This window comes from Gastrolobium bilobum, unplaced genomic scaffold (genome assembly GCF_033153095.1).
Source record: "Gastrolobium bilobum isolate Gb01-03AN ecotype WA unplaced genomic scaffold, APGP_CSIRO_Gbil_v1 utg1760, whole genome shotgun sequence".
Lineage (NCBI taxonomy): Eukaryota > Viridiplantae > Streptophyta > Magnoliopsida > Fabales > Fabaceae > Gastrolobium > Gastrolobium bilobum.
In genome coordinates this window covers 264,602-329,420 of record NW_026898174.1, presented here as the reverse complement: position 1 = coordinate 329,420, position 64,819 = coordinate 264,602, and the positions used below count along the sequence as shown (strand labels likewise).

At 35.1% G+C, this 64,819-nt stretch overlaps 6 protein-coding genes across 6 annotated transcripts; 3 read left to right on the top strand and 3 right to left on the bottom strand.

Moving 5' to 3' along the window:
• The first annotated feature begins 21,228 nt into the window (after positions 1 to 21,228).
• Positions 21,229 to 22,107, top strand: LOC133313573 (dehydrin DHN3-like). Its single transcript, XM_061514964.1, has one exon. The coding sequence runs from the start codon at positions 21,329 to 21,331 to the stop codon at positions 21,797 to 21,799; it is 471 nt and encodes a 156-aa protein (XP_061370948.1). The 5' UTR covers positions 21,229 to 21,328; the 3' UTR covers positions 21,800 to 22,107.
• A 748-nt stretch (positions 22,108 to 22,855) lies between these two features.
• On the bottom strand, positions 22,856 to 23,625 carry LOC133313559 (heavy metal-associated isoprenylated plant protein 25-like). Its single transcript, XM_061514950.1, has 3 exons — positions 23,443 to 23,625; positions 23,267 to 23,348; positions 22,856 to 23,170 (listed from the first exon to the last, which is right to left on the bottom strand). Exons 1-3 carry the CDS (start codon positions 23,452 to 23,454, stop codon positions 22,911 to 22,913), a joined length of 354 nt encoding a protein of 117 aa, XP_061370934.1. The 5' UTR covers positions 23,455 to 23,625; the 3' UTR covers positions 22,856 to 22,910.
• A 1,089-nt stretch (positions 23,626 to 24,714) lies between these two features.
• Positions 24,715 to 25,896, top strand: LOC133313567 (non-specific lipid transfer protein GPI-anchored 10). The gene is made up of 3 exons (XM_061514955.1): positions 24,715 to 25,066; positions 25,297 to 25,383; positions 25,751 to 25,896. Exons 1-3 carry the CDS (start codon positions 24,715 to 24,717, stop codon positions 25,894 to 25,896), a joined length of 585 nt encoding a protein of 194 aa, XP_061370939.1.
• Positions 25,897 to 26,258: 362 nt separating this feature from the next.
• Positions 26,259 to 28,224, bottom strand: LOC133313579 (uncharacterized). Its single transcript, XM_061514975.1, has 2 exons — positions 27,714 to 28,224; positions 26,259 to 26,682 (listed from the first exon to the last, which is right to left on the bottom strand). Exons 1-2 carry the CDS (start codon positions 28,095 to 28,097, stop codon positions 26,509 to 26,511), a joined length of 558 nt encoding a protein of 185 aa, XP_061370959.1. The 5' UTR covers positions 28,098 to 28,224; the 3' UTR covers positions 26,259 to 26,508.
• Positions 28,225 to 40,231: 12,007 nt separating this feature from the next.
• Positions 40,232 to 41,428, bottom strand: LOC133313584 (uncharacterized). The gene has a single exon (XM_061514980.1). It carries the CDS (start codon positions 41,304 to 41,306, stop codon positions 40,572 to 40,574), a length of 735 nt encoding a protein of 244 aa, XP_061370964.1. The 5' UTR covers positions 41,307 to 41,428; the 3' UTR covers positions 40,232 to 40,571.
• Positions 41,429 to 55,995: 14,567 nt separating this feature from the next.
• On the top strand, positions 55,996 to 57,694 carry LOC133313566 (uncharacterized). Its single transcript, XM_061514954.1, has 2 exons — positions 55,996 to 56,933; positions 56,995 to 57,694. Exons 1-2 carry the CDS (start codon positions 55,996 to 55,998, stop codon positions 57,692 to 57,694), a joined length of 1,638 nt encoding a protein of 545 aa, XP_061370938.1.
• Positions 57,695 to 64,819: the final 7,125 nt, after the last annotated feature.

Genomic DNA, 64,819 nt, shown 5'->3' with positions numbered 1-64,819 from the left:
GTGAGGGGCCAAATTGTCTTAAGGAGACATATTTTGTGGGCTCGGATTTAATTTGTGGGCTCAGATTTAATTCCTCATACTGCATAAATTCTTCTGTCTGTTTCACATCAAGTAAGTCTGATCTAATTTTCATTATTGCATAGTGATAATTCTGATCATCTATCTCTTCTACTTTATACATGGGTTCAAACCTCTTAATGATTTAATATCACTCACTGTCTTCTATAACATATCCTTCATTATACATAGCAAAAACAACCCTCCAACATCTTAAATGGACCAATAAGCATGCCTAGTAGAATTAGAGGTGTTAACATGGGTTGTAAGTCATGCATAAGTTTGCCAAAGTCTACATTTGCCATTAATTCACTGAGCTCACTATGTGGCAGAATCTTTTTTAACCCTAATTTGCAAAGTCTTATAATTTAGCGGGTTGAATTAAGACTTATGTGTAGGACAAAAAAAATTTATCAAATTTTTCATTATTTAAAAAAATAAAATTTATATTTAAATTTAAGTATTTATGAATATAAAATAAATTATAAACATAATATATAATAATAATGTACTTCAATATGTATAACAAATATATATTTTAACAATTCAATAAGAATTTATTTATCTTATTGTTATTTTAAACCATTTTAAGTGAAAAATATTTCCTTCTCTATTCATAATTGTACCTTATTCATTCTTATATGATATTTGTAATAAAATTAATTATCAAGTTAGAGTATATATAAATCTTTTTTTTTTTGGTAAGCAAGTATATATAAATCTAATACTTAAAAATATATTTATATCAAAATTTAAATAACATAAAAGAGATAAACTTGTATCAAAATATGAATTTACATTATCTAAGTCATCCAAATTTGAATACAATTGTCTATAATGTTAAGAAAAAATTACTTACCTAATAATTAATATTAGGAGTGGGAAAAGTTCTATGGGAATGGATCATTTCATATCTAATTTTAATAAGATCATGTTATGTGATGAATCTCAATCATTTAATAACATATCAATTGATATAATTTTATTGACAAAATTTATAAAAAGAAAAAGAAAAACAAAGAAAATTCAAATTGATTATTCAAATTTTGATTTGTCATTGAATGTTGAGATTCATATAACACTGCCATGTTAAAATTAAACATTAGGAAATCCATTCTTGTTATAAAATAAAGGGAGAAATGAAAGAGTGAAGACAACAACAAGTAGGGCAGAAATCTAATTCTCATTCAGCTGTATACTCTAATACAAACAATGTCAATATATAAGATTACAACCATGAATAAGGGAGTAATGATCCATTAGTGCGGTGGTTACATAATCATAAATGGGAGATAATTACATCGTTAATATCAACGGTAACGTCATCCATAATTATATCGTTATAGCCAACGGTAACGTAACGGTAATATGATTTAAGTCGTCATCCATATTTTATAACACTCTCCCTTGGATGACTAAACACTTTAAATATGCCTCATTATAACTTGGTCGGAAAAACCCAGTGGGATAAAAGCTTAGTAAAGGAAAAAGATTACAATGTGTATAACTCCCCCTCAATTAAGCCATATAGCTACTATTGGAGCTAAGGCAGTCGAGTAACAGTCACAATTTTCCATAATAGCAATATCGTAATCTTCTCTCATAGTAAATTATAATAATGTTCATTTATAATATTTTCTGTGGACATTGTTGTGCTAATATTCATGCCTCGTTAAAATCTTGCTACAAAAACCCAGTGGGAAAAAACTAGTGAAGGAAAAAGAGTACATAACATGTGCTACCAAAGCATTACACAAACTGCCTCACTAAAAACCTTTGGCTAAGGAAAAAAACCCTTTGGGAAAAAAACTTAGCAAAGGAAAAGAGTACAATAATAAACCTTTAGGCCTCTATCCCTTCCCTGATAATTTATCAAGGAAGTAGTGACTAGGCTGAACTTTACAGTCTTCCATAATATTATAGTACTTCCACAGAGAGATGCATCTCTCATATGTAATATATATAGTCGACACCAAAATATTTCACCAATGTAAAATCTCTATATCATGGAGAGATTCTCAAAAATGTGATTAATGTTATTCCAATTTTATAAGGAGCAACATTATGTCTAACTATAACTTTCACTACAACTGCAATATCAGGCTTGGTTGCAATTTGCAGAGTATAGTAGAGTTCCTTATGACGCTTAAGATTAGGAACTTTAGGTCCTAATATTTTCTCATTAGTTTCTTTTTGGTCTAAATGGATCTGTATTCACTTTTAGTGAATGGACTATCATTGGGTCACTTATATATTATCATTGGTGAAATAACTATTTTGGAAGATGCTCGATCTGCAAGTCAAGACAATAATATGTTTGAGACCATCATTTAATGACCTTTGCAGCTCGATGTTAAACATGCTGCAAATTTCATTCTTTTCCACATGTGATATAGGAAATCCTTCAGGTATAAATATCACCGTCAAATGAGCCATATATATGTTGTCAAAACATTCATAAGACATGTTTCCAATCTTTTCAAAGACTATTAGGCAAATTATATGTTGTCAAAACATTCATAAGACATGTTTCCAATCTTTTCAAAGACTATTAGGCAAATTAGAAAAACAAATTGTAATTATATCCATCATAGGTGAATATGTCTCATCATAATCAAACTCGGGTCTCTAAGAGAACCTTTGGGTAATAAGTAGTACTTTATACTTCACAATCTCATTTTCTCATTTCGTTTTCGAACAAATACCCTTTTATATCAAACAGATTTTACATTGTTAGGAATTCAAGTTATAGAGAATCCTTCGGGGATATAAATATTATCATCAAGTGACCCTGCAGTCACAACGTCCATTAAATGCATCTTCATATGAATCGTAGCTGCCATACTGATCAAGTCACTCATCGCGCCTACTGAAGAGGTTAATCCTGAAGAAAGCGAACCCGATGAATAAATGCAGCGCTGCTAACCGCAATAATTCTGAAAATACGGAACACCCAAATCTGAATGTCATGGGAAACAACAAAGATTTGGTTGAGGTTGAGATAAAAGTTAAAATACAGTATAGTTATCACACCTCATAGTTCTAAAACATATATTAATATATTAAATAAGGATTAGTAAAAATCCTAAAGATTAGGTCAAAATACAAAGGAAGGGTAAAACGGTAATTAGCCAAACACGTAACCCTAGGAAAGTAAAATTGAGTAGGAGGTCTCAAATGATAAAAATAACCCTAGAAATGGATTCAGATCGAAAAATTGAGTGGTTAGGCAAGTTTCGGAAAATTCGGTGAATATTATTTTTACCAGGTAAAAATATCTCGGTACAGTTGCATCGTAAAGCGTGCCGATTGAATTTTGAGCTTTAGGTTTGGATACAAGTTATAAATAGTATATAGGACTAGGAAATATGATTTATGATATAAATTGATGGAAATTAGTAAGTTTGGGAAAGCGTGCCTACGACATGCGTAACAGCTTAAAACTGCAAAATCTCCGAACGACCGGAAAACTCAGGATTCATCTGATCAAGGATAATTAAAGGACAAAGGTTAATGTTAAAAATTAGAGTTTCTAAATAGGTTATGAAATTATGGACGTTTAGTGGAATCAGAGGGAGTTTTGAATTAGTTTGAAATCGTGTGAGGTGGCGGTGGGGCCCACCTCACTTAAGTCCACTTGTCATGGCATTATTCATCATCACCAACACTCCCTCTCTCTCTCACAAACCCGAGTTCCCCCCCCCCTCCATGGCCTAAACCCTTGCAAATTTTCTTTCTCCTCTAACTCACTCAATACATCACCAAATCAAGTAAAGTTTGTCATGAAACTTGTTGGAAATCACCATCCAAACACAACCATGGTAGTCTTGAGCCATGAAACTCCCTAGATTTTGAGGAAACCCCCCCCCCCCCCAAAACTCGTGGCCCTTTTGTGTAGATTTGCACTCATGGAGTTGTTTGGTTCTCCAATGCTTGGGTATGTCTTGGAGGAGTCTTAGGCATTAATTGTGGGTAAGTTTCCACACTTTTTATTGGTTGATTTGTTGGATTGAAATTCATTAGCCCTAGACTTTATTTGTGTGATGGATGTTGTTAGAGAGCTCAAATTGAAATTGTGTATTAGAGGAAAGTGACTTAGAATGATGTGTTGGAATGATAAATGCAATAAAAATTATTGATGACTTTGGATTTTTAACTTAGTGAAAATTGAGCTTGGTTTCATGAAATGGTGAAATTGATGTGTTGTGGGATTGTGAAATGGAATTGTGGAATAATTATATGAGTTGATTATAGGATTGTATAGTGTGTGGAAGTATTGAAATGAATCAAAAATCATTTGGTGTCATGGCATGAAGAATTCGGCCATGTAGGGTATTTAGGGTCCAATGATGCAAAATTGTGTAATTGATATTGTGTAGTGTTAAATGGTATTTTGAGGTGTTGGGAGGTGAGTGTATGCATGGAAAATAAATGGAAAAATATTTGGATTGTGTTGGAATGTGAATTGAACCTAGAAGGAAATAAATGGGAAAAATGGTGTTGTGATGATGTAGGATGAAAAGTGGGACCTAAAATGGTGTTGTAGTAACCAAAGAATGATAAAGAAAAATGAAAAGAAAATAAAGAAAAATAATTTGTGATTTAACACTATTATGGCCGAACCTCACCTTTGGTAGGGGTGGATTTTGATGTTTTTGGATTTTGGTGGATTCACCGTATATTGATGATCCGTGTATGATCAATGTAGGTTGCCTCCCGCGGATTTGAACCCTGAACCGTGAGCTCGGTGGGTTGCCCTTGGTCCCGGACCAAAATGGATTGTGGTAAGTATTTTGAAACCATGCATTGATAATTTGCATGTGTTGGTGAATGGAAAGCAAATTGGGAATGTCCTTTGTGTAGGCATTTCTGTTGTACCTAGCTCATAAAGTATTACATTGGAGCTGTGTAGAGGAGATTATACAGGTAATCCCTTGGTACTGGGGTTTGATCCCCTTGTGTGTTCCACCATGCCCGTTGAGGGTAATGGTAGGAAGTGTATGTGAATAATATAGGATAACATGATCATGCATATTGTATGTGTTATGGTACATAGGATGTACCGTGTCTCTGGCCAGTAGACAGTTTGCCTTCGGGCGCTACGGACTTCCACTGGATAGGTCTCCGTGAGGGAGTTCTAGTTGACCTGGGGTCGTGGTGTGTGATCCGTAGAGGAGCAAGCTAGGAAGTCTCGGGTGGTTATAGATGGAGGGTGCCTTGGTTGATGTTCTGGGAACACTCCTTGGTTTGAAACGCGTAGGCTATATGCCGAGGCCAATAGGCTAGACGTTGCGTAGTTTTGGCATTGACCATTCCAGCTTCGTCGTATTTTGTTTCCCTATGCTTCCCTACTTCACTAAATCCCTTGCTTTATCCCATTTTCAGATGTTATGTTATATTGTTTATATGCATCGAAGTGAGCCATGGGGTGAAGTATTCTCCAGAACCTCTGGGTTACTGAGATATATCCGTATATCTCACCCCACTTTGGGGACTTTATTTCAAGTGGTAGCAGTGGTGTCGGGGCGGCGGGCAAGAAGCTCGTAGGTTGAGCATAAGGATTCTGCTTATTTTGCATTTTGGTGGCCATTGGGCCTAGGCTAGACTTAGGACATGAACACTATGTTTAGATAGGACCATTCATATTGTCATTTTGTTCATGTCTCTTTTGGCTAAGTTTAGTGGTTAATTCTTATGTTTTATTTGAAAGTTATGGGTTGTAATTTGTAATATGTCATTTGGAGGAGTTGTAAATTGTATATGAAGACTTGATGTAATATGGAAGTATATGTATATGATGAAAGGGCAATAGGCCTATTCTAGGAATGATTTATTTTTTATGTTGCAAGTAGCATGAAAATGAATATTGTGATTGAAATTGATTAACTTGAGAAAGTAAGCATGATTTATGCATAATGATTAAATTGGATATAAACTGTGAAAGGTTGTAAGAGCACCAAGGTATTTCTGGTCCTTGTGTGCCACCCAATGATTATTAGGTACAAATTGAGGTTAGAGAACACATTTGCAAATATGGGATTTATTGGAAAAACAAAGGAAACTCTGACGAAATTTCTAGAAATTGGCAGAATTTAGGTGAACTTTGGGAGAGCATATCTCCCTCCACAAAGGTCTGATAGGGACATGCCATATGCCTTTTTAAATCTTGTGATGTCCTCTATCTTGTGTGAAAATTTGGGAATTTTCTGGGTTTCACGTCTTCCTGTAGAAGGCAGAGAGCACGGACTGCTCATATGGCCACTGCACTTGTGGCTGTTCTAGTGCGAGTTTGGGAAATTTATTCCTGCTTTGTTTCTTGGTCAAATTAAGTGTATGATATGTAAAATTGAAGCTTGAGGTGTCTAGTTTACTGTGTAAAAATTTGAGAGAAATTGGTTGAATGTATTTTCCATAAGAATTGATTGAGTGAAGGCTGTTTGGAACCGGTTTGAGGTTGGCTGGCAGATTTGCTTGTCTGACTTCAAATGGCAATATCCGGAGCAAACGAAAACTTTATGACTCGTATGATAGCTTCCTAGAAAGGTAATTAAGTCTATAATAACATACTAAAAGATGAGAGGCTTATCGAATGCGGTTTGTCCTCAGAAATCAAAAGACTGAACCATATTCGGAAAGGTAGAAAACGTAAAGGTAAGATTTTAGCTAAGTGGGTTTATGAAAACCCCTTAGTGACTTGAAAGAAGTAATATATGATATAAAATAGTTTAAATAATTATTTCGCGAAGAGTTTACAGTTACGGTCACAACTTTTATTTATTACGCTTTATTATTGTTTTAAATGCTCGCGTAATAAAACGGAAAAAGTTTATTCGCATTTTTATAAATGAATTGTTGTGATTGTAACTGCACTTAATATCATAATTAATGTTAACAATATCGGTGTACAATGGGCTGTTACAATAATGGTATGGGAGAAAATATGATAATATCATTTGTCCCCGGCGACACTATTGCCTTCTAAGTAAGTTGTTGTCTCAAGAGATAATCTGGATCCAGAACCGTAAACCATTCAAGAATGCGAGAAGCATTCAAATGGGAATGAATGGAAGGAGGCAATGAACAATGAACAAGGGTTTTCGCAGAGACCCTACATCAATTGTGATGTTTATTCACCCGTAATGAATTATATTATGTTCCGTTACTTGATCAGTATAGCAACTATGATGCATATTAAGATGCATTTAATGGGCGTCATGACTGCAGGGTCACTTAACAATAATATTTATATCCCCGAAGGATTCTCTATAACTTGAATTCCTAACAATGTAAAGTATGTTGGATATAAATGGGTATTTGTCCAAAAACGAAATGAGAAAATGAGGTTATGAGATATAAAGTCTGACTTATTACCCAAAGGTTCTCTAAGAGACCCGAGATTGATTATGATGAGATATATTCACCTATGATAGATATAATTACAATTTGTTTTTCTAATTTGCCTAATAGTCTTTGAAAGATTGGAAACACGTCTTATGAACGTTCTGACAACATATATATATATATATATATATATATATGGCTCATTTGATGGTGATATTTATCTCTGAAGGATTTCCTATATCACATGTAGAAAAGAATGAAAGTCACAACATATTTAGCATCGAGCTCAAAGATAATTATATGTCTTGACCTGCTAACCGAGCATATTTCAAAATGATTATTTCACCAATATTAATATATAAGTGACCCAAAGATGGTCCATTCACTAAAAGTGAATACAAATCCATTTAGACCAAAAAGAAATTAATAAGAAAATATTAGGACCTAATGTTCCTAATCTTAAGCATCAGGAACTCTACTATACTCTGTAAATTGCAATCAGGCCTAATATGCATTTGAAGTTAATGTTCTAGCTAGACATAGTGTTGCTCCTTATGACATTAGAATAAAGTTAATCATAGTTTTGAAGATCTATCCATGATATGGAGATTTTACATTGGTGAAATACTTTGGTGTTGAATATATAATCACAAGTAGAGATGAATCTCTCTGTGGAAGCAAAGCAATCTCTCTGTGGAAGCACTGCAATGTTATGGAAAGCTGTAAAGTTAAGCCTAGTCGCTACTTCTTTGATAGATTATTTTCTTCAGGACGAGCGAATTAATTATGACTATCCTTGAAGGATGGAGCCCTGAAGCGCATGTCATGTACTCTTTTTCCTTCGCTAGTTTTCCCACTGGGTTTTTCCTAGCAAGGTTTTAACGAGGCATGGATATTAGCACAATGATGTCCATATGAAATGTTATAAATGGACAAAATTACAATTTACTATGGGAAAAGATTACAAGATTGCTATTATTGAAAATTGTAACTGTTACTTCATTGCCTTAGCTCCAATAGTAGCTATACGGCTTAATTGAGGGGGAGTTATACGCACTGTACTCTTTTTGCCTTTGCCAAGTTTTTATCCCACTGGATTTTTCTTGGAAAGATTTTTAATGAGGCAGTCTATGTTAGCGTATAACAAAAGATTGTATATTAATATTATACTCTTTTTCTTTCGCTAAGCTTTTATCCCACTGGGTTTTTTAGCAAGGTTTTAATGAGGCATATTCAAATTGTTTAGTCATCCAAGGAGGAGTGTTGTAAAATATGGATGACTTAAATCATGTTATCGTTACGTTACCGTTAGCAATAACAATACAATTATGGATGACGTTACCGTTGACAGTAACGGTGTAATTATCTCTCATTCATGATTATGTAACCACCGCACTAATGGATCATTGATATGTGCTGGCAAGTATACCAATCGAACAAGTAATACAGTGATAAGAATAATATCGTTTCCACAGGGATTGTGATCGAATATCAAATAATTGTTCCTTTTAAGATGGGAGAAATTCAAATAGTTGTGAGAAATATTGTGAATTTGAGTAAAAATAAAAACTAAATGTAAAGATGTATTTTTGGATTTCTATTATGAAAATATAACAGACATAGATTTTATAAAATATAAGAAAGCATTGTAGCTAGAGTGCACTTACCAAATGATCCCCGCCTTTACTCTGGATTGATTTTAAATACTCATCTATATAAATATTCAGACAATTTATCATCTAAAATATTAAATAGTTAACCCCCAATTCCTTGCAAGATTATCCCTTTAACCCCAATTGGAACTCCAATTCCTTGCAATGTTCCTCATGAAATTACGCAATAAGCACAATAAATTAAACGTCTGCAATAACATGTACGTCTATTCCTAGCACGCATACAAATTGTTATCCTACTCCCTTTCAAGATTAAAACCCCAATATTCCTATCTAGAGCTCTAACCCTCAAACTATCATCTACTACTAGATTGATCAGTTCTAATAAATAGGATAGAAATTATGCACATAGTAGAGACAAAATATATATACAAAGAGTAAATATAAACCAATCCGTCGTAGAAGGGGTTCACATAGGGTTTGTGACCCTAACTACAATAAAGAGTACTAGTCAACCATTGTCATAGCTGATATATAAAGATCCAACATAAACTGGAAATAGAAAATGGAAGAACAAAATATGAACAAGATTTTCTCTCAAGAACTCTCTCTCTGAAGCACCGTCTCTGATGATCGAATCCACCTTTTTTTTCTATTCAGAATCCTTTTTGTATTCTTTTTCTCGCGTAGTTCCAAAATTACCCTTCAAAAACACGCGGTCATGTCTTTTCGCAAACTGGCGCGGAATCGCGCCAACACTCTGGAAAATGGCAAAAGAACAACTGGCGCGGCATCGCGCCACCACCCGCGAGCACTCGCGCCAATATTCTTTTCTCAATTTTCGAATTTTCCTTCTATTTTTTCCTATATAAAAATAACAAGTTAGTGAGAAATAAAACTGAAATGGAAAAGTTAATATATAAAGCAAATATGTATAAAAACTGCTCTTTTATAACTTAATCCTTATTATTTTTAGCTTGAAAAATCACATATGCCAGAGGCACATTAATCATTACTCCCTTATTCATGGTTGTAATCTTATATATTGACATTGTTTGTATTAGAGAAAAGAGGTGAATGATAATTAGATTTATGCCCTACTTCTTGTTGTCTTCTCTCTTCCATTTCTCTCTTTATTTTATAACATTTACATATATTTTCACTTGTATATTTATGTGCAAATATTATTTTATTAAAAAATTAAACTATAAAATTTTTATATTATATATAAAATATTTTACAAAAATATTAAATATTTTATTTATTAAAAAATTCTTGAGTGCATTGAAACACATAAATGAAAATATATTTTTTTAAATTGTAATTTTGAATTACCCATGCAAATTTTTATTATTATGGGTCATTTTATCTTAATCGACATGAATTAGAATCTAATTAGACGGATTGACTCATTTTAATAGCTCTACTTGATACTTCGATACTCGCATCAATCCACTCCATCATACTCACGTTCTATCTTAATTCGAATCGGACTCTATATTTTTGCTTTGCCTTAGGAAATGAATAGAACTATTAATTTGGGCCAATTAATGAATTTCGTCTGACTTTGAGAGAAACTTTACGTGAGAGAGAAGCCATTGAGGATTCGAGCATTAAAGGATAAGAAACTTTTGTGTATTTGAGAGAGATTTTTTGGGAGAGAGAAACCATCAAGCATTAAAAGATTTTGAAAGATTGAAATGGAAACTTAAGCATTAAAGGATTTTTAAAGATTGAAAACGAAAGGTTTCCTTTCCTTTTCATCTTCTTTATTCCTTTGCTATATTTTGGATAGTGAGTGAGCCCTGTCCTACATTGTGGTTAGTAATTCTAGATTGAATTTTTACGTGTAATTTACGTTGAATTTATCGGAACAGTGACCAAAGTGTCACTGTTCATCAACTTTTTTATCTAAATGTACGCGAACAGTCTTATTTCTCAATTTGTCACGGAGGCAAGTTCGCTACCCGTGTAACAAACTCGGTTTGCTGACGTGTCACATTTCTAGTGGATAACAAGTAACAAGTTAAAAAAAAAAGGTTTGAAGGTCGCTACCCCGTGTAGCGAACTTAGTGTCCATTAGAAACGTGACACGTCAGCAAATCGAGTTCGCTACACCAGGTAGCGAACTCGTCCCGTGGCAGATTGAGAAATAAGTCTGTTTACGTGAAATTTAGGTGGCGTTTGGTTGGGAGCTTTTTAGGAGATATCTATCTTTCTCAAGTATGGCTTTTAGAAACACCATGTTTGTTTCAACGTTTTTCACCAAAAACCTATCTATCCAATTTGTCTGAATTTATAAGAAACATAGATATCCGCACTGTTTAGAAACCCAATTTGAAGGTGGGATTTTTCGGAATATCGGTTATCTGACTTTTAATGCACTGTTGATTTCATAAAGTTACCTAATTTTCCCAGTAAAGTTTTTTCCCACCAAACAACTTTTTTTTACATTTTTCTACCTATCTCACTTTATCTATCTTTCTAATCATTTCTCTATCTATCTCATTTCCCTACTATTCCAAAAAAATTTCCTCAACCAAACGCCACCTTAAGTAAAAAAATTGATGAACAGTGACATTTTGGTCACTGTTCCGAATTTATCCTTCTTTCTTTTGTCAATGTTATTTTGGTTATTTATTCACTTAATACTTCCAATTGTTTGATCCATAATTAAATTATTTTTGAAAATTCTAATTTGAACTTGAAAAGGAAAGTTCGATTCGCCCAATCAAAAGGTGAATTGGATTTACTTGTGAAACAAGAATATGCTCCCAAATCATTGGTAATTACAATTACTTTATTAATTACTTTTGTGATATGTCACTTGTTTAGATAAAACCAACAATACCCATCTTATTTTCTACGCATTCAAATGCAATCCGGTGATCCCGTGGTCACATACCATACAAATCAAGTAAGCAACCATTCCATATAAAAGCTCAAGATTGTAAGTAAAACACATAAATAATTCTTATATTAATATCTTTTTAACAGAATTAACGGTTAAATGAGTTCAACGTGAATATGTTGTTTTCACCTTTCTAGGCTCCTTATTTGAAGCTCAACATTTTTCTTTATGGCGGATAAGAAATAAAGTCTAATTTTTAAAAGTCGCGACTTTGCTATTGCATATGCTTACCCAATTTTGGAGAGCAGAGGATGAGTTATTGAATATGATATCTCAATTAAGTGACGACGGATTAATTGAAAAAGCTCAGTCCATTTACTTTATTCAATAATTTCAAGTTGAACTTAACCAAAATATAAAGAAAAATATCATGTTGCTCTCCAAAATTGTCAATACAAAATTTATTGATAATAAAAGACAACAATAATGGTTTAGATATTTGAGTTAGTTGGGAAGTATTTATTGAGTGTTGGTTTTATAATAAATATTTAAAATTTATTACAACAACTAATAATCAACGAAATAGACCAAATGGTGGTAGCTAAGTTAGCACATGGGAGCTGAGAGTATGTGTTTTATCCTTTCCAGTATCACATTTGGAAGGAGTTTAAAGTCTTAATCTTAGACCTACCCCGAATCAAACTAGTCGTTAAGCGATGAACCGATTGAAATATTTCCAAAAAAAAAAAAAATTAACGAAATAGTTTATGAATATTGCATAAGATAATGAAGTAATGCAGTTTAATACAATATACACATGGAAATGTTTTTGGTTTTTGCATAAATACGATACATCTAATTAAACTGTATTAAGTTAATACATTATTTACACTTTATTGACTTAGTTTAATTAATGATGTTTCAATAATTTATTGACTTGGTATATTCAAATACACAATGTTTATGTAAGACTTTATCTATGCACATATGCTCATTCGGTATCTTTGATCATTAAAATTAAAACCGAGGATTGTGATTTGTTATGGAGTTTGATCCGCACATTTTTATTCTGTATTTTCCTCAAGTTATTAAGGACTTTTTTATAGGAAAATTATATTCTCAAGTTGCTTTCTCATATTATACTCACACAATGTGTCATTTTTTTTTCCTTTTTAAATCGATGGCCCCACTTCATTTATGTCGGTAGGAGATAGAATTTCTCTTCTGTTGTACGACAAAAATAATTTTTTTTATAATAAAAAATAGAAAAGGCACAAATTGAGATAAGGATTGAACTTTTCATATATATATATCATAAAGCAAAACTTAAAAGAAAATTGCCTAATTTGGTGGAAGAAAAAGACACATGTCCCTTACATACGAGACTCTTTGTATAAAAAGTAGATATATACACAAAAATTATAAATAAAATTTTCCAAACATAAAGATTGCGGATTTAATGCTCCAACATAAGATTGTACTGTTGTAATAAATTCTTGAAGTTGAGTGTTGTATTATAAGAAAAGCATTAGAAGTATAAATAAAATAAAATAAAAGATAATTATTAGAAAAGTTTTTTAATTGCGTGAAAATTTTTTAATTACGTGAAAATATAATACAAATATAGAATTAGTATTTTTCATGTTGTAAAATATAATTTTTTACACACATAAAAGTTTATGAGACTTATATTCTTTCTCTTCTCTTCTCTTCTCTTCATATGATCCCACATGAATCACATATTTTATCTGCATATAAAAAATAAAATTATTTGCCATAAACATAAAAAACAGTAATTCTTACGAATAATTAGTGAAAGACCAACTGCGAAAAATTAAGAATGGTCCAAGAGTTATTAGTTTATTAACGTTTAGCTAAATCAAAGAGATTGTGTTCGAATCTCTCCAGTATCACCTTTGGGGGATTTAAAGTCTTAATCTTGGACTTGCCTCGAATCGGATTAGTTGCGAAGCAATGAACCGATAGGAATATTTTCAAAAAAAAAAAAAAAAGTAATGTAATGACTTCTGCATGCTATGGGTGCGGGACTTGATGAATTGGATCATATATCGAATGTTGGCAAGTGTAGGGGCTATATTTTAAACAAATGCTGGTCACAGTTAAACATTGACAAATGTTAGTAGTTAAATTGTTCAAAGTATTATCCTTAAATTTACCTATTAGAATTTATTTTATTAATTAATGTTATTTAAATATTTTAAAATAATTTAGTTAATGAAATATTTTAATTCAGTTAATTATCTAATTAAGTTTATTGTGATCATATTGTGTTTTTGGATCGATAACATCTAATTATAAGTGAACCGTTGGCTTATCAGAAAGCCAATCTGTGACCCCTAAAAGGGTGCAATGGCTACTATAGGGAGTGCCAAGCGCAGCAATGGTGATGACAATACTACAGGAGGCGGTCCCAATACAGTGTGTATAAAATGGGGGAGGGGTGACATGCACTTAATATGTGTCTTTCTAAGTTGGCAGAGTAATGGCTCATAAAGATTTGTCCTTTCGTGTGGTGAGGAAGGGGGTATATATAGGTTCCAATGTGGTGGGACCAATATATAAATTAGTAAATTAAAAAATATTTAAGTATTTATTTTGAGTACTTTTTCTATTTTACATATTTCACTAACTAGTAAGTTAAAAAATAAATTAAAAAAATGAGATTACCTGTTATGGGGAGGGTTATAACTAGCCTGGCTCTGATGAGGCTAGCCTCTTGTAGCTGCTACAATGCTGACAACAGCTGCAATGTAAGGGAAAAGTCGAGGGAATGATTCCAAGGAGATATATTGGGTGTCTGTGGAGGCAAAAGGGAGGAGGGAGTCATCTAACGTAAGACATTTTGGTGTTTTATGTTGGGAGGCCGGTCTATTCTGCATGAGGTGGCAATGATACCTGCAGAGTACTGCGTTTAGGGCTGAGGTGCGTTGGATCTTCAGGATTGGACCTGCCTTATTGGGTTAATGCATTGGGTCGACCAAAACAATAAGATTGGGCTTATTTGGGCAATAATGTCCACTTTAGTATGATCTTGGTTTTCATGAAGGGTGAACCCAAAAACATACTATTCTGACAAGTATTTGACCGTTCAGGGGTACCTAAATGGTATTTTTCCATTTAATATGCACCATAAAATTAATTTTCAGTGGAGGGCATTTAGTTTGGCGGACTGGCCCATACATAACTGCTTTTATGTTTCTCTTAATGAGTTCTGTGGGTTTTCTTCGAGAAACTCATTAATATTATTTTAAGGGTTAAGAGCTCTAAATGTCTAAGATCGTGCCATGTAGCGTGAACTATGAGTTCCCCTTGAGGAGGTATGCAGAACTTGAACTGGGAAATAAAAAAATTAATGAGCTACGCAAGGGGAGGCTTGCTGAACTCGTTAAAAAAAAAATTAAAAAAGTTTTGCAAGGCAGTTTGCGAACTAAACGCCCTTTACCAAAAAATAACTTTGGGGGAGTATCAAGTGTAAGAACCCGCACCGTTAATTAAGGAAATTAAGTAATTAATTATGTTAAATTAGGAAATGATTTCATAATTGACCCTAATAATTATTAAGAGGCTTTAATAATTATGATAAGTGATTAAGAATGCTGAAAGTTGCTTTTCGGAAGAAAAGTGCAGATACCGGTTTTGCTAGTCGGTATAAATGCGTCCCGAAAAATTATAATAAGTGCATGATAATTACTAGAATAATATGTAGGACTTGTAAAACGAGTTTCAAGTCAAAATAATAAGAACTGGTGCCAGAAACTGATAGTGGCTATGAAAAGCGCGTACCGAAAAGGTGGTCCAAAAAATATAATAAAAATATGTTAATTCTTGTAAAATTGAGTAGGTTAAGAATCCTGAGTTTGGGATTAAAATGCTAAGCGTAACAATTAAAGTTAATACTGTGTGTTTTAAGCTTAAGTGGCTATTTATATGATTGACACATGACCCTAGGGCAATTCCTTTTGTCTTGAGCGTGAGTTTCTGGTCCTCCAGCAGCTGAGTGCTTCTCCTCTTGTCACCTTCACCTTCCCTCACTCTCTTGAACCAAAGGAGCCATTTTTACTCTTGGTTTCTCTAACTAAACACCTTGTGGTTGTGGGGAGTAGCTTGTGAGTGAGTGAGACTCTTTTTTTTGAGTATCTAGTTGTGAGGGAGTGTGGTTGGGTTGTCTTCCTTGTTGGTGAGGTAGGGGCCTTTACCTTGCTTTGTGGAGCTTCATGGAGCTTTCTTTGTGAAGAAAGGAACCACTTTGATGTGCATTTTCGTGCACCCTTCCAAGTCAGAATCTTGGGAACTAGTTGTGAGCTCCAAGAGCCTTCCTTTGCTGAGTTTGAAGCCTTGAGTAAGTGTTGAACCTTTGGTCTTGTGTTTTGATGATTAAAAGATGTGTCTTGGTATGTTTAATGAGTTGAACAAGTAACCAACATTTGTATGAACCTTAATGTGCCTAAAAATGCATGCTTTAACGTGTGTAAGTGTTAAAAATAGAACCTTGGAAGGATATCTTCGCGAAATGCAGAAACTGCATTCTGTCGCGAAATATCTGGATATTTGCTCGTGAAATATCCGGATATTGATATCCGGATATGTGTATCCGTATATTGATATCCGAATATGGGAATCTGGATATCCGGATATTGCCAGATGGATATCCGGATATGGGATATCCGGATATGCCTCCGACGAATATCCAGATATTCTGGGTTTTCGATGAACAGTAAGGTACTGTTCATACAGAGGTCTTGTATGGGTTTGTGGACCCTAGTGTGATGAAGTGGTACTTCTGTAATAACTTAACTAAGTCAGAATCAAATGATTAAGGGCTTGTGGCTTTGTGTGAAGCCTTAAGACGTAAATCGTAAAACAAAAACGTAGTCTTTATGTTTATGCTATTGAGCTATGAATGTTGATATGCTTGTTGGTCCATATCAGATTGTGATCTGCTGTGTGTTGGACTTGAGCTGTGTGGACTCTTGGCATTGGATAGTGAGCTTGCAAGGTAAGCTTTCGTGTCCTCGGTTTAGCCATGTTGTGGTTCCACCATATCCCATGGGGGTATGGTTATATGCATGCTGTGTTACATGCTTTTGATGTTTTGGAAATGCTGTTGAGATGTTATATGCTAGTGCCTTTATGATATGCATGTGGTGTTCCACTTATACGGTAAGCCTGAGTATGTGGTACATACAACATGGTGAGGCTGTGGGTGAGGTACAAGCGGTGTTCCTTGTACTTACATGTGGGTGATAGACGTATTCCTGCATTTCTCTGGCCAGTAGAATAGTTTAAACACACATGGCATGAATATCTGTTGCACTGCATAGTTTTGGAATTTATATTGATATAATGCTTTTAGAACTTATATTGCACATGTAAGTGAGCTGGGGTGGAAGATCCTTGAGGACCCCTTGTCTTATTGAGATTTCTAGTTTAGAGATCTCACCCCACGTTTGGGGAATGCTTATTTCAGGATCATGTAATGTGGGGGTTGAGGCCCCAGGCGGTAGGAGGCCGGAGCTGAGTTAGATATTGCTGTGATTATATGCTGACTTGTTGGATGCTGGTTATGCATGCTGCTTTTATGCTTTTAGCTTCATTTTATGATTTTGGATTATCTTGTTGAGACTCTGTCGTTTATGCCACGTAGACTTGTTATGTCTTGTTTTATTTGGAGTTATAATAATATATCAGGATTATTGTCCGGATTACGTATGTAATGCCGTGACTTAGATACTCACTTTATATTTTATATTGAGGTATTTCAGTTAGTTGTCTTGCAATTTACATACATGCATTGTTTTTATGAAATTGATTAAATAATCAACTTGGCTAAATACAATGACGTCATAATTGGAAAAGAAAAAGATATTCCGCAATTTTTTAATTAAGTGCAGCTTAATACGACAGTATGATAACATTACCGGGTATACACGGGGTGTTACATATCAAGCGTGTAAAATACACATGGTAACGCGCCTAAATGATCAAATAGTCCTCTTCTGACTAGGTATTTTGGCTAAGGTCAGCATGGGGTTCGACTTTGCGTTTCTTCTACTCTTTCATTGTAAAGATTATCAAGAACGATAGACGATAAAGAGGAAAATCCTAACATCAAATTTCCCGTTTTCCTTTGGTTCTATGATGGCTCCACAGGGTATGCACATTTACACTTTTGATTTTATTGTTAATTGGATATTTTATAGTCATATACATAATTTAAAAGTTTTAAATTTATCATTACCTGCATTTGACACGTGGCCTATAAAACGTGCTCGGTTCAGCGGGCCAACCTACCCGGGGCGGGGAAGACTGAGTTTTACAACCCGCTTTCAAAAGCGAGGCGGGGCGGGCCATGGCAAGTTAGTGTAAAATAGGTTCGGGCCGAAGAAGCGACCCGAGTTTTTTAGCCCATTTTCAAAAGCGAGCGGGAGGGGCCGAGTTTTTTGGAGGGATAATGGCGGGGCGAGAAAGGCCGCCCACTTTTCTCATCGAAAAATTTGAAGTGTTCGAGGCCTACTGAAAAATTGGGTGGTCTCTCTCACAAGGAGAATTTTTTCTTTCCTTCTTATCCATTTTTTTTCCTTTTTGCCCTCCTCATTTGTGAGAAGGGAACACCGAGTTTTGAATGCTCTCAGAGTGCCCAAATTTCTCTCCCTCTCATCATACAGGATCTGTCTCACACCTATGGGACTCATTATATTACTTTGATAATATGTTTTAAAATTCCATTATTGTAATTATTTATTTTTATTCTTTTACATATGATGGGTCGATTTGTCCGCATGGAAATATAGGTCATGAGAATTATGGCATGTTGAGATAAACATTTGGAACTTGTAGAATTATGTTTAAGGCATAAAATCGTTTGGGAAAATGCAAGAGATAAAGCCAAATGTATAAAAAAATGATAATTTTTTTTTTAAATGTACGTGTTATTTATTTTACAAATTAATATCTAATTATTTTCTATTAAAAATAGTTTGCTATGCTATGCTATGCTACTTTAGCCAAACGTTTTTTAACTCTTGCCATAATAAGTCCAAAATGTAGTAAACATTACCATTCTCTCTAAACCAACAAGCACTACTGCAACTGCAGGTAAAGTTTTTATTCTTTCGAAAAAGCTCACAAATTATATCCCTTTTGATGTGATACAGTTTTCAATATTAGGAGGAGATGAAAGGAAGAATGGACGCGAAGACCCAGCCACTCGGTAGAGGTGCGCAAAATAATCAAAAAATTGAATTGAACCATGAATCGAACTGTCCTTAATCAGGTTTTAAAAATCAGTTCATGAACCGAACCGGTTTTTAGAACCAGTTTAAGAACTGAACTATTTTGAATCGGACTAAACCGAACCGTTTCTGAACCATACCGTTTTCAAACCGAACCAAATTAATTTTTATAACCTTATTTTTTAAATTTTAAATTTTTTTTCTTTACCTGAACCAGTTCCGAAACGAACCGAACCGAACCGTTTCCAACCGAACCGAACCGTTTCCAACCGAACCGAACCAGTTTTGAATCGAATCGAATCATTTCCGAACCGAATCATTTAAACCAATTCGATTCAATTTTTAAAAAAATTCAATTCGATTCGATCCATGCACATCCCTACACACCCAGGTATCATGCCTAGTTGAAGTCCCTTCTATAGAACTTCCAACACTTTGCGGACCCAATCATCATTGCAAAAGGAGATACTGTTTTCTCTGGGCTATGCATTTGAGTAAGATACTTGGAAATAACAATTTTAGCCCATAAATTACATTCCCTTGGTTAAGGATAGCCCAACCCAAGTTACATCTAGTAAGTGTTGGTTCATTAGCCCATTGTCTCCGGGATCAAATTTATAATTTGTAATTTGTAGGACTATGATAGCAATTTGTTGCGTTCAAGAGAGACATAATGCACTGTTTCCTCATCACAGTTAAACACGTGTCACCTTATTGCAGCGTTCTTTGTGTCCCTATCAATAGCACAAAATCCAAAGTTGCTTCAATATTGAAATTCATATCCGTTCATGGCCCATCACCCTTATCCATTTAGGGGTCTTTTAACCTAATGTCAAGCGAATTAGAATTATCCACACCTTTAATTTTGAATTTTATTAATTTTATGTTAAAGGAAATAAGTTATCTTATGTCATAAAGACAAATTTGTAAGTTTTACTATCTGAAAAAAAAATAACACAGTTATCAGAGAGTATGTATGAGAGAATTTTATCACATATAATATGATAATAGTATTTCCCTATGATTTTTTGGTAAATGATTTACTAATATAATGTGGAAAGACATATATTATAGTCGTGTGCGTTCAAATTGGCACACACAGAGAACGTGACATGTGTACATTAACTTTTGCATAAGTAATGTATATATCGGATAATACATAATTTAATGAGGGGGATATTTTAATTATTAATTTTTTTATTATTAATCTACTGTAATTTTTTTTAGGGAAACCCAACAGGTCTCGCCAGTCCTTTGGAGTGACACTAATCCTGCCTCGTGGATTGAAGGGTACGGCTTTTTCCATTAGTTTCAAAGTGCGTCTCGCAAAAATTGAATTTCAAACCCTTTAGACTCACGAGTTCGACCTGCTCAGCACCCTAACCAATTGAGCCACCTCGAGGTTAATCCATTATCATTTTAATTATTGTTGAATTTCATTTTTTAGCCGACATTTTCTTCTAAAGAGAAAAAAGAAAAATTATTTTTAATGTACTCTTGAGTTGAGAGTATTAATTATATTATAGTGATAATGGATTGATCAGCCACATAGGAACAAGGTGGAGCCTTGACCCAGGTTAAAATTTAAAAATTAGCCACACTAAAAAAATGCAGCTAAATAACTATGATTAAATTTTTAAATAAAATTTAATATCAAGTCTCTCTTAAATTTTTGTTAGTCCTAGTTCAATGAATAAGCTAACTCCGTTGAAATTGATAGTAAAAAAATAAATAATAATAGAAATATTCTATCTCTAATTTAATATGCTAATAAATAATTTTATAAAAGAATTAAAGGAGTGAAATGTTTAAAATTTCACATTGGATGATTCAAAAGCCTCTTTTAGACCTTCAAGTTCAGCTGATCCTCAAAACACATCCACATTACTAGTGTTGTTGTGGTGGTGGACTACATAGACACCATTCGTGTCACCCCATGAATCCGAAAGCTACAACATGTCTTTCCACCAAAAAAGCACAAACACGCGTCCTATACGTGGCAGCTACAACATGAACCGCCACATGGTGTACGTGTCAGACCTTGAAAAAAATGAAAATGGATAAATCCACCGACTCCCTCCTTCACCAGATTTTTATGCTTAGTTTCCCTATATAAACACCATGCTTTATTGATTCTATCATCAACCTTAACCATATCACAACAGTTTTCAACAACTTTCCTTTGTTTTTTTTTTGCATTCTGCTTCGTAATCATGGCAAGCAATCAGGGTCAGTATGGTGATCAAGGTCGTAGGACAGATGAATATGGCAACCCCGTAAGCCAAACTGACCAATATGGCAACCCTGTTCGCCAAACTGGTGGCACCACCGGCTACGGTGGTGGGTACACCGGTGACACCGGTAGAAAGGAGGGGATAACTACCGGCGGTGGTACTGGGTACGGAACCGCCGGCATACCCTCCGCGGACACTGCAGGCACAGGGTATGGAACCACTGGTGGCACAGGGTATGGTGCCACTGGTGGCACAGAGTATGGTGCTACTGGTGGCACAGGTACAGGTTATGGAACCACTGGGCAACATCATGGGAGGGAGGAACATCATCATCATGGTCAATCTCATGGTGGATATGATGCATCATCTGGAGAACAGCATCATGAGAAGAAAGGGATAATGGATAAGATTAAGGAGAAGCTTCCTGGAACTGGAAACCGTAACGACTAGATGCTTATATATGTGTGTGTATTATATATACAAATATATATAATATTGTGTTAAGTGTTTGAATAATTTACTGCATGTCTTTTAAGTATATATGCAGTATAGATAGAATAGATAGAAATGAATAAAAGTTACATGCATGTAGGTGCTGTGCTTAGCGGGAGTGTTGTGCCTATAGGGACATGTAAAGCCTGCGGAGTTTGTTGTGGGTACCTTCAGTATGTTAAGTGGGGTGCTTCGGTTATATTATAGTTAATGTTGTTGTGTTATGTTGGATTTTGAAATGCAAGCTTTCTTTGTTTTTGTCTTCCTTTTCAAAAACTAGTTCTTACTACGATTATCTTTCTCTGGAATTGGTTTCCTCTGGGCTTTTATTATATTTGCAATTTATTTACATACTAGAAAAAAATAAAAAGTTGGGAGTGTAAATTCTTATAATTTATGTTATTTTGAGATCAATTTATTATAGTTATGGTTCATTTACATTCACACGTCCTATTGTGACAAATGCTTATCAAAAGAAGTTTGTAACTAATCCTTTACAAGTGAAGGGGATAAAGAAACTAAGTGTGAGCCAGGGAATTTCTGAAAATTAGAGGAATTTAAAAAAACGAAAAAAATACATAATATATAACGAGTCTTATAAATTCCTACTTATCGTTATTGGCCTTTCGTGGAGGGAATATTTATTAGAAAATCTCACTCTGGTAAGGATTGGGAGGAAAAGGGTTTGACATGGGAAAATTGGTCCCCTCTTGTAAAAGGCAGTCTAAAGTGTTCAAGCAAAAAATTATCCACTATTTAAGCTATGAAGTATTGGTAGAACCAGAGAATCGCAATTACTATTTCTTGGAACATAACCTAATTCAAAAGCTAAGCTACTAAATAACTCAGTACAAACACATACGAAAATTAATGGAAGTTGAAAAAAATCTATATTAAAAAAATTTGAGTTCTGTTATATTCTCCTTGAATACAAACTATATGTATCTAATATTTTAGAGATAAATATATTTAATCCGTTCGTTATTTAATAATCAAGAGAATTATTAGCGGGGTTGGTTATGAGAATTTAGAATCATTGTTAAAAAAAAAATTAAAATGTACAATTCACCTACTGCACTTGTGGTTGTGGATTAAATATGAGGCAGTTCTCTCTGTTCCTCTCATTGTGGGTAGCTAGAAGACTCCAATTATTGGTCATTGGTTTCTGGTCTTCGATTTCAGCATTGTTCTCACTCAAGTCTTGGATTTCCAATATCTCAACTCTACGATTAGTCTTCTTCTTTATCTTGATTGCAACATCCTGTGGTATGAACCTGCCACATACAATTACCGTGGTTTGCTGCTTCTCTAGAAAATGGCTTTCCAACTCTAGCATAATAAAAAAAAAAATAGAGTAAAATATAATTCTCAATCTCAAAACTATTAAGAGGGCTTGCATAGAAAGAATGATCAATTATGTCTAACCTGGCATATCAAGAAGGGCTTTCTTCACTTTTCTGAAACAACCATTGCAATCAATATTGATCCTCATCACCATGCAGAAGCACTGCCAATCAAAGGAAACAAAAAAGTATTCAGATGGTATATTTATGAACAGCTTCAAAATATTTGGACAAGAGAAGATGGTGATTAGAGCTTGCCTTCACTGTCATGAGATCAATCAAAAAGAGAGAGAAAGATGAAGTAACATGTGTTTCAAAATCCAAAGAAGTTTGAATGAACTAGCAAAAGAAAAGTGAATCTTAAAAGGCAACAACAAAACTTTGAGAGCCAAAAAGGGGGTTTATAATGAGCTGGTTAGCACTTCTCTTTGATGAAATTGATTCTCCTTTTAATTGCAGAATCCAATTCTACTTTCAACAATGTATGCATAGCAAGACAATGTAGCGTAGTTCCTCACATTATTCTTGGTTGCTTTGTTCGTATTTTGCGCATGCCACTACATAAACAAAGAAAGAGCAATCTTACTTTAAAAAAAGGCATAAATAAAGATCATACTTCTACTAGAATGAAGTGCTCTGCCAGCAAAATATTTAATATAAAGCAAAAACGTGTAATTAAACCCGGTGACAGTTTCGTTAGACATTGTGACTTTTTTTTAATCAGATACGGTTAACCAGCTCTTTTATCTCTTACGGCTATTATTAATGAGAAATCATATTCTCATGATACTACTCTGTTGTACTCACATAGAATAATGTTCTACTCTTTTTCTTTTTCTTTTTCTTTTTTGAAAAAATCAATGGCCCCAACTTCATGTAGGAGATAGAACTTCTTTTCTCTTCTACTGAATGAGAGAAAATAATCCGCCATTATTAATATCACAATAAGAATGTAAATTTTTTATCTTCAAGCCCATCGTGTTAATTATTTATAGGAAGGTAAGAGAGGGAAAAAAGGGGTGATAAGAACCAAAATGCCACAGTTCGGAAATAAAATGCCATATTTTAGGACCCCTTATCACACAAGGACCTGCGGTCAAAAATAATGGATCTTGGCATTTTGAAAATTAAAATGCCAAAAAGGTGACATTTTGGTTTTTGTCCCCAAAAAGGGTGGTATGGAGAGAGTTTAGTGATATGGAATTGGATTAGCTTATTTTATATCAAAATAATTAAAAAAATTGAAAGGAAGTTTTTTTTAAAAAAAAAAAAACATTATATTGCTGAAAATAATCATAACCAACCATGTTCTGGTGATTGAAAATAAAAATTTTATATACCGTTACCTAATAACTTTAATTTTTGAAAGAGGACATTCATAACAAGAATAAACAATAAGTACATGTTTGATTGCTGAAACTCACACACTATGCATGTAACAACTCACACAGAAAAATGGCCATTTTTTCTATTTAGAAACCTTTGGTAAATATATCTCTATCCACACAACACAGAACAACACAGAACATAATGGCTTCTCTGAATTATTGCAACATTTTCCCCATTTTTTATCAGATCATTCTCCTGCTTATGATTTCCTATTCACCCAACATACTTTCTCAGGACCCAAGTTCATCAAGCCCCACCATAGCTCAATGCACATCAAGCCTCCTTCCTCTTATTCCATGCGCACCATTTGTGCAGGGTACTGCTCAGTCTCCAGGATCACAATGCTGTGATAGCCTCAAGCAACTCTACATCCAAGAGCCACACTGTCTTTGCCTCTTGCTCAATGACACTACTTTGAGCTCTTTCCCCATCAACAGGACACTTGCTCTGCAGCTTCCACCTCTTTGCACCCTTCAAGTCAATATATCTGACTGTCCAGGTTACATAAACAATCACATTCAATCTTAAAGCATATGTAGCAATTTTGTTTATTTGACTTATTTATTTACATTCAAGAAGTGTGTTCTATGCTAGTTTTTAAACTCCTATTTTTTAATCCATCAGTGTTACATTCTTTAGTCCAATTCTGGGTATATAAATAGCATACTTGAGGAATTTCTTGTATTATTTATTGAATCGGTTTCCACTCTATTTTTGCCGTAGGTGAACATGAACAAGTGCAAGTGCCTCCAACAACTTCACCAGATTCTCAAGTTTCCTTCGGGACAAAGAAAAACTCTACTGTTGTTGGTATACTAGCACCTGCTTTTTCCATCCCATTAGTCATCATTCTTATATATGTATTATTATGAGAAACCTCAATAATGTTTCAAAATGAATGGAAAATATGAACCTTATAGAGCTACAGCTAGGTTGCCTTGGATTTGGTCTCTGCTGTTGTGAATCAACTTTGCAGAATTCCATCCATTATAATTATATTATAAAACACAATTATAAAATTAAGTTAAAAGAAAATAATTATAATGATTAGATTTACAAACTGCAGCCAATTTTATTAATTGCAGAGAATTATAATGTCCTTTAATAATAATTTCATTTTTCAATATCCTAAAGTCGAATGCTTTTTAATGATCTTTCACTTCTGCTGAATTTGTAGCTTCTCCGGCATTTTCAGTACCACCAAGACCTAGCATGATGGGATTTGGGTTTGGAAGAAACGAAGCCATTAATTTGAAGACAGAGAATGGATTAGCTGTTGTTATGACTATTGCAATTCTACTGTTCACATCAGTGGCTTACTAATTTCGGTTGAAATCATACATTCAGTTCATATAGGTATAGGGTCTAATGAGACTATAGCCAACAGAACTTTTCTTAGTAGATTGGTTAAGTCATTTCTTTCATAGTTTGTACGTAGATTATTCTGTCCATGTGTATTTCCCTAAATAAAATATGCTATTATTATTTACATCTTATAAAATTTAATATTCTCCCAACTGCTTAAGACAAGACAAATTTGAATTGTCAATGGCCTTCACATCTCCATGCATCAACAAGTAATAATTAAAGCAATATGATAATCAGTCACGTTGAATTGTAAAACAACATAATCACCCAAATAAAGCAGACATAAGAAGAGAAGATCGTCAACAATGATTTGAGCAATCAGATGCAACTTTCAAGATTTAAAGAAATATAACACAGGCACCAATATGACAACAGTTTGTAAGGAATAACAATACATTTCCGCTTGCAACTAATTCACTTGGTTTGTCTCGGAATTGATACAACTTAAGAGGGTATACGTGTAAACAAAAGGATTGCCTTACAAATTGAGTGCAACAGAGTTTGAATTCATCCACCTGGATCTATATGCTAAAAATAAGGTATTTTTGCAGTATCTATGGATATAGATTACTCCAAACTAGGAGCCACCTCTGTTGGATTGGACTCAAATACATCTGAGTCAGATCCCTCAGGTTCTTCTAAAAATTCTCTAGACTGCACAGACTCCTTGTATGCAGGAGTTTCCTTAAAATCTGTTGCTCCTTCATTATATGTTGCCACAGCAATCCCACATGCAACTAGCTGCAATCACAGTGAACATAAAAAACATTTAAAATTAACCTATAGTGTGACTAGAGTACTCAGACTCTTCAAGCAAGACATTCTTTGGCATGAAAGAGGGCGAATTATAACATAAGAAGATCTGAAGTTGAGACCATGCCAACTAGACAAGAAAAGCAACTGATGAATAGAAACAAATCCAACAAATTCTTAAAGAAAAATCTTAGGAGTGATTACTAGTTGAACAGTCAACTAAGGAAGCAATTGAAAGCAATGATACTAGCAATGTTCTATGTGGGAATACGTTCTTCGGAATTCAATAACCAAAACTACTCCCTATTAACCCCGACTAGCAAAGGTGGGATGAGAGCATTCCTTCTACACAGTCTTACCTATGCATAATTGTAAAAACATTGTTTCCCTAATTAAAACTTGTGACCTTTCCATCTCTATGGTCCAATTTTATCAATACTCCAGGCTCGCCTCAAAAAAGTGGCATAATATCTTATACCAAAACCACTTCTCATTAAACCACGACTAGTAAGGGCGGGATGCTCCAGGCTCACCCTTAAAAAAGTGGCATAATATCTTATACCAAAACCACTTCTCATTAAATCCAACTAGTAAGGATGGGGTGAGGGCAATTCTAATAAATATCTTATACCAAAACCACTTCTCGTTAAACTCAATTAGTGAGGATAAGGTGACAGCAATTCTTATAAGCCTCTTACTCTTATATAATTAAAAGAGATTCTTTCCCGAATTCAAGCCCGTATACAAAACAACTGTTTCACTACTCGAGCCTCGCCCTCATTATTCCAGAACTCACTAACCATTCTCGCAAAATCACTTTCCAAAAAGTTGTAATTCAAATAACTAGGACAATGGTTAGGCAAATACATCACAATAAAACTTTTCCCAAATCACAGTATTTACTAGGAACCCATTATCAAGTTTATTTTTTTAAATAAAATAAAAAGAAATAACACTTCAAAATTTAGTAAATAAATTAAAACTAGCAGAAACGTTTTAAAAATTTAGTGGTATCATACCGCAAAAACAACACCAAAAGCCCACATATACTGAACGAAGAAGCCGAGTGCGTCCCACTGGGTCCCTTCCCAGAAGTCAGTTTCATCGCCGGGAAGCTTCGGCAAGAAGTATCCGTCGTCGGCGTCATCAACGGAGTCTTCAATCTCAGCCGTCCGTTGCAGTTCCTGATCGGTGGTGGTGGTTGTGCCACGTCGGTTCCTTCCAGAGCGAGAGGAGAATTTCTTCGCCGAGACTAAGTGAAGGTTTCTTCTTGTTCCAGTTGAGGATGATGATGAAGGGAGTGTGAGGTGAGAGAGAGGGGTGTAAGGAGTACCGGTGGTGTTGCCGCAGAGGATTCTAGCACCACCACCACAGCCACTACCAATGGCTACGGTGAACGTCATTGGTGGATGAGAGTGCACAAGAGAAGATGATGATGCTTGCCTCTGTGGATAAGACTAGGAGAAAAACAACGTTTGAGGTTTCGGTGATATCCTCCAATTCTGTGTCAATAATTTGGAACCCTTTTTTTCCTTTTGTTTTTTTCCACTTGCTAACCCAATATGTTTCGGGCACTTCAAACATATTTTTGGGTTATACTTGTCTCTTTCCAAGTAAAATAAATCAAATTTTTACACATATATAGTACAGTTAAATTTTTTTTCTATTTTTTTTCTCTTCAATTATTTACGAGTTTCACTTATATTTTTATTTCTGCAACATAAAATAACACAATTATACTAACATAAGAAAAAGATTTCCTTATATTATTAGAGGGAATATGTTTCTCGTGTTGCATAAAAGTGAAAGAGAGAAAAAAAAGTGAATCTCATTTACTTTTTATGTGTGCTTCTGACAATTTTATCTAATATGAGAGTTATATTTCCCATATGATTAAGGGTTTAATGTTTAGGCTTTGTAAAAAAAATCTGTCTCACTCACGCAAAAGTAAGTGAATTTCATTAACTTTTTCTCTCTCCTTTGTACAATTGGACCTTGTCATTTTTACCTGAGTGTGGCAGAGAAATTTTTCTGCAACAACAAATAGAAACATTTTTTCGTATTATGAATTAGAGAAGGTTACACTTATTATCATTTTAGCCTTACCATTCTTTCTACCTAGTTGTTAAAGGTTTCTCAATTTTCATAAAAATAATTCCTTTTTTACAAAATACTAGAGACCTTAAGTAAAATAAAAAAACTGCAAATTTATATATGGTTTTAGATTACATTTAATTTTTTTTATATCATCCATTGATTCATCCAGGGAAGGACTAAAGGAGGGGCTAGCTATAACATCCTCTATATTAACTAGCATAAAGAATATCACATTAATTCTTAAATCTTATTTTAAATAAAAGAACGGTAATTATTTGAAATTTTAACGCAACAGATATAAAATAAAACATATGATAAAATATTCTTAAAATTTAATTATGCATTAACCAAAAAGTCAAATTTACTAGTACATTTGGATTAGATTAAATTACATCAGCAGAGATAGTTGTGGAACCAATGCACTCTACGTAAAGAATATAAAGGTTCAACGATTTTGATGATAACAAACAAGCACGAAAGGAAGGCTTCAAGTTGCAACAATCAAAAAGAAACAAACATCCAACGATCATGAAGTCCTTCAAGATTCAAGCTTCAAGAGAAGAATCTAAGTCCAAGAATTATCAAGTAATATACTTTAGGACTTAGAATTAATTGTGAGGGTAACTGACCTCTTGCATGAATAAGCTCAAACGTATTTTCATTAAAATACATGCATTAAATTATCATTTAATTACACAGAGGATTTAGAAGCATTACGCTTTCATATAAAAATGTTTTAAAAGGTTTTAGAATATTTTTAAACGTATTTCCAACCCTTCTAAAAGGTTGGGAATCGATTCCCTGTGATAAGGAATCGATTCTCACTTATCTGAAAGATTGGAAATCGATTCCCACTCATTGGGAATCGATTCCTACTGCATCAGAGGACAAAAATAACAGCTATAAATGGCTAAAATGAGTGTGCAAAGGGTCATGGGGGCCTCTATAAATAGTGACCATTGTTCCCCTTGATGGGACACACTTCTTAATCATAATTCTTGCTTTATTTCACATCATTTACTTACTTTCATTCATCTTGATCATAAATCATCTTTGAGCTTTATTCTTGTGAGAGTGTCAACAACCATTGTTCTTCAACTTGTGTTATTTGTACTTTGAGACTACTTAGCCATTGTTAAACATCTTCCTTTGATTTCTTGAGTAGTTAGGGGAGTGAACCCTATACACTTGAAAAGTCACCAAATTCCTAAGAAAATTTGGAGTGAAAAATTGTGAGGCATCAAGAGCCCGAAGTCTTGAAAGGTTGTAGTGGTTTGTCAAGCACCCTCAAGCTTGATAGTTAGTGAAAAGAATTGATCGAGCGGCTTCAGTCTGGACGTAGGTCACAGTGGTGGCGACCGAACCAGTATATATCTAGTTTGCAATTTCTCTAACCTTAATCTCTTTATTTAAGTATTAAAATTGTATTTTAGATTGTCTTTATATATTCGCTTGCTTACTTTGTTGATCACTACACTTACTCTTACACTTAGATTTTTCCTTATTAAATCACTTTATTGAAGAAATAGTCTTTAAAATATAAAATGAGGTACTTTGCGAAAAGATTTTGTAAAACTCAATTCACCCCTCCTCTTGAGTATTGAAGCCACTTGTCCAACAATAATAAGCATTTAAATTATATAGGACTCACAAGTAGGTGTCTTAAGTCTCATTTAGTATGCTCTATGTGTAAAGTCTTTATTCTATCAGTGTAAAAAAAAGCATCCACTCCTTCACCAATCATGATGTAAACCTCTCTATGATCCTCATAAAAGTAGATTGTTGTTCCTCATCCTTCACCAATCAGATACAAAATAGGCATACTTTTTTTATGGACAGATTAGCATAAACATGAACACACATGAGATAAATCTCATTGATATTGGATTTTTGAACAATAACAAATAAAGCCGCTTTAGCGAAAAATATCATTTTCACATGACATGTTTATAATAAGAAAATAATAACTTAAAAAACAATCATATAAAAGAACATGAAATCCAGACCTTTGGGGGTTTTGAATATAGAAAAGAATGTGTAGTCTTTAACTGAATGACTGAAACCCAAACCTTTGTGGGTTATGTATGTGAAAGGTTCCGATTGGCGAAGCTCAAGCCAGATAAGGCGTCCCTTACCCTATAATCGACTGATCCAAACCTCTACGAGTCAGTTCACAACAGAATCATTTAGTTAAAGATTACATATTCCTTTAATATTCGTTTGGTACCAAAGAAAATTCTTAGTTCTATATTCTTGATTCTGTATTATTCTTAAAATCAATAGGAGTATATCCATCAAATCCACAACTGAAGTTTATAAGACAAAACCAAGGGTAGAAAATAAAACCAAAGATAGAAGATAAATCAAAAAAGTAGAAAATAGTTGGCCAGAGTAACAACACCTTCACAATTTTTAAAGAATTAATTTCAAAATACAAACTTTAAATATAAAATGGATGAAAAAGAATGAAAATAGGAGAATGAGGTTCTCTTCCAATATTATTTTCCTCTTTTATTTTTCTCACTTTCTTCTTCTCTCTATCGCCTTTTCTCCTTCCTTCTTTACCTTTTTCTTTTCTCTTTTTCCTTTTTTCTTTCCCCTCTCCCTATTCTCCTTTCTTCTTTCTTTTCTCTCGGTTTCGTCTCTTTCCCCTTTACTGCTTTCCTTTCTTTCTTTTCCGTTTCCTCCCTCTTTCACGTCAGGGGTGTATATAGAGATAAACATGTTAACTCTTTTGGCTAAGCTAATCATTACATATAGTTAAATTTTAACAAAACTAACCAAAATGTAGCTAAATTCTAACTAAGCAATCATCGCCTAAATAAAAATCCTACATCTTTATCTCTTTAGCTTGCAACAAATACTTCCATATAGTCTTATTTATTTATTTTTATGCTACTATTATTTTTTATTTATATATTTTTTATTTATTTATTTTCACGCTACTGTGCACTTTTCTTGGTATACAATGGCGATAAAAAACACCAATCTATGACACCTAATTGCGTTAAAAGCGCCAACGCCCCATTTGATATAACCATGGCGATTTAAGCACCCCCACAAGGCACATCGTGGCACTTTAAGCCCCGCACTTTTCATAATTATTATTATTTTTTAATATTACACTAGCATGGGTCGCCAACCCTCCCTATATTTTTTATTTTTATTATTTTATATACAAAATAATATTTTTTAATAATAATAAGTTATTTGCATTGATAGTTAGTCCCTCCCTCAAAAATATTTATAATAGTTAGTATCTATTATTAGTCTCAATAATACTTATAATTTTAAAATTTTATTTTCACCCCGTGTTATAAAAATTCCTAGATCCGCCATTGAGTTCATCGATTATTCGACTTGTCCGATTCGAGACAAGTAGGACCATGATTGAGGCAAAACTTTCACTAACAAAATTTAATACATTTGTAAAATCTTATATTTTTTATTTTCATTTTTATGAAATTTAAATTTATTTTTTGAATTAATTATGCATATTGTTGTATATACAAGTAGTAGAAGTAGTAAAGGCTTAGTCCCACATCATGAATTTCAGCTTGTATGTACCCAATAATTCTATATATAACATAATCTCTGGTGTGCTATTACACACATGAAATTATTCCAATATTCCTTTCATCTCTTATTACTTTACATGGTATCTAGAGTCTAACGAAAGGAACCATGATTCACTTATTTTCTCCAATGAGCCCACTGTGCATTTCTTTTTCAATTTTTTTCCCGGATAATGTGTCTTTGTCAGTTTTTGCAAGTCTTTTTTGTTCTTAGGTTGTCTCTACATTACTGTCGGCCCTTTCTCATCGTGAACCGTCTTCGTAAACCCGTTGATCGCTGCTCGTCTGTCGTTGACCACCATCGTCCGACGGCTTTTTTCGGCGAACCACCTATCATTGTGCTCGTCTCGGTAGCGTGGTTCACTCTTTCCAGGTTGCGTTCCTATTCGATCATCCACGCGCCCTCACACGTACGTTGAAGTTTCGCTTCTCCCTTCGGTTGACCGGCGCGTGGCGTCTCCTTTTCATGCTCATTTGGATCATCCAAGTCTTGCCAATCTTTAGAAAATGGTACCTTATTTATTATATCTATCTAGTTTACGTTATGAGTCATGTAAGTTTGGTAAACATACTCGTAGCACGTTCCCAAGTCTTCTTAGTCGTCGAGCTTTGTCTCCTTTTTCTTTGGTTCATTATGTTATTTGGGGGCCAAGTCGCCATCCTTCTTCTTTGGGGTTTAAGTATTTTGTTATATTTATTGATGATTACTCCAGACGTACTTAGTTATTTTTAATAAAAAATCATTTTGAGTTACTATCTATTTTTCAGTTATTCTATTATGAAATAAAAACTCAGTTTGGTATTCATATTTGTACTTTTCATAGTAATAAATCTTGTGAGTATTTATCTTATCAATTTCAACAATAATTTTCTTCTCATGGCATTCTTCATCAAACATCTTATTCTCATACACCTCAAGAAAATGGTGTAGCCGAGCGCAAGAACTGTTAGCTTGTTGAGACTACTCGTGCATTGTTAATTGATGGCAATGTTCCCCATAAGTTTTAGGGTGATATTGTTCTCATCGCATGATATCTCATTAATCACATGCCCTCTTCTGTTCTTCATCACCAGGTATCTCACTATGTTTTGTCCCCTCATCAGCCTTTATATCCTTTGACACCACATGTCTTTGGTTCTACTTGTTTTGTTCAATATCTAAGTTTCAACTTGGATAAACTAGCTCTCAAGTCTCATAACTATGTTTTTATAGGTTACCCTCGATCTCAAAAGGGTTATCGTTCTACTTTACGTCAATACTTTATCTCGGTAGATGTTTCCTTCTTCGAATCAGTCCTTTTTTTGGCTCGACTACTGCTCTTGTGGACTCTGATTTTGTTAAGTCATCTTTCTGTGTTGCCTCCTTTGCTGGTCCTTATGTCTGACTCTCCTTCGATCACCTCTTCTCCTGATGAGTTGTAACTTATTTCCCCACTTTCGGTTTCTCCATATATTTTGTGGGCTCATATCCAATTGCATCTCTTCCATCGGCTTCGGTTCCACCTTCGACTATTGACCTTTCCATCGCTCTCTGTAAAGGTACTCGTGATACTCGTCCTCCATCTAGGTATTCAGTTGATATTAGTTACCATAGTCTTTCTCCATCATATTTTGCATGTCTTTCTTCTTTGTCTTCTGCGTCTATTCCTAAGACTACAGGTCAAGCACTTTCACATTCTAGATAGAGACAGACTATGATTGATGAAATGAGTAATCTTTAACACAATGGCACCTGGGATCTGGTCCCTCTTCCATTTGGGAAATCTATTGTTGGCTGCTGCTGGATTTACGCTGTTAAGGTTAGTCCTGATGGTAAAGTGGATCGTCCTAAAGCTCGCTTGGTGGTGAAGGGTTTCACTCAGGTGTTTGGACTAGATTATAGTGACACTTTTTCCCTGTTGTGAAGATGTCTTCTTTTTTCCTCTTTATTGCCATGGTTGCTATCCGCCACTGGCCTCTCTATCAACTTTATATTAAAAATGTTTTTCTTCATGGTGATCTTACAGAGGAAGTTTATATGGAGCAACCTCCTGAGTTTGTTGCTCAGGGGGAGTCAGATCTTATTTGTTGTCTCCGTAAATCTCTATATGGTCTCAAGCAGTCTCCACGAGCTTGGTTTGGCAGATTTAGCAATGTTGTTCAATAATTTGGTATGACTTGGAGTAAGGTTGATCATTCTCTCTTTTATCGCCATTCAGCTTCCGGGTCAATCTACTTGGTGGTGTATGTTGATGATATTGTCATAACAAGTAGTGATAATCATGAGATTACTCAGTTGAAGCAACATTTATGTCATCATTCTCAGACCAAGGATCTTGGAAAACTTCGATATTTCTTGGGAATCGAGGAAGCACAATCTAAAGATAAAATTGTAATATCTCAGAGGAAATATGCTTTGGATATTCTTGAAGAGACTGTTTTGTTACATTCTAAGTCTGTTGATACCCCTTTGGATCCAAGTGTTAAGCTTCTAACGAATCAGGGGGAGCCCTTTTCAAATCCTGAAAGGTAGAGAAGATTGGTTAAAAAATTGAACTACCTTACAGTCACTCGGCTTGACATTTAATTTGCGGTTAGTGTGGTAAGTTAGTTTCTTAATTCTCTATGTCAAGAATACTGGAATGCTGACATTTATATTCTCAAGTATATTAAGGCATCTCCAAGAAAAGGCCTTGAATATGAAGATAAATGTCATGTTAAAGTTGTTGGCTACTCTGATGCTGATTGGGCCGATTGTCATACTGATAGGAGATCTACTACTGAATATTGTGTCTTCATTGGAGGCAACTTGATTTTCTGGAAAAGTAAAAAGCAAAATGTAGTTGTCATATCAAGTGCAGAAGTAGAGTATCTCTCCATGGATACTACTACTTGCGGGCTTATTTGGCTTAAGCAACTTCTTAGAGGGCTCAAGTTTGGAGACACTAGAATGACAACTCTCATTTGTGATAACCAAGCAGCACTACATATTTCTTCCAATCTAGTGTTTTATGAAAGAACCAAGCATATCGAGATAGATTGTTACTTTGTTCGAGAGAAGGTCCTTGCTAGTGAAATTATGACCAGTTTTGTATCCTCTAATAATCAATTAGCAGATGTACTTATAAAGTCTTTGAGGGGTCCTCGAATTAAGTATATACGTAATAAGTTTGATGCTTATGATTTATATGCTCCAGCTTAAGGGGAGAGTATTGTATATACATATAGTAGAAGTAGTATAGGCTTAGTCCCAAATCATATATTTCGGGTTATGTGTACCCAATAATTCTATATATAACATAATCTCTGTTATGTTATTATACACACGGATTTATTCCAATGTTCCTTTCATCTCTTGTTACTCTACGCATATCTTCTTTGTAATTTTAATTTTTTTTTACATTCTACGGGAACTTAAAATTACATACTTATTATTTAGAGTATCTCTTCAAATTAATTTAATCTCTTATTTACAGTATTCATAGGATTTGCTGATGGAGCAGCTTACATGACTATGAATGCATAAATGTCACAATAGTAATTCCAACTAAATATTTAGAATAAAATTAGAATATAATATAATCTTTAGACAAAAATAAAATTTAAAATAAATTTGAGAGAAGCCCATATTCAATTTTGTGTTATAAAAACATTTAATTGAAAATTGTTGATTTTGATAAAATAAAAGTGTGAAATCAATATCAATAACACCTTTATTCTACATTAGTTGGGTCAAAAGTTGATTAAAAAATAAAAACAATGTAGAAGTAAAATTTAAATGACATGAAGAATATGAAAGAAAAATAATGAGAAAAAATTAACTAACTAAGAAGAAAATTAAAAACGTGAAATACTAAGAAAAAAAAGACTACTGTAATATTCTACATCACCAGGGAAATATTTTTTTCCCAGTGACATTCAACTTTAATGCTTATTTTCCGCCACTAGTAAAATGAAAGTAGATATAAAATATGTCTCTGCATAAAAGATTACAAGTACTTGTACGAACTCTTCTCAGAGCCTGTTTGTTTCAGTTTTTTTTAAAAAGTGACTTTTATCTCTTCTTTAGCTTAAAAGTATTATTTACAAAAGTTAAAGTTATTTATATTTTTATAAAAATATTTATTTTTTGAAAAAATTATTTGGCTTTTGACTTCTGCTTTTTGTAGAAGTTAAAATTTTTAGCTTCTGAAAAAAGTAGATTTTTGACTTTTTTTGTGACTTCTGCTTTTTTTAAAGTAGACATCCAGACAAACTAAAAACGAAAAGTGCTTTTTTTCAACAAAAAAAACAGTTTTTGAAGAAAAAAAAAACTCATCCAAATGGGTCCTTAAAGAAAAAAATTTATGAACATGAATAGGTAAATTATCACATTAATTAAATTTCCCCAAATTGAAAATATGATACTCATTTATTAGTTTGATGGTAGTTCTTTAAGTTTCATTAAAATACGTTATACAAAAAAAAAATTAAAAAAAAAAATACGACATTAAGTAGATAAAATCGGTTGCCTATAATGGAGCGTTTGGTTCAGGAAATTTTTTTGGAATAGTAGGGAAATGAGATAGATAGGAAAATGTAAAAAAAAGTTGTTTGGTGGAAAAAAACTTTACTGGAAAAGTATACAAAGAAATTCAACAAACAGTGACTTATCCATGGTTTTTCAAAAATCCACCTACCAAAATGGTTTTCTAACAGTGCCGAAAGTCATCTTTTTCATTTCCAATTCAGAAACCTATGCATTTTAGTTGTCTAGTTTTTATTTTTTATTTTTTGTAAATTAGTTGTCTAGTTTTTTGGTGTGAAGGAGCTTCACCAAACATGTGCTTCTTCGAAACCTTGTGTTAAATGCCTGGGAAAATTTCATAAAGATGCCAACCAAACGTCACCTAATAGTCTTTTACAATATGAGATACTGGGGTATCACGATTACTATGTCAAATCAAGACTTTTTTTATTTTTTTGTAAAATATCAAGATTGTTTTAATTTTCAATTTATTCCAATCTCCGAGCGCTTTTTATAATGGTATAAATGAATCTTTTATCTCTTAATTTTATTATTTTTATTTTGAAATTTTTCACCGAATAGTATCATAAGGGTGATCTACTGTATTTTTAATATAATTACATATTGGAATAACCCTTTTAAATTTATATTTATATTTTTGGCATATTTGTGGAGGGAAGGAAGTGACATTACCACCAAATTCGGATAAGAATAATTGACATTTCATATCAGATAGCAGTATGCAACGGATGGTAGAAATGAGATATATCTTTTTTTATATTTTTGGAAGAAAGAAAAAAGTGACATTTCAAGGAGTATGTAACGAAGGAATAAATCCTCTATGGTTATGTAAAAAAAAAAAAATCATAGCTATATAAAAAATACATCAATGATAATAAAAATTAAAAAATTAAAAAAGATAATTATAAAATTATTACTGTTAATTTAACTATAAATAAGTGTAATTTTCTCACATTTCTATGCAGCGGTCCAAGCGGAGGGAAGAAATGAGAGACGTTCCAATCCAACCAAATAAAGTAAGCCAGGCTTTAGGAGTTTAGGGGAAGAATGTAGCTTGTGGCAATAGGTCAGCATCAATTATTTTCTCAATAATATTAAGAGAGAATGGATTCTTTCAGGTGAAATAATGATCATGTAATTATATTATTTAATTATAATTATTTATTGATGATGAGATAAATATATATATATATATTTTAAATAAATAATTATAATCAAATAATATGATCATATAATTATTTTTTTAAATCCACTCTCATATTAACATGCCTAAAGCAAACGACCTTGTCAGCTTTTTAAAATCTAAAAAGACAAAGTGAACTTGTCGTATTGTCTATTATATGGAGTGTTTTCACCGTTTGGTAAAGAACTTTTGTTTTGATTAGTCGGAAGTAACTGAAGGTGGTAATTTAAACTAGGAATAAAAATTTTTTTGAGTTTTTTTAATTATTATTTATTTTCCTTAGAAAAAATTTAAATTATTTATATTCTTATTTAAATTTTTTTATCACTTATTCTTGATTTAAAGGTTTTTTTATCATTTATCTCCTTTACTTAAAGTTTCTTTATCATTTACCCCTTACTAAGGAGGCTAAATGATAAAAAAAACTTTAAATCAAGAGGTAAATAATTTAAAAATTTAGAAAGAAATAAATCATTATGAGAAAAGTTACAGAGTTTTTTTTTAAAAAATTTCCTTTAAATTATGTATAATTGGTAGAGGATTTTTGAATTATTTTTTGAAAATATGACTTTTCGGAATTTTATTTTTTGAAAATATGACATTTCGGAATTTTATTTTTTGAAAATATGACTTTTCGGAATTTTATTTTTTGAGCAAATTTTAAGCAAGATTATCCTTCAAAAATTCCATGGAGAGGTTGGTATTCTTGAATTTGCGAAAAAATGAAAATTTTGACACATTTCTAACAATATTTTTAAATAACCAAGTATAACATCAGGAAATTTTGGATCCGAATCCTCTCGTGTAAAAATTCACACGACCATGTCATGTAGAGAATCATAACCATACAAAGGTAGATCAATGGTAATAAAGGAGGAAAGAGAGAAAAATGTTAAAATATGTAGTTATAAATCATAACCGTTGATTTACCTTTGTATGGTTGTGATCTTCTCACAGGACCATATCATGTTTTTTTTTCACATAAGAGAATCCATTTCCGAAAACTTTTGATTCAATATTTTTGAGAAAATTTTGACCTACCAAACAATTTCTTTGTAACATTTTTGGAAAATTCAATCTTCCACCATATTTCTGAGAATGAAAAAAAATCTCCTCTGTCAAACACTAGGTAGTATTTTTGGAGGAAAATTGTAATCCCCACAAATTTCTCCTATAAGCAAAAATAAGGACATATTCAAGTAAAAATTCCCCGATTAAATTTTGGGCAGAAATATATGCATTATAATGTCTCACACAAGAATTTATTTTATTTTTCTCACAAAATATCATACTCTTATATTATACAAAGGGGCTCTATTAGGTTCTAGAAGACCGTATTGCTATACCCAACGATATACGCTCAGAGATACCTTCGAGGTATGTACCGTAGTTGGCTTAAAGCCAGTATCTCAACCACTGCGCACAAGTAATAAGCTTATGGTCGAGACGTGGGTGTGTGCACCGTGTGGGCAGCAATAGTAAGTAGGTCAAAAAGTGTGTACCTGGAGCCTTTAGCATCTTATTTATAAGGGTTACTTCTAGGATTTGTGTAAATCTCCCAGTTATAATAGGATTCAGCATTCAGCTTCCTGGCTGTTGGGTAAAAATTCTATCCCAAGTATCTTGTTATTTAATATTATTAGGATAATTGAAATAGATAATTAGGATATGATATATATATATCCAGGCTCATTTTGATATTTTTTATAAAAAAAAATATCGTATTATATTGATTATTGAATCTACAATTTTTATAAATTTATAGGTTTCATCATTTGAATTATGGGTTTCATGTTTTTCGAAATAATTTATTTTACCATCCATAAGAAACATTAAAATTGTCAGCTCGTAATACTTAATATAAAATTTACACACTAAAATGAAAAAAAATGATTATTACTTGAAATAAAAAAATAAAACGTAGTGACTTATATATTGTAAAAAATCTCAAAATTTTAGAGTAAAAATAATTAAAAAGAACAAATTTGTAAAAATGTATAACAATTTCTTTATATTTTATTTAGAAGATTGAAATCAAACCAGTTTAATTTGATTGATAAAATTATAAAATAAACCAAAATTATTTTAAACGGTTCAAAAAAATTTAAATTAAAAAAATAAAGAGAAAAAATAAGAAAAATAATTGCGATAAAATATACAAATATATATTAAAAAAAAAACTTTACTTACATCATGTAACAATATCAACGGAAGCATCATTAATATGCAATGAAACATCAATGCCAGAAAATGAAGCAACAAAACAAAATGAAAACGGCACATATGGAGTCCATTTTGTTTCACAATTGAATTCATCATTTTACCAAAATAAACAAACAAATCCTAACCCTAAAACTTTTCACATCTACCATCTACTTTTCTGTCCTGCCCCTGTTTTTTTTAATATATTAACCCAATTTTTCTTAGATTTACATTTTCCACCACCTACAAAACATTTACCCAACACTACCACAAAATCTCACGCGCCGAAACGCGCCACCACCACCACCACCTCCTACATAGCCTGCAATGACTCCGACCGCCACAAACTATCCGCCGCCGGTTCCGAATAATCGAATAACCCATCCGCCATCACCAAACCTCCAGCACCGCCGTTGTCGCCGTCGCACTCCTCCAGCAACCCGCCCCCAAACCCGAACGCATCGTAGTTTGGAAAATCGTCTTCAAACCCCAAGAACCCGGTCAAGTCCACCCCTTCCGGGCCAACCCGACCCGGTTCCTCGTCCTCCGGCATTCCCTTCTCTCCTGGCATCGCCGTCGGCGGCAACCCAAGTTCGTCGTCGGAAGCTTCGAAAAGATAACCGAGGTTCTGCTGTAACTCGCCGGAATCGGGCACCAGGGTCGGATCCATTTGCACCATTGTCGGATCCGGGTCCACTAGACCCGAGTCCGAACCCGATGCGAGTATTTCCTCCTCGAAGCTCTTAATCACTGAGTCCAGACCCTGAATCGCCGGGTTTCGCTCGGGCATGCTATCTGCTGCATCATCGAGTATGTTAAGAAGGTCATCTTCTAGATTCACCTCGGTAACACAGGCCGAGTCAAGGGACGAGTCACGACCCGATTCCCCCGAGTCAACCCGGGTGAGTTGAGAGACAGACGAGTTAACACCCGAGTCAGATACCGAGTCGACCCGGCGAGTCTTGGACTCGGGAGAGTCAACCAGGTGAGTCTCGGACTCGGGCGAGTCATCCCGAACTCGCTTCCCATTATCGTTACAGTCCTCCATTCTAAAGAGAAAGAGAATCAAAAGGGGTGGTCGTGAAGGCTGTTTGGGGAGAAGGAAACTTGTTCAAGTGGGAAAAGAAAATTCTGAGGGCTCTGAGAGAGTGAAGAGAGAGAAAAAGAGAAGCGTTTGGGTGGGAAGAAAGAGAAAGGGCTAAGGGTATATATAGTAGTGGGAAAAGTGGGATAGGGTTTGTCTACTTTAATTCGTAATGCCAGACGGTGACAGGCGCGTGCAAATCGGAAAATAAAAAACAAACCCTATTCACGGACGTCTCGTTCTTTTCTTGCTTTTCTTTTTTTTTCCCACCAAATATCTAAAAAAAAAAGAAAAAAAAGTAAAAGGCTGCATGCAATAAATAATAGTTAATTGTTTAATTATTAAATACTATTTAAAAAAAGTAAGAATTGAAGTTCTTTGATTCTGTCTGTCATTTCTGAATTTTCCTTTTTTGCGTGCAAGATCCGTTGGCCATTATTGCATATGGAGGATTTTTTCTTTTCTGGCAATTAACTAAATTTAAATGAGCTGTGGAGTCCGGTGGTGTGGACCCACATGCCTAGGAAACATCATGTGTTGTTTTTTAATTATTTTTAAACAATTTTCAACTTTCTTTTTTCTTTTTTTTCGGAAAAGTTGTGGATTTTGGAGTTTGGAAAATTTTGGAGTGGTCCCTACTCCCTAGGTAAGAAGTGATGAGGCGGTGGTGGTGGATTCTTGGCTTGCATTGATTTGTTTGTTAATTTTTATTTGGCCAAAGATATTATAACAACTAAGTAGTGTAATATTATTACTAATTAATTTAACTGTTAAATTAATTATGTTGATTCAATGGTTATATTTATTTTCATCTTTGTATGGTTATGATTTCTCATATTTAAAGTTAAAGCATTAAATATGAAAAATTATAACTATACAAAAGTAAAAATAAATATAAAGTATTAAATATGAAAAATCATAATCATACAAAGATGAAAATAAATATAACTCTTAGATCCACATAATTAATCTAACGGTAAAATTGATTGGTAGTAACACTACTTAGTTGTTACAATATCCTATCCTTTTTTTATTTTGTTTCATAAAGAAGTGTGTGTCTTTTTAAAAGATATATACGTGGGTCATTTTAAAAGAAAAATGTTACAAAAAGTGGATTTATAGCTTTATTTATTTTTAGTGAAATTTATATCTTTTTGTGTATATCTATCTTAAAATGATATAAATTTGTATTCTTTAAAAGAATATACATTACCCAATGGGTGCAGTTCAGTTGGTTCCTTGGCGCTGAGTTAGTGAGGTTGGACATGTGTTCGATTCCCGCTGAATGCATTCTTGGGGAGGGGGCTGAACCTTTAGCCATCACTCACCCCCGCACTCCGAATTAGTCTCATAGCCGGCTCAAAGAGTCGAAGCTTGTGGGATACCGGAGGGAGCCAACTCGGCTCAAAGAGGTAATTAGGGTTGGGTAACTCAAAAAAAAAAAAAAGAATACACATTTTTTCTTTATTTAATATTAATTTTGGAAATGATTATGTTTATTATTATTTTAACCTTATTATTTTTATTACTTATTTATTTATCGTCAGATCAATTTAAAATTAACGATTAAAAAATAACTGTCACAAATTTCAAATTGATTTAATAATAATCAAATAAATAAAAGAGTAATAAGATTAGTAATCATAACTTTTCCCGTTATTTTTAGAAAGATTAGATATTGTTTTTGTTTGACAAGTTCTTGCTTATTTTATAATCAAAGGCAAGAAAAGAAGGGTTACAAGTTTTCAAACAACACATCGCTGTTGGATTGTTGTAGAACCACCAATTGTCCGGCTTTCTCATTGAATCTCTCACCCTCTTTCCGGTTTTATCTGTTCTCATTTACTTTGTCATTGTTTTCGATACAACATTGATTTTCAGCCAAACCACAAGCCTTCTTTTTCTTTCATTGTTTTTCTATTTTTATTTCTTTCTAATCCCCACACGTCAGATTTACTCAATAGCTATATCGTAAAAACAGTTGACTGGTTAGCTGAAAACTGTTGAATGATTAAAAAAGTAATCTTCTATAATTTTTATTTTTCAATTCCAGGATAATTCGCAAAACAGTAATACTAGGTATAAAAAATTTGTAAAAAAATATTAAATATCTTATAGCAATTACGATTGAATAGAAGATTTAAAAAAAAAAAAAATAACTAGCAATATACAAAAAAAAATTGTAAATTTTTTTTCATTAGATGTTTTACGAAATACATTCATATTATTTAGAATCTTTTAAATTAAAAACTTATTAGTTGCAATAATATCCAAAAAAAATATTCTTACAATAATATTTGAAAGGATATATGAAAAAAATAATACATGTCATTAACAAAATTTATAAACTAAAGCACCTAAATATCCTTTTACCAACGCCGCAGCTAACGGTTTTCTCCTTGTGCCATAAGAGAAGTTAGATAGATGAGAATGAGATGAGATTCATCTTTACTCACAGTCACAACTTCCATGCTTTAATCCCATTTGCCCCCTTTTCTTAATATTATCTAAACCTTTATTTGGTTTAAAAGAGGAGAGAAGGCATGAAAAATGCTCGCTTGTTCATATAATATGTTTTGTCTCTTAAATTACATGACAAAATTAGTGTTGGAGAGATATAAAATAATTAATATATTATTATTCAATGTTATAAGATTTTAGGTTAAAATAGTGTTTATATGGTATTAGAGCTTCAGTGATCATCAGATCACGAGTTCAATCATTATCGCCTCTCACTTTTTAGTGGAATTAAGTAAGGGTGTGTGTTAAAAGATAATATAAAATCTTTAAAAAGATATTACCCAATAACTTAAATTTTTAGGTTGAATTAGTTATTTACATATAATAAACACCAGTTCAACCCAAAATTTTATGGCGTTGGGTGAGACTTAATTAATCATTTTGTATTTCTCTAACACTCTCTCTCATACAAGAGCTTTTTTGGGCTTAAACGTGGATATGACACAAATTTATTTTTTATTTGTTTTGTGTTGCACACGTCAATTTTTTTGTCTACCTTGTACTTTTTTTAATTTCACCTAAAAGTGAAGACAGTGAAGATCAAACTTGTAATTTTTAGTCACGAAAGCTCTAAATACCATAATAACACTTCAACCTAAAACCTGGCATTAGATGAGAACATATTAATTATTTCGTATTTCTCTAATAATTAGTATATGATTTTTTTCACTTAGTATTATATAAATTTTGTTATTTATTCTTATTTTATGTATTAATAAAAAATGAACAGTATAAACCTGTTTATGACTAATAAAATTACACAAAACGCAATCAATAATAGTTATTTCGGAAGCTGCTAAAATTGATCTAGTGATAAAAGATTTAGATAATTTATATAAGACCGTAGATTCAAATTTCGATGTCATCATTTAGAAAACAAAAAATTGTTGTTTCGAAGGAAGTGAAAAATTTACGGTACTTCGATTGCACGACTAACTAGATGCAATTGGCTATTTAAAATGAGAAATTTTCTCCTATGTATGTGCGAAAAATAGATAAAAAAAATTTAATTCAAGTGTTAATTTTTTAATGAAAATAGTAGATATACCAAATGGACCGAAAATACTTTCGGAGGGAGAGCCTCAACATGTTCCTTGCCTTGTTCTCTTCACCTTGTTGAGTCCCATCCCGTGACTCTCCAAAATACTTTTATTTTTCAAATGTTGGGTCGCTTTTAAATATGCAATATGTTCGTATAAATTGGCCCCACCTAACAAAGTACTATAGCAGCAGTAGTACGTTCCTACCCTACTTGTTATGCATCTTCAACCCCAACAACTTTTGATGCTTCATTCAATTTTCTCAGAAAAAAAAACCTTTGCATTTATAACAAAATTTTATTTCTCTTATGTTATGTAATAAGAAAAAAATTATCTTATATTATGAAATAAATAAAAATGAGATTCATCAAAAAAATTTAAAAAGAGACATATACTTTTATGTGAATGTAATATGAGAGATACATTTTATATAACGAGAATATGATTTTCCTTATTATAAAGACTAACTTTTATATTTAGAAAGAATTTTATTTGTCAGTTATCAACTATAAAAGTGCGTTCAGCTACAAATATGTTTTTTAAACTTTATAATGTTAACTTGTTAAAATTTTAATTGATTTGAATATTAAAGTGACTTACAAATATTTATTGATGTCTTCAACTACCATAGCCTTGTAAAAAGCGGACTACCGACAATATTTGTAAATATACATTGCTTCATATAAGACATAAATGACATAATCAAAATTTATATATATATATATATATATAAATGACATAATCAAAATTTATAAGATATAAATATACATTGTTTCTGAAGTGAATGTAGATAAGTTATCTACATTCGCTACTAAAATGACGTTATTTTGAGTTAAAAAATTATAATAAAAAAGATTATTATAACCCTAAAATAAATTATAATTATAAAAATACCTTGATTTTCACCTCAAAACGACGTCGTTTTAGGCTCAATGTAGATAAGTTATCTATATTGACTGTAGAAAAAACGATATATATATATATATAGGATTATAATAATATATATATATATCGTTCGCTTTTTCTGCAGTAAGCCCAATACGACGTTATTTTGGGGCGAAAATCATGATATTTTTGTAATTTTAATTTATTCCAGGTTTATAATAGTCTTTGTATTTATAATTTTTTAAGATTTCAATACCAAAATGACGTCATTTTGGGAATAAATGAAGATAACTTATCTGCATTAACTGCAGAAATATTTTTCTCATATATATATAGGATGTTTTGATATTGGTGTCAAACTTTGAAATTTGACACCAAATCTTAACCGTTGATTTCTGTTAATCAACGGTTATCATTTATTGTGAATTAATACTTAATTAATAAGTTTGATTGACGTAAATCATAACCGTTGATTAGAGGAAATCAACGATTACAATTTAGTGTCAAATTTCAAAGTTTGATACCGATGTTAAATGATTCTATGCTATATATATAATAATTTAATTAATAATAAAATAAAAATAAAAAATAATATAAATATGAAATGATCGTATATGATTAAATATTTATTACTGAACTACCAATTCTTTAATGAGAAAATATTTGTCCTTTTAAATGATACAATTTATTTCATTTCACTCTCATAAAGAGATGAGACACACACCTTTATATTTTTTTGTCCACTATCTCTCCTCCTTTATCTATCTGTTTCTCTCAATTAAAATGACATAATTTTACATCATTTAAAATGATACAAGTCTTCTCTTCTTTAATTTAATGAGCAGACATCGTTAGCGGCAATCCACATTTATCATTCTTAATTGTGTAGGACTAAGGAAGGTCAGTTAATTATTGTTATTTTTAGTTTTTTTTTTGAAATTTTTTCAAGGATATTTTCAGCCCAAAGTCAAGGATGAATCTCCTCTAAGCGGAGTGATTATGTGAACGTGAATATAGCCTCTCTCAGCAAATTTCTATACACACGATCAGAGATCGAATCCTTATTAACATGCTTAGAAAATCCAGTTATCTACTAACTATGTCGGGCTATGTTGGTTATTAATTAATTTTATTACAAACATGGCCATATATTTTTCATATTCCTCTACTATATCAATATATATGGCATTAATTATAACATTAAAATAAGAGATGGTAACAGCTGACATAAAAAGTATTACGTATCAACTGATAAAATATAAGAGAATCTTCTCGAACCGAAAACTTGTAACAAATATCACTAATTATTAATGCAACAATAATGAAACAAAAAATTTGTGTTTTTTGTTATAAAAGATGAATTTATTGTATTTCCAAAAAAAAAAAAATTATCTCTATACATCCAAAAAAGAGTATTGGATCCATGTAGGTCCATATAAGTAGTAGAGAGAGAAAAAAAAGAAGAGATCCCATAAAATTTTATGTATATAAAAAATAAATTTATTTGTTATAAAATGAGAATATGTTATTTTATGTTTATCTTATCTATTAATTTTCAATACAGTTAGATCTTAACTAATCTTTATTATTTTATTTTATTTTAAAATTATGATATAATAATATTAAAGATTAATTGTTAAAATAAGCATGAAAAAAATATAACCACAACAACTTATCCCTAAAGAAATAATAAACCCATAAAAAAAGTTTTACAAGAGCTATGTTGTAGGAAAAATGATTGTGTTATGTTATAGAGATTCATTTTGCGTGTTGTAGTTTTTATTTTTATTTTTTTCTTCAAAACATGCGGGTCTCACAAAATATTGTTGTGTGTATAGAAAATTTTTTGTAGTCATCTTAAATAACGAAGGCAAATTCCTAAAAAAAATTAGAGAACTAAAACTCACGCAACCGTGGGCGATGGCTGTGATGTTGTTGGACCCACGACCCATTTCTCGATGTTTGGTAGTGTGCATCGTAGTTAATTGGTGCCATATAGAAACTGACCGGAACCGCTTCCATAAGTGGCTGCTTTTGCAGAGTCTCAGTGACATGAGTCGGTTTCTGCGGCTTCGATTCATGCAGTGCGCCAACTCATCTTGCTCCTCCCGACACGTGCCGTTGGAGGGACCACTCTTGCCGCTGAATGAGTGATTGCCACTAAAGTCATCGGGTCGCTGAGTGTTGAGATTAGTGGGACTTTGATCATATTGTCATCTCTTTAATAAAAATTTATTTGATTGTCATGTTTGAAAAAAAATTTGTCAAAATGCTACGTCACAATCTCGCTGGTCTGACAAGCGGCAATGTACTGGACACGTGTCAGCGTCTGAATGGTCAACCATTCTCGCTGGACTGCCCAGCTAGAATGACAGAATGCTGACACGTAGCAAAAGTACAGACATCCAGAGAATGCCTGTACTTTTGTCACGTGTCAGCATTCTGTCATTCTAGCTGGGCAGCCCAGCGAGAATGGTTGACTATTCAGACGCTGACACGTGTACAGTTCATTCTCGCTTGTCAGATCAGCGAGATTATGACGTGGGATTTTGGCAAAAAAAATTTCAGGCGTGACAATCAGATAAATTTTTGCCAAAAAGGTGGCAATATGGTCATTGTCCCGAGATTAGCAGTTGTTTTGTAGTTAATCTAATCTGATCACTGAATGTTGAGATTAGTAGTTAGATTCTGCATACATATTTGATCTTTTGATTCTCAAAATTCATCGATTGAACCGGTAACTTTCGGGTTAGAGGTCATTATATTTTTTTAAAAAAAAAATTACATACAAAAACATGTTATTTGATGTTAAAAAACATTAAAAAAAATAAAAACTTGCTTTTGTCTTGATTTGGAATTATATTTGAAATTTGAATCATTTTTCTTCTTCTCTTCCGATCTTCTCTTCAGATCAGGTTCAATCTTCCTGATATGATGGCCTCCTCCGCCGTGGTGGTTCCACCTATCCTCTGCAGTCTTCTCTAGCCCTCTCATTCGCCGTGCTAGTTCTTCTCTCCCACTGTTGATTCGTCCTACCGCCTCTCCTTTGCTGTTATCTATTGGGCAAAGGATCTCCTTTCACATGTTGTTGTAAGTGTGTGAAAAGGACAAGAGAACTTGAGTTTGATGATATAACTTTTCATTAACCTCATTGGGATATATATTTTATACGTTAAGGGTGTGCAAGACAACCTTCTTGGAATCAATATTTTTTTTTTAATTTATGACTCCAGAAACAGAAATGGATAGAAAACTCGTTTGCTAAAATCGATTTATTTTTTTTTGTTCCCAGAATTAACCGGTTTAATTTTTATGCTAGGTAATAGAAAAAAGAATCAAACTTTTTTTTTGTTCCCGCGTACAAAATGAGAAACATTTGTCTCTCTCAATCACTCTCCATCACTACCATCATTACCACCACCATTATCATCTCGACATGACCACCGCCACCATGTCGTACCAGAAGTGTCGTTGTCACCGCCACCACCACGACGATGCCACAACCACCATCACTACCACCATGCCACTATCATCACCACCACCGTCACCAACCACCACCATAGTCATCATAGCTATTGTCGTTATCACCATTGTTGAGATATATAGTCCTACATTGATTGTGTGGGCAACTAATGTGACCTTTATAAGGCCTTGAGCACTCTCACCCTTTGAGCTAGCTTTTGGGGTGATGTATCCCAAGGTTCTTTACATCTGCTAATTGCTCAAGCAACTCTACACATTTCATAAAATCCAATGTTTCATGAAAGAACCAAGCATATAGAAATAGATTGCCACTTTGTTCGAGAAAAGGTTCTTGCTGGTGAAATTAAAACTAGCTTTGTACCCTCTAATGAGCAATTAGCAGATGTGTTTACAAAATCTTTGAGGGGCCCTCGAATAGAGTTTATATGTAACAAGCGTGGTGCATATGACCTATACGCTCCAGCTTGAGGGGGAGTGTTAGAAATATATTGTAATTAGGGTTTCCTTATTTTGTAATTAGGGTTTCCTTATTTTGTATTAGGTCAGATTACATTAGGTTTGGGCTTAACGCATTAGTCTATTTATATATTGTACAACCTTCATCAGTCAATACACAGAAATATTTCAAATGTTCCTCTCTTTTCTCTTGTTATTTAACATGGTATCAGAGTCTCGTCGTCCTCCACTTTCTCTTGTGGAGTTTCTTAGCACAGGTAGGCTGGACCTGTTGCATTGTCCACTCATCAAGTCCAATGGGCTCTTGTGTGAGAGGGCGTGTTGAGATACATAGTCCCACATTGATTGTGTGGGCAACTAATGTGGCCTTTATAAGGCCTTGAGCACTCTCACCCTTTGAGTTAGCTTTTGGGGTGGTGTATCCCAAGGTTCTTTACAACCATCACCACCTCTATCACCATCACGCCACCGCCATACTACACCACCACCACCATCATAACTACCACCACCACGACGACGCCACCATCACTACCCACCACTACCATCACTATGCCACCACCGCCTCAACCATTACCATCACCACCACCACCATCGTCGCAGCCACTACCACCACCATCACCGCAGTCACTTCTGTCACCACCACCATGTTATCACCACCACCATCACCACCGCCGCCGTCACTGCCACCACAACCATGACCACGCTGCCTCCACCACCGCCGTCACCACCACCACCACCACCACACCATATGAAAAGGAAAGTGAATTTTATGTTTAATAGGAATAATTTTTTATTCTATTATTTGTTGTGTTATCAAACACAATTCTCATTCTCGTATTAAAAATAGAACATGTTATCAAACATAATTTTTTCTCAGAAACTATTCCAAGCCACAAAATAGAAAAAAATTGTTTCTTTTCAGAAACAATGTTAGGAAACAAAATGGTTGTCATGCACATCCTATTAGTTTGATACTTTAATTAGCATGTGTAATATTGACTTATGGAGGTAATTGGTTGAATTATGTTGTGTGCATTTTGACTTTGATGATTGATGGTTTGAATTTTTCATATATGATATATATATTGAGATATATAGTCCAACGTTGATTGTGTGGGCAACTAAAGTGGCCTTTATAAGGCCTTGGGCACTCCCACCCTTTGAGCTAGCTTTTGGGTTGGTGTACCCCAAGGTTCTTTACATAGTATCAAAGCTTGAATGACTACAAGGTCACAAGTTCGATCCTCACTGCCCCCCACTTTAAAAAAAGTGGAATTAAAATACAAAACACAAAAGGTAAACCAAAAATTGGGCCTGTGCAATTCCACGCTTCTAGCCCAAAGGGCTCTTGCGTGAGGGGGCGTATTGAGATATATAGTCCCACATTGATTGTGTGGGCAACTAATGTGGCCTTTATAAGGCCTTGGGCACTCTCACCCTTTGAGATAGCTTTTAGGGTGGTGTATCCCAAGGTTCTTTACATTTATATTTTTTTAATATATAAAATCAGGTCAGCGATGTAATCCCGAGAACCGTCGGTTGAATCAGTGATCCTTTGACTCCTGACCTCGGCCGAAACAATGGTCGGGCCGAGTTTTTAAACAATGATTTTATGTAAGACAATTTTATAGTAATTTTTTCTAACCATACTAATAAAAAATCCGATCAGCTAAATGCTTTTCAATTTAATCTTTTTTTCTTTAGCTTCGTTGTTACTTTTACACCATTACATAATATTTAAATGGATGATATTCAAACACACCAATTTTTTTTTCAAATAATAAGATCTAGTGTGCTTAAAAATATTAATTTAAATACTATTCAATTGTAAAAAAAATGTATAGAAAAATTAAATTAATAGGCAATATAACTTGTTGAATTTTTTTTATAAACGATTCAGTATGACAAAATTATTTTATTCCGTAAAAATCATTAAAGGTAAATTTTGGGAGCTTTTTGATCGTTCAGAGAAAAAAAACAGAAAGATATATCTTATTAAAGCATTTGTGATAAGTTATATTGGACTAATGCAGTCAAAAATATACACTGACCATGCGATAACTTAAGAAACATGTCTGGGCAAAAAAATTAATTTATTACTTTTTTAATAAAAAATTACGAATATGTAGTCGTTTTGAAAATAATTACGAAAATATAGCACTCAAACACGCCCACATGAGGCATGTTCCCATGGAGAGAGACATGCACATATGGGGCGTGACCTACTGGCCGAACACGCCCAAGAGAGGCGTGACCCATAGGAGAGAGACACGCCCATTAAGGGTGTGACCTATGAGGAAGACACGCCCAGATGAGGCGTGTTCCAGGGGAAGGTCCTGCCCAATCTGGGCGTGAGTGACACAGATGCAGTCTATTTAAACACCCACCCCTCTACACACTCTTCACAACTCTTCTCCCTCACTATTCTTAAACTCCCACATTCTTTCGCACTTGTTTATTTCACTTGTTTATGGATATTTTGCACTTGTTTATTTTTTAATTTTAAGAATGAGTTCGAATTCTGATATTATTCATGTTGTTTTATATTTTAACGGTAGGAAAGAAGAAGGTCATGGTGGTGTTGTTTTTGTAGGGGAGAAAAGGCCATCACGTATTAAACGGAACTCAACGGTTGCGGAGCTGCATCAGAAAATACGCCAAAAATTATGTCTTCAAGACAACCAATCGATCACTCTAGTCACAGCAAGATTATGGCAATGTGAACAATACATTAGTTTGCAAGTGGTCGATGACGAAGACATCGATATGGTAATGGAAGAGTTCTTGAACCAGTCTAGAAAAGATTTCTTAGAGTTGTATGTGGATACTGCCACCGCGGAGGATGTTGTGATACCAATGAGGTCAGTTACTTCTACTTCTCCTCTTAATGCATTCTCATCTGCTGCTTCAGCTGTTAACATGTCTGAGGAAGATGAACATGACCCTACATGGGTTATGGATGAGGACTATGAGGAAGATGATGAGGAAAATATTGCAATGGAGAATCGTCTTCTTGCAGAGGATGCGAGTGCATCGGACAATGACGAAGAATGTGGCAGGTCGAGTACTCAATTTCAACCATGGCATGATGGAATTTGTCTCGCGTGATCATCGTGTGATTTTGACTGCATTAGCCTGGTATAACTTATGACATATACATTAATAGAGCATATCTTTTTTGCTTTTTGCCTCTGAATGGTCAAAAAGTCAAAATTTGGGCGAGACTGGTGTGATATTGGATTAGATGAACGACACTGACCACTATCTACATTATTTTCTATGTTCTTCTGTGACCCAACTATAGTATAGACCAACAAAATTCTACGGATGTAGTCTGTTCCAGGGTTTTCAAATTTCATAACTCGAGATTCAATTGGTATCGGTCGAGATAAACACTTTTTTACCTAATTTAATTCGACTGTTCGAATCAATTCATATCACGTGACAATATTATATTCAATTTTTTTCCTTCACAAATATTTAGATTGTAAAACTCTCCTTTTTAATTTATTATTTATAATAACATTGATTGATACCGTTAATACAAGCATCAATAATGTGTAAAATTATGAAGCAACAATTTCAAGCAATCTCACATTTATTTTTGATAAGTATATGAAATATTAGGCTTGACCACACATGGTTGAACTTGGTTCTGTCGCAGTCTGCAGTGACGGGACTGCATTCCAGCCTCATATCAAGTGTTTCGTCTGATGAAACGCTGCTGAAATAGTGTAACCATAGTATTTTTTGATTCCACTAGCTTGTACTTTTTACGTTTTGCAATTAAAAAGACATCCATTATCTTCGCAATCATGACATCAAGGCAAGAAAGAAGTGGATAGTACTATGACAAGGACATAATTGGTTACTAGGAGTGAGAAATAATGAAGGGTGTTTTATCAAAGAAAAGGAAAGGAGATTGTAAGAATATGAGACTGTTGCTTTGACTCAATATAGTAGTATTTTTCTGAGCAAACTTCCCCCAAAGTTGAAGGATCTTGAAAGTTTCACAATTAATTCCTTGTAGTATCGACAACAACTACAAAGGACGAGCTCTATGTGATATGAAGGCAACTATAAATCTGATACCATCCTTAGTGTTGAACAATTGAAAATAGGAGATAAACCCCTACAAATGGCAAACATGTCTATAGTTAAACCTGAAGGGAAAATAAAAGATTTGCTTTTTGTGTGGATAAATTTATTCTACTTACAGATTTCATTATCTTGAATTATGAAGCTGACACTGATGTCTCTATTATTCTAGGAAATTCGTTTCTGGCAACAGGGAAGAAGTGATTCATGTCCAAAAAAGAGAATTGATAATGAGGGTTAATGATGAAAAGGTGAAATTCAATATGATGAAAGCCACAAAACTTCATGATGATGACAGGGAGGACTACTCTGCTGTCTCAGTATTAGATGTTGTCATCACTGAAATGCAAGAAGAAGAAGATGAAAGCTCTGATGAAGAAGGAAGCTAAGCAAGTAGGTGAGGAACAACTACATCAGTTAAACATGAAGGAGAGGAGGGAATGTCAATTTGAGCCCTTACAAAGAACAGAAGCAGAGTTGAATCCTAAGAAGTCGTCTGCGATTCAACCACCTGAGTTGGAAATGAAGCAACTGCCCTAACATTTGAAGTATGTATATGCAAAAAAGGAAATAAGCACACATACATACACACACGAGTTAACATTTCTCCAGCTACTTAAGATAAGCTTATCTCAATCTGCCTTTTCTAAATATGTACTACGAGTAGTATATAGTTATAACATTAAAGTTATTTTTTTCTCTTTTTATTCATTTTTCAAAACTTGTCTGCTGACGTGGAGAAAGAGAGAAAAAAGTAACTTTAACATTATAAATATATACTACATGTAGTACAATGGCTGGAGAAATATTTTTTCATATATATATATATATATATATATATATATATATATATATATATATATATATATATATATATATACGGGTTTACTTTTTTTATCACAAGAGATAACATTAGTTCCAATTATCCCAAAACGATATCATTTTGAAATTTGGAGGAAAAAACTGTAATGGTAAACACTAATACAATTTCAAAATAAATTAGAATTACAAAAATACATTTATATCAATCTCAAAATGATATTGTTTTGAGATCCCGTATAAGAGATAAGTTATTTTTTATGACACGAGAAACATTAATTCTCTCTATATATTTTGATTGTATATTGTTGTTATGGACCCATATAAGGGCCCATTAAGTGATAGGCCCAACAAGGGGCAATCCAAGATTTCAATCAGCAATAATCATGGATAGATATCCATCAAGGATAGTAATCCTAATACGACAGCATAGCAAGTAGGCCTAGGCCTCTGTCAGGGGTCCAGGAGGTCCATCCACGCTACCCATAGGTAACCTCTATAAATACAAGGTAAACCCTAAAGGTACGGTACGCTCTCTCTTACTATTATGCTATCACTGTGCGCACACACACACCCTCTTTGGCTAACACCGTTATAGTATTCTGTGCACAGTGATCTGCTCGACTAAAGGGTATCTCCTTCATAAATACCTTAGAGAGGGCACCAGATCCAAGATAAACACACCAGCCTATTGGGCTGGACATCTCTGTCTCAAGGACAAAATATTGGCGCCGTCTGTGGAGAATTCTACTTCTTTGAATTGGAAGTCCCCACTAACCTGACAAAGGATGGCAATCCAGACAAGGAGTAGTAGCCAGCAGCCACCCCAGAACCAGAATCAACCGTTGGATCCGGTCCTGGAAGAGGTAAATCAGCCTCAGAACCAGATCGGAAACAATGTGGACTATGACCATGTCCAGGTTGAGAATGACGTCTCAGACACCGCGTCTACTCCAGCGCGTCGAGACAGGGGGCTGATGCGATTATGGCTCCAATAAGGAACAACCCTTCCCAGCACCCAGGAGATCTTGCTCCGCGTATAGCCTAATTAGCCGATCCGGATACTCGGTTGGCTAACAATGTATTTGCTGCGATCATGGAGCGGATTGAGAATTGGAAACTCGTAATAACCTGCAACGGCAACAGGACTTTCGGGCGATACGGGAGGAAAACACCAGGGGAATCAGAGACTTGGAACAACGCTTGATAGGGGTAACCGGACCAGGGGCAAGGAGAAACTAAGGCCAGAATGCCAATGGCTGGGGAGGTGATCGCAACCATGTTACTGATGAGGAGAACTATGAAAGACAAACCCGGTGAACACGGTGAATCCGAGTTTGGAAAACCAGCCAATGGATGGCCAAAATGCAGCTGGACTAACTTTGGCTCAAGGAGGTTCAGCAAATCCTAACGGTGGAGTAGACCGGGAAAGAATCCAACACAGCCAGAATGCTCAGAACATCAGAGGGCGAGTGGAACCCGGTCAATACAGAAGGAAATACAGCAGAGGACAGTATAACAACAACCCCTTTACTGGGGAGATTTTGAATGCACCCTTCCCAGAAGACTTTGATTCGGCACGACTGCCGAAATATGATGGAAGTCAAGATCCACAGGTCCATATCGATGCTTTCGATACGGACATGTACATTCGAGGAATAGATGAGCCCCTTATATCTCGGATATTTGCAATAACCCTAACGGGAGCAGCACAGGCATGGTTTTCAACCCTTCATGCTAATTCCATCAGGTCTTTTGAAGAATTTGGGCAACAGTTCCTTTTGAACTTTGCAACTAGCAAAAAGCATCCAAAGTCCGAGTTCGCATTGGGAAAAATACACCAACAACCCGGAGAAAACCTCCAGAAATACCTTAACCGGTTCAAAGATGTTGCACTACAGGTACCGGGTTTACCAGTAAACGTCCATGTACATCTCATCGTGGCTGGGCTGGATGGTGCATCCAGGTTAGCCAAGTCGGTCTATAAGGACCCAGTGAGGACGTTGGAAGAGTTCAGAACCCATTCGAAGAAATACCTCGAACTTGAGCAGATGGAGATTGCAAATGCGCAGACTGAAAAGGGTAAAAGAATTAACCCAAGAAGGAGAAGCCCAGCCCCGAAAGGAAAAGAACAAATTGACAATAAGAGAAAGGAGTTCAGGGCTAGAATCCTGGACAACCGAAATCGTGTACCAGGGAGATATGAGAAGTATACACCATTAAATGCGCCACACTCTCAAATTTGGAAAGAAGTGGCAATGACGGAGATGAAGAAGGTGAAAAGATCCCGGTCCATATTTGACAAAGGAGGTTTGGACAAATCCAATACTGTGTTTTCATGACGGGCCGAGGCACAACACTGATCAATGCTGGGATCTCCGAGATGCTGTGGAGAAATTTGTTCGAGATGGAAGGCTACGCCAATACGTCATCAAAACCCAGGGTGCCAAAAATAACAAAAGGAAGACGGGAAACAAAAATAGAAGTAAAAGCCTGGTTCCTGAAAAGAAAAACAAGGAGGAAAGGAATCAGAAAAACAATTCCAACCGTGATGAATTCCTGGAAGCGAAATTTTATTGTAACGTAATTAGTGGATCCCTGGGGGGTGGAGGAGATACTGTGAATGCCAGAAGAAAATACTTGAAAGAGGTACTCTCCATTCGAGACCTTCCTAAGTTCAAGGAAGACCTGACCAAGCCGGATCCTCCCCTTTTGTATTTCACAAAAGAGGACAGGCAGGGTGTGATGCCGGGACATGTGGACGGGTTAGTCATTGCGGGGACCTTGGTAAATTGCCGGGTTAGGAAGATCTTCGTGGATGTTGGGAGTTGTGCCGACATCATACTCTGGCACGCTTTCAAAAAGATGAACTTGGATGAGGAAGACCTCAAACCTTGCAAGACGACTCTGATAGCATTTAATGGAGAATATACACCCTCTAAAGGCTACATCGACCTCAGGTTAACCTTGGGAACCAAAGAAGCGTTCAAATTAGAACGGGTTAGATTCATCGTAACTGATTTTCTGTCAGAATATAATGTAATTCTGTGAAGACCAACCATACACCAGTGGGACATGCTGGTTTCTACAAAGCACCAGAAGATAAAAATGGTGAGTAGCAAGAACAAAATAATCATTATTACTGGAGATCAGAAGGAATCCAGGGGCTTCTACTTTGACACAGTCAAAGAAATCGAAGGCGAGCGTTCGTGTCCACCTCGGATTCGCCCAGGAGACAAAAACTCGGCAAAAACACAACTCCTCAACACTCAAATAAGTCGGTCAACTTGTTTGAACTAGACATGAGAGAAGAAGTAATCCCGAGACCTGAGCCCGATGGTGAATTGGAAGATCTTGCATTGGGGAAAGAACCCGGTCAATTTACACGAATTGGTAAGACCATAGACCTTCCTATCAAGCAAGAGTTGATCCGGTTCCTTGAAAACAACACAGATGTTTTTGCATGGAGATCATCAGAGATCCCGGGGGTAGACCCTGCCTTATGCTACCACAAATTGGCAGTCTATCCCGGATCCTCACCGGTGTCTCAAAAGAAAAATAAACTGGGTCCCGAAAGGAAACAAGTCCTGGAAGAACACGTGAAGGAATTATTAGAGGCGGGGTTCATTCAAGAAATACAATATACAACGTGGCTGGCAAACGTGGTGATGGCGAAAAAACCAAATGGGAAGTGGAGAGTCTGTACCGATTATACGGACCTGAACAAGGTCTGCCCAAAAGACTCCTACCCCATGCCCAACATAGACCAGCTGGTAGACAATTCGGCTGGATTTCAATTGTTGTCTTTCATGGATGCATATTCTGGTTACAATCAGATTCTAATGTACCCAGGAGATCAAGAAAAAAGCTGCCTTTATTGCTGAAAAGGCTAACTACTGCTACAATGTGATGCCATTTGGGCTTAAAAACTCAGGGGCAACTTATCAAAGGATGATGAATAGGGTGTTTAAAGATCAGTTGGGCAAAAATGTGGAGGTGTACATTGACGATATGATTGTCAAGTCTTTTGATATCGCAAACTATGTCCAAGATCTTGAGCAAACTTTTCAAAAACTCAGGAAATATCAAATCCGCCTAAACCCGGAAAAGTGTGCGTTCGGAGTTCCGGCAGGGAAATTTTTAGGTTTCATGTTAACCCACAGAGGGATTGAAGCCAACCCTGACAAGTGCAAGGCGGTACTTGATATGAAGGTGCCACAGAATAAGAAGGAGGTTCAGCAGCTAACATGTCGCTTAGCTGCATTATCTCGAATCTTACCAAAATCTGCGAAGAATGCCCTCCCATTCTTTAAACTGTTAAAGAAGGAAGCAATAGAAGGCTGGAACCCGGAGGTCAAGCTGCATTCGACAAATTCAAAAGGTGTCTTGCAACTCCACCAGTGCTCTTAAAGCCGGAACCAAGAGATATTCTGATCCTGTATCTGGCTGTGGGGGAGGAAGCAATAAGTGCAGTTCTGATCAAAGAAACTGATAAAGGCCAGGAGCCGATTTACTTTATCAGCAGAGCTTTGCAAGGCACAGAGGTTAGATATCAGAAGCTGGAAAAAATGGCTTTTGCTTTATTGATTACTGCTAGAAGATTGCGGCCATATTTTCAGGGGCATCAAATAATAGTCAGGACCACCCAGCCTATACGGCAGGTGTTGCACAAGCCGGACCTGGCGGTTGAATGACTAACTGGGCAATTGAGCTTAGTGAATATGACATAGCTTACGAAATCCGGAAGGCCATCAAGTCACAAGCTTTGGCCGACTTCATAATGGAACTAACACCAATGAACCCGGAGCATAGCAAATCCAGAGATGCATGGAAGGCCTATGTAGATAGATCCTCCAATGATAAAGGAAGTGGAGCAGGAATTATTCTCGAAAGCCCGGAAGGGGTGACTATAGAGCACTACTTGAACTTAGGATTCCCGACTTCGAATAATCAGGCAGAGTATGAAGCCCTAATAGCCGGGTTGATGCAGGCTAAAGAACACGGAGCTACAAGGGTGAAAGCCTTCAGTGACTCACAGTTGGTAACTTCGTAGATAGAAGGAAAATACTAGGCCAAAGGCCCTCTACTGATGAGATACCTGAATAAGGTTCAGGAAATAATGGCTGACTTCGATGAAGTACAGGTTACTCATATTCCTCGAGGGGAAAATTGCCGAGCTGATATTCTGTCCAAATTGGCAAGTACCAAGAACCCAGGCAACCACAGAACGGTGGTACAACAAAGTATAACGAAACCGAGTTGTGTGATGGTCATCACCTCTGCAAGTGATTGGAGACAACCCATAGTGGTATACCTTGAGAAAGGAATACTGCCAGAAGATCGACTGGAATCCAGAAAGTTGGTCCGAGATGCGACACAATATACAATTGTGAATGATCAGCTCTTTAGAAAGGGGTTGCACGTGCTTATGCTGAAATGCTTGAATGCGGATGAAGCATAATATGTTCTGGCCGAGATACATGAAGGAATCAACGACCATCACATGGGAGGCAAAGCTTTGGCTAGAAAGGCCCTTCGAGCTGGTTACTGCTGACCGACAATGCAGGCAGATTCAAAAGACCATGTCAAGAGATGCGAAAGCTGCCAGAAGCATGCCAAGTTAATTCTTTCACCACCCGAAGAGTTAAAATATATCTCGGCACCATGGCCTTTTTTTAAATGGGGAATGGATTTGCTGGGACCTTTCAAAGCTGCAGAAGGGCAATTAAAGTGGCTGATTGTAGTGGTGGATTACTTCACGAAATGGATAGAAGCGGAACCAGTCACAACAATCACCTCAACAAGAGTACAAAGGTTCTTCGAACGAAACATAGTTTCCAGATTCGGGATACCTGGTGAGGTGGTCACTGATAATGGAACACAATTGGCTGATAAAAGGTTCCAACACTTGATGAAAGACTTGCAAGTCAAACATCGTTTTGCATCTGTGGAACACCCACATTCAAATGGACAAGTTGAAGCAGCAAACAAGGTAATTGTGGAAGGACTCAAAAAGCGAATGTTTGATGCCAAAGAAAGCTGGGTTCAACAACTTTACTTTGTCCTTTGGGGATATAGAACTTCTACCCAAACCGCAATGGGGGAATTCCTTTTTCGGCTAACATATGGTTGCGAAGCTAAGATCCCAGTATAAATTGGAGAACCTTCTTGGAGGAAGATAAATAGTAGCGAGCAAGGCGAGCAACAGAACAGTCAGCTACTCACTGCCGAGTTAGATCTTGTTGATGAAGCTCGGGTTGCAGCTCACTGCCGGGATATAATGGCCAAGCGACATATAGCAGTCAGATACAATAAAAAATTGAGGCCAAGAGACTTTGATAAAAATGACTTGGTACTCAGGAGAGCGGATATTGGAAATATGAATGCCAGAGATGGAAAGCTAGCTGCAAATTGGGAAGGACCATATCGAGTTATAGAAAAACTCGGAAAATGAGCCTATATCCTAGAACAGTCGAAGGCAAAACAATCAAGCGAACTTGGAATGCGGATAAGCTAAAAACATACTATAGCTAAATCTGGAGTCTGCCTTTCAAACATCAATTTTGTAATTTGTTTAAAGTTTTTCCTCTATTAGGGATTTGACTAAAGCCGAATATGCCGGCACATTCATGTAGCAAACAATTTGATATCAATAAATGAGGAATTTTTCTTTTAAATATTTATCCTTATTTATTTTTGATGCATCAATACGACATCCGAGATACAAGCACACTTTGTCATACTGACTCTGATCAAGTCAAAATGCTCCTTATTTCGATCTATAAATCAAAAGGGACATATGATACTGTTGTCTTTATCTTAGATAAATTGAATTATAAATTCAAATTATAGCAAATGGTTAAGTCAGCAACGACGAAAACTATTATTAACACAGGCTTACCAGAATGGATAAGTCAAACCAAACATGCATCATAAAATATGACAGAAAACAGAATCCGTATAATGCTTTGAGCTCAGCCAGGTCAAGAATGTATAACTCGCAAAATGCACAAGTTTAATAAATTCATCTGAGTTGCAAAAATTCCCAATACATATTGGGTAAAACTCGGGTAAAAATTAGATGCACAACCCAGCAAATACCCGGTTCCGAAGTAACTCTACTGCAATGGGACAACTCGGATAAGATTCACAATGTAAAAATTGCTTAAGAACTTCGCTAATAAAGGCATTAGGCCACTTGTCAAAAAACAAGGCCATACTACAATCTTCAGAAATGTTCAATGAACGATTAATGAGGCCAGATCCCTAGATCCTTCATCTAGGGGAAAACTCGACTAAAAACGAGATGCAAATGTCAAATCATAAGGCGGAATGTGAAAAGCAGAAAGCAGTGCAACAAATTAAAAACCGGAGTTAAATTGGTAATATTCAAAACAAATCAAACGGGGGCATAAGAACCCCAAATTCAAAAGAAGATTACAAAGTAACCGGCATCCCGGACCTTCATTTAGAAGGGGTGGCAGCAGTCTCTTCCAGGTTCACAGCAACTTTAGATGGCTGACTGCCCAACTCCTCACCATCCTCAATGACAGTCACTTTCCCTTCAATCTGAAGGCATGAGTCGTTGGTAGGGGATACTGAAGGCGACATAATAATTTGACCATCATTAACATATGCACGAGCATTCAAACCAACCACATTCAAAAGCAAATCTGGGTTCAGAACTTGAAGTTGGCTTAATGCATTATAGAAGGAACCAGTGATGGCTTTTTCAAGTTCACCCCGATAGAGTTGAGCGTCATCCTGAGCCTCCCTCAACTTGGCCTTGGTTTCCTTCAACTTGCCCTGTGTTGCCTTCATCTCGTCCTCCACCTTCTCATACGTGATTTTGAAATCACTTAAGCTCTTGCTATTGCAGGCATGAAGATGTTGAAGTTGGTCATGATCACATCGAAGTTGGGTCAGGGAATCCTGTGCTTTGACCAAATCAGACGACTTTTGGTCATATTTTTCCTTCAGCGAAGACAAATCCTCCTTTACTTTAAGGAGCTCGGCAACAGTCTTTGCTGTTTCCTCCCGAGAGGCAGCAGCCTGATCATGGGCACAAGAGATACTTATGCTTCAACGAAACCAATAGTCTCGGTAACCCGGACATTTTTAGGCCGGCAAGCTCCAAACCCTCCAGTCCATTAATTTCCTCAGCTGTAAAAGGACGTGGACTGGAGAATGAATCAGGCGGACAAACTGCCGTTCGGATAGCATTAGACAACCCGGACTGCCATACGGCATGCTTGGCCAAACCAGAAGTCGAAGGAGGAGGAAGGGTTTTCATCAATTGCCGAGGAGAGGGAGGGGTAACAGTTTCAACAGGGGTCTCCTTATCTTTGTTCCTGAATCGCTTTTTCTCTGTCACTTTGGCTTTTGCTTTGTCAGCAGTACCCTTTTTCGGATTCAGTTCGCCCACCTTCCTCTTTTTCGGCAACCCGGCAGACGTTTCATTTTGCGACAACTCGGGTGACATTTCTTTCTTTCCCTTGGTCAACGCGGCCAACCAGCTGGGAGGAGTGCTTTGTTGATTTTCCATTTCGAGAACTGCAAAACAAAATGATAAAACCAGTTGTTAAAGCAATACAATAAGCAAAGTACGTCAATCTAGCAATTAAACATACTCAATTCGGCATCAAGCTCTTCTTGAGATTTATAGATGAGGAATGCAACACTAGCATGCTTATGCGTCTGAAGGTATGTACCAATGGCGATCATAGTATTAACATCGTTAGAGTTCAACTGGGATTCTTTAAAGTGGTAGCTTGAAGAGGGGAATTTGAAATGATCAGACGACCAGCATAAGGGAAACTTTCCCTCTACATCCTCGGTACCACAGTTTCGGAGAAACCATACCTCCTTACCGGGCTGTGTGCACACTTTAAAGAACTTGTCTTTGAAGCCTTTAAAGGACTCAGTGTAGACTCGAAAAAGTCTACGGCCAGGGACACCTCTCACAGTAATCCAACCTTTTCGATCCGCCGGTTCGCGACCAATTCGGCAAGAGATAACTTGAAAAAAGAAAAAGAAAACCATAACGGAAGGGTGAAGAACAAGACAGGCACAAAACCGCTCAAAAGCCTTAACGAAACCCCACCCGTTGGGATGGAGTTGGGATGGACATATATGAAGATGATTGAGTACATCTATTTGAAACTGGGTCAGGGGAAACCACAGTCCGAGTTGAGTAACGAAATCTCGATAGAAGAAAAAGAAGCAAGGATCCTCTTCAGATCCGCTTGAGCATACAGGTTCGTCTTCTCGAGGAGCCAAAATGATGCAATTTTCCACCAGCCCAACAGAAAGCCCAACCACGACTTCCGAAGCAAGCTCGAAAGTGGTATTCAAAAGCTCATAAGTCACCCAGGGAAACTGGGATATTAATGAGGTAGGGGGACATCCAGAATACGACTCGGCAGAACCAGATTCTCTTATTACCTCTTGAGGGGAGGATGCCATAAATGCCTAGAAAAACAAAAAAGCATAAATCAGAAGGGAAGAATGGGCATACCTGTATAAAAAATGCTACTACATGAAGAGTCACTAGAGGAGGAAGAACTCGGAACTTCCGAGATATTAATCGGCTCATCTGCCTCACCTGTTGCGGAGGAAGATCCCTGAGCATCCCCGTGCCGGCAGCAGGCCAAGGTCGACTCGGCCAAAGAATCACAACCTTGCTCAACGAGCTTGGAGCTCAAATAGACACAAGAATAACAAGGACCTGTCTTCGGATTAGGGGAACGACGGAGGATATCCCAGGTGGTTGACGGGAAACCAGGGTTTACTACAGGTGGACCACTGGAAGGTTTAGAGTCGGATTGGGGAAACGGGCGCGAAGCACGCCTGTTTGTGGTCAGAAGACCCCTAACCCGGTTTAACGAACCTGTACCCCGGTGGTGCCCTAATTCTCTATTGGACATTCCGGACCTACTACGAGATCTACCACCACGACAAACGTGAAGCATAGCCTCCCGTTCTTCTTCTTCTTCGGTCCTTGGAATTTTCCTAAAGCCAAAATCGGGCACCAGGAGGAATCTCTTTGAAAAATTCAGAATCCTCTCCCCTCTTCCCCTTTCGAGACAAAGCTGAAGAAGGAAGGTTTTTCCCCCTCATTTGGTTAAAACAAAAAATAAAAACTAAATCAGGCTAGGTTTTCAAACAGCACATGGG

Coding starts and splice junctions, on each gene's coding strand:
- LOC133313573 (XM_061514964.1), top strand. CDS start 21,329: ATGGCAAGCAATCAGGGTCAGTATGGTGATCAAGGTCGTAGGACAGAT.
- LOC133313559 (XM_061514950.1), bottom strand. Junction 23,171..23,266: donor AGCCCTTCTTGATATGCCAG/GTTAGACATAAT, acceptor TTATTATGCTAG/AGTTGGAAAGCCATTTTCTA.
- LOC133313567 (XM_061514955.1), top strand. CDS start 24,715: ATGGCTTCTCTGAATTATTGCAACATTTTCCCCATTTTTTATCAGATC. Junction 25,067..25,296: donor TCAAGTCAATATATCTGACT/GTCCAGGTTACA, acceptor TTTTTGCCGTAG/GTGAACATGAACAAGTGCAA. Junction 25,384..25,750: donor GAAAAACTCTACTGTTGTTG/GTATACTAGCAC, acceptor CTGAATTTGTAG/CTTCTCCGGCATTTTCAGTA.
- LOC133313579 (XM_061514975.1), bottom strand. CDS start 28,097: ATGACGTTCACCGTAGCCATTGGTAGTGGCTGTGGTGGTGGTGCTAGA. Junction 26,683..27,713: donor CTTTTGGTGTTGTTTTTGCG/GTATGATACCAC, acceptor CTGTGATTGCAG/CTAGTTGCATGTGGGATTGC.
- LOC133313584 (XM_061514980.1), bottom strand. CDS start 41,306: ATGGAGGACTGTAACGATAATGGGAAGCGAGTTCGGGATGACTCGCCC.
- LOC133313566 (XM_061514954.1), top strand. CDS start 55,996: ATGGATGGCCAAAATGCAGCTGGACTAACTTTGGCTCAAGGAGGTTCA. Junction 56,934..56,994: donor AAGAAGGTGAAAAGATCCCG/GTCCATATTTGA, acceptor TGACGGGCCGAG/GCACAACACTGATCAATGCT.